The 59,754-nt window shown below is 39.6% G+C and overlaps 2 protein-coding genes across 2 annotated transcripts; both read left to right on the top strand.

Moving 5' to 3' along the window:
* Positions 1-39,854: 39,854 nt before the first annotated feature.
* Positions 39,855-54,964, top strand: LOC120798958 (MAM and LDL-receptor class A domain-containing protein 1-like). The gene is made up of 36 exons (XM_040143755.1): positions 39,855-40,037; positions 40,780-41,344; positions 41,485-41,681; positions 41,776-42,165; positions 42,654-42,946; positions 43,524-43,789; positions 44,240-44,308; positions 44,603-44,740; positions 44,825-45,081; positions 45,223-45,307; positions 45,484-45,555; positions 45,763-45,897; positions 46,485-46,741; positions 46,857-46,941; positions 47,041-47,244; positions 47,377-47,514; positions 47,938-48,194; positions 48,280-48,364; positions 48,486-48,716; positions 48,857-48,994; positions 49,441-49,697; positions 49,783-49,867; positions 49,989-50,219; positions 50,359-50,496; positions 50,943-51,219; positions 51,297-51,367; positions 51,489-51,719; positions 51,860-51,997; positions 52,444-52,700; positions 52,786-52,870; positions 52,990-53,220; positions 53,360-53,497; positions 53,677-53,933; positions 54,111-54,195; positions 54,286-54,853; positions 54,961-54,964. Exons 1-36 carry the CDS (start codon positions 39,855-39,857, stop codon positions 54,962-54,964), a joined length of 7,098 nt encoding a protein of 2,365 aa, XP_039999689.1.
* LOC120798882 (zonadhesin-like) lies at positions 54,861-59,023 on the top strand. The gene is made up of 6 exons (XM_040143672.1): positions 54,861-55,980; positions 56,194-56,402; positions 56,512-56,668; positions 56,767-57,161; positions 57,805-57,934; positions 58,119-59,023. The coding sequence occupies exons 1-6, from the start codon at positions 55,032-55,034 to the stop codon at positions 58,259-58,261; spliced, it is 1,983 nt and encodes a 660-aa protein (XP_039999606.1). The 5' UTR covers positions 54,861-55,031; the 3' UTR covers positions 58,262-59,023.
* Positions 59,024-59,754: the final 731 nt, after the last annotated feature.

Here is a 59,754-nt window from a genome sequence, read left to right as displayed (position 1 = left end):
GTGCTCGGTTAATGTCTTTCATCCACTGATGAAATACACTGATAAAATCAAAGTGCAGATGTACATAATGTAAGTGGTAAAGTGGACACAGAGATTCAGGCAATAAGAATATGTATTAACCCAAAAACATCACCTTTTTTGTCTTAATGAACATCTTTAAACAGTGCAATAATAAGAAGTTCAACATATTCTGAATCTGAAGAATGAAACTGAGAAAAATGAAATGTAAGACAGGTCTGCCAGTATCAGGTTTTGGTAAAGGGCAAATAATATGTCCATGAAAGCCAAAGAGGTCTCACTCCAGCAAGTATTGATTTTTATCAACGGCAAAACTCTGTTCATAAGCTAAAAATGTCCTTGTACAGCCTCACCTTTCAAAATAACTTAAATATCAGTCATCATACAAATGGCAACAGATGCTGGTTTCCATTCTGTCACTGCTCAAAGCTGACAATTGGCTTTTTGATAGCCTTTTAATTTGCAACTTCAGTGACTCAGCTTTTTACTATATTTTTCCAAGTTATTTAGAGTTTCTCTGGATTGGAGTATACAAGTCAAAGTATAAAGTAGTAAATTAAAGGCCGCTTTGTGCATTTCAAAGAAATTATGGCTGGTTTGAAGATGTGATGGTCTAAAGCAAAGCTATCCTAGATTCCACAAATTCATAGTGCATTCAGAGCACTGACTCCACTTCATTATTGGAGTAGGGACACAGAAAGGGAATGGTGCAGTTGTGACCGCAAATTAGTTTCATACACATAAAGAAACAGTACGTGGCACGAGCAGATGACTAAGCCCTTGGAATCAGCTCTTTCAGATATGCACAGCCGGTGATTATGGCAGTGTTTGGTGAGCTCGCCTCTCATTCCCAATCCTCCTCCTGTCCTCCTCTTATCATTTAACCTCTGAGCCTAAAGAGCCCAAAGTACTTTTTTTCCTGAGTCTAGAGGAATTTTGATTAATATATCTGGTCCAGACAGCATGGCCAGACCAGGTCAGAAAATCAAAAGAATATAACATTAGTGGCCGACACACACCGGCAGTGTCTGCTACGTGTCATAACATCCACACCCACCGTCTTGAATGTGAAACCAAAAACCATCTGCACCAAGATGGCCCTTAAGCCCCAGTTTTACGCAGAGCATGACCATCAGGACGTTGTACTCCTTCTGTGAACCACCCCGTTGTGGACTTTGATTCATGTACATCTCCTTTATAGGGTTTACATATCCAATAAAACTGTTTCAAGATGTTGATTAAACAAAATGTAAATGTTATTTGTCTTGTTTGAAGGTTTACGATGATCACACGTAGACACACATGACTAAATCTTTTCAGGAATGTTACAAACAATGCATACATTGGGAATATGATAAATGTCATCTCAGACCAGAGGAGGGAGGGTTGGTGGAGGGAGAAAGTAGTACACCAGCTGCACAATTATTCAAGAACAGACCCTGCTAGTAATCATTATATATGGATTCATAGCCTTGAATCTCAGTGTACGGCACAGCCTGCTATTTGGGTAAATGTAATAAAATGACCATAGAAAGTTTATATCAAGGATAGCTGATAAAATTTGGAGGAATGCCTACACCTGTGAAGTCATTATTGTATAGTGATATAATATTGTGACAGCACATGATGAAATGCTTTCTGTCAGGTGCTTTACAGGTGGTGAATCCAGCAGATCTTAAAAGAGAAGACGAAAGTTCGAACTATGACAACCCGAGTAAACTTAGGATAGACTAATGAGAATAGTGTCTGCTGCTTTTCTCGTTTCTATGTATGCATCATCATGGCGATGGTGAATCTACTTCCTTTTTCTCCAATTTAAAATGCTTTTTTTGTTTTGGAAAAAAGATAAACCTCAACATATACTGATATTACTGAGTGACTCTAGTATTTCCATTAGACCTTTGAATTGTCCGTATCTGAAATGCCTATGGTTGTAATCTTCATGAGCGTCCTGATGGCGAGCGAGTTACTGCCTATGGCATGGCTACTTGTCAATGCAATTGGTTTGAAAAATATTTTTTTCAGCTCACATTTCTCTTCTTGTAGAGGCATGTTGCTAACTCATAAAACATTTGTAACAATTGCTGTGCTGTTTATAATAATAGTTGATATTGCATATCTCAAGTCTAACTGATAATCAAATTGCATGTTTTTTCTTTGGTTTTTCTTCTTCCGTTTCATCATGGTGCCCCCTGACTATTAATATGCCTTTTTAATTCTCTGTTCTATCATTGGCTGGCAGCGACACCAACTGCCAGACATCAGACAGAGACATGACACAGAAAGAGCCAGAGACTTTGAAGCGCAACCCACATTAGCTTTCCAGCTAATGTTTCCCTATAATCTATAAGCAAATATGTTGTATGTTGTCTATTGGCTTGCTGAACAAGCTCTCAAACAAACATCCACTTGAGGGAAAGTGCATCGCAAACGTCATTTTGCAGGCTGTAGCTAATTAGTCGGTCAGGTGTAGTACACTGAGCAGTCTAAAAACTTACCTGCAAATCTGAACACCAGTCAGTTTAGTTGCAAAATGACGTGGTCCTTTATCTTCTGTGACACCTCTAACAAAATATTTTCTGCCTTTCACTTCTAAGCTACAGTTCTACAGTTTGTTCCTTTGCTGGCTCAGCTGCTAGCCAAACATCAGCCAGGCCACTCAGAGGTTTGGAGCCAAAAGGGGAATTTCCAAATATGTTTGTTTTTTTTTTTTTTTCTCATTTCAGTAATTAGAAAATTATTGACAATAAATCTGATAACTGATATATTTTGTGATTGCAAAAAAGGGGATGCTATTTTTGTAAGCTGTTTTGATCCCTTATTGAGGATTTCTAATGCGGCTAGCCATTACAAGATAATATTTGTGATTTGATTGGCAAAAAAAAAAAAAGCCTAACTAATGCTAGTTCACTGGTTAGACACCTAACCAATAAAAACAAAAACAAAAAAAATCTGAAGGTCTAGCCATTGTTTTGTATGTCTGTATTAAGAGAAACGTGTGAACAGCAAAGGCGTGTGTGCTGTGAATAAAAATCACAATGTATAACTCAACGGTGACCCCATGCCATGAGTCGTGAAACTTATCTGCACTTATGTATGTAAGCGAATTGAAAAAATGTCCACCTCTTGCTCTTTCACTCACCTGGGGCTCTTCTATTTCTGTATGCCACTGCAATAAAAACCTCTCCCCTGACTTTCTGAAAGTGACTTTCAGTGCCTAACCATGTAGGCCATGATAATGTTGGCCATTTTCATAGGGGGGTGAGGGGTACTTGGCTTTTTCAATAAACCTCTGGTGATGTGTTTCGTAATGCATTGGTTATACTTCACAGTAAAAACCCATTCTGTTCCTTCGCCAGCCACTGCACTTCTCCCTAAATTGCCTTTTCTCCAACTGCCATTCGTTATGCTTTCCACTCTGCTGCGCAGATATCATTTATTTATTTTATGAAACAACAACCCCGTCAAAACAAAACAAGCTCACCCCCTACCCACCTACAGACTGACAGATGGATGGATGGACGGACATACAGACAGATGCATGGAGGGCTGGATGTATGATAGGTGAACAAAATCATTATTGGACTGGATAACAGGGATGAATGAATCGAAGAATGAGCAGACCAATGGCAAGAGGTCAGAAATTAACATCCAGTGGGTTTTTGTATTAGCCAAATACTCCATAGAAAGAGGGTGGAAGAGGGAAAAATGGAGTGGGAAAAGAAGTGGTCTCGAGTTAGTGATTCCACATTATGTGAAACTCAATTTTCCCTCCTGCCTCTCTTTTATCTGGTGCCATTATGGAGACTGTGTTTGTCTGGTGGCAGGGAAATAGGCCTGCTTTGTTTAGACTAGTGTCAGCTATAATGAAAAAGCACCATCAACTCCGAATGGGGGCTCTGTGTAGTGTCTATTGCGACACTCAGCAGATAATAACTATTGATTGCTATCCAGAGACAAGAAAAAAGACAGAGCGGAAGAAAGAGCAAAGGAAAATAGACAGGGAGGGTGAGAATTGGGATTAGGCATCTATTTTTTTTTCCCCTTTTCACTAATTAAAATTTAGCAGTTAAATTAAATCACTATTACAAAGAAACCATGTAATAGAACAACTTAGATTTTGTAGGAGGCATTATTCACACTCCTCTAACAGATAATCAAACACATCATCATGCCACATTTTTATACAGGTTTGATCCAAAATCTGCAGCAGGTAGCTGACTTCAATTTCTGAAGGCAAAAATGTCCCCCCACAGCTTTAATCCAACTCCCCAATATTCCTCCAGCCATCCATTTGTCTGTGTTCCAACCTCTGCCCTGTATTTTAAGAGCTGTCATATTCCTGCTGAGCTGCACACAGCTATCGTTAAAACTCCATTTAATATTTCATACCTGGGAGTAAAAAAAGATAGGTGGTCTTTGCATCTCCTACTGCCTTTTGACTCGGCAGATCCTTTCAGCACCACTGAAACCCACAAAAAATGCTCATTGCCGTAGATAAAGGTGACAATCCAATAACTCATTCTCATATGTCAGAGGTGGACTCTTTGACTCCGCAACTCATCGACCTAACCCCAGGCAGTAAAAGCACAACCCCTTGGTGTTGTTTTTCCCATAATGAATGTTTGTGGCCATTGATTTTCCATTCTAACAACCCTCTGCTCCTCCGTATTGATCCTACTGGTTTTCATATGTAGATACAAGGTGAAGGTGTAAAGTGTGAAATGGGTGGTTGGATCTCTGTCAGTCATGAAATTTGCACGCAGTTCACGTCATTTCAACTTCAAACCTCTTTAAATCAGAAGAAACTAATCAAGTCGTTTCGAGCAATGGTTCAGATAAATACATGCAGTAGGCTCTGTGATTGATTAACTGGGTTTATAGGAGTGACTTTCTCATCAGAATTTTCATTTTTCATTAGTGTCTTTTATTACAAAGAGTGTAGGTGCTTAACAACGCATTACCTCGAACAGTTTCAGAAAAACATTTATTCATTTCAATAAAGCTGTTTTGCTTGAGCTTGTTTTGTATTCATAAATATGTGAGCTCAGCTACACCAAGGCTTCAGGTGATTTTGAGCATGCATCTGCATGTGTTTAAAGCTATTTCACTGGGCCTTATATCCAGATACCAAATCCTTCAAGATTACATTTAGGCAGCATGTGTGCTACCTGACATGTCCAATATGAAATGCACTGTGTGTCCTTGCTTTTGATTAAAATGAAATAAAGGCCAAAGGATTGAGAGATGCGCCGAAGAGGAGACAATTTCCATAATTATGGTTTCATTATATGAACATAAAGGACAGGTACAGAAATATGCAAATGTGTGCAAATTCTAACTGTAACCATCCTGATCTTTACTTAAATGTGTATGTCATTTTTATGTTGTATATATAAGTGTCTTTTTTCTGTGTTAGTATTCTGGGACATAAAAATAATAACTACCTTATAAATTACTGGTTTGAAATGAAAAACATAAGTTAAATTACATAGAAGCTTTAGCCTCCAGCAGTCTCAGTAGGTTGACCACTCACTCCTACAGATGAGGGCATTTACTGGTTTCGACAATGAAAACTGGCCCACGAGCCTCAGGTATAAAATCTCTCTCTCTGCAGAAGAAATCTCATATGTGTGGTCAGCTGAATTTCCTGTCTTGCTGCATCACCACTGCCACAGGCCATGTCTGAGCTTTGATCACTATCTGCAACAGACAGGTTTTGCTAAATACCACCACCTTGGAGAAGCAAGATATGAACTCCTCTTCTTCCGAGCTGATCTACCTTTCGACCACCTGTGTGATCTGCCCTGAGGATGCAACTTGGCGGAGGAGGACTGAGTCCAGTTTCGGTCCCTCATCCCACTGTCACACAGATCTGCAGTTTAATATTCACCACCTCAACCAATGAATAAGTGTAGGCATTCGATGACAGATAGATTGAGATTTCATCATAGAGACCTTCACTTGTGCTCATGCTATCACAACTGCTGATTGCCAGCCAAAATAAAGCCCAAGAAGAAGATCTCTCCATCCTGCCTGTCCAGAGATGGCCACTTACTGCCAGTCCACTTCCTTTCTCTAACTCCAGCCTGAAAAGAAGAAAGCTTCTGACTTGGTTCTGCAGACTAGTACGGCCCATTTAGTGGGGCCTTGCTCAGACATTCCTACTCTTTTCTAATGTTTTTTTTTTTTTGCTACCTAATTGCCTTTACATCAGTCCTGAAAGCACTTAGCTATTCCTCTCTCCTATCTCTAGTTGCTTATCGCACACCATCAACTGCCATCACCTATGAAAGTAAAAGGAGATCACCATTTCACCAAATAAACATTGTTGAGATTACTATCCTATAGTATTAAAGTGTGGCACATTACTGTGTTAAGATGCTTTAACAGGGTTTTTGAAAAATTACCAATGAATCTGAGTTAGACAAAAATGTGTCCAAAAATTGATACATTATGTTCTAGAAAGAAACCCCTGACAGGCAGCAATAAACTGAATCTTGATTACCTAATTTCAAGCATTTATGACACAGCGGCAGCTGGTCCCGGTGGCTTACTCCTCAGTTTCCTCCTGCCTAGGTGTCTGGCCCCAGGCCAAAGTCACACCAACAGGCCACCTGCCCTTCTGCTGTGCCACTACGAGTCGTCACAGGGTTCAGTGGGGGCAGAGCACTTGTTAAGGAGCCCTCTGTCAGAACCTGAAACCTTCAGAGGTTCTTGTGAATACTGCTCTAACATGAAGGGACAGGCTGGTGCAGAGAAGCTGCTCAGGTGGTCATTTTTTGAGCACAGCCTTGACATAGTTTTTTTTCTGAGATTGACTGACTGTCCTTGCAGCTTATAGAGCCACAGCCTGAATCACGGACAGGGTATACTCCCTGTATTTTAAAATTGGGTTTTCTGCAGTCTAGAACTCAGTACGTGGAAATAAGACTGTCGATCCAGACACAGGATGTGGACCCAGCAGGAGCAGAGCTACTTGGCAAGAATGAAAAGTGTGAGCTGAGGAGCTGCCACAGAGTCAGAGCTTCCTGCAGCTAATGTGCTCCTCTTGTTCCATGTGCAGTATGTCTTTCGATGCTCGGGTACATCTCAGACCTACGATTACTTGAGGGGCTCCATTTTCATGAATTCATTGCATTCTGTGCAAATCCCAGTTGGTAGCGTGGGACACAGGCACAAAGGGCATGTCAGCTAATTTCGTTAATCTTGTTGCCCACGGCATAGTGTGCAACTGTGGCACAATCACAAATGAGATGTGATTAGGTGCAATACATTACCATTAGGTGTGGTAGGGACTGGCAACAATCAGTACTAATCAAATAACCTTTTCCACTTGCCTTTAAAAGCAGTACACTCTGAACCATTGTGTTCTGGCAATTTTTTCGCAGAATATATATGCAAAAAGTTTCTCCCAATGCTGGTCTCCTTGTGAAGAAGGCACAAGATGAACATCTTTGACTATACAGCACTAGAATATATATTGGCTTGTGAAGAGGAAACAATTTTGCTGATCATGTTCTTATTGTCCTTGGAGATCCATAGCGATGTGTCACACACAAAAAATAAATAAATAAATAAAAAATAAAAAATAAAAAATAGATGATATTAGGTGAGGAGCCGAACAGAACTTGTGGTAGTCCACAGGGACTTAAGGGCGCCTGCTAGATGAGGCCACCTTCACAATTCACACTCTGCATGTCTTGGTGCACACTGACAGCTCTACATTGGATGACAGTACACCACATGTTTTCTCCAAATCTGATATCATGCTGATTCAATCAGAGATGCTTGAACACATTTCTAAATACAGAAACACACACACACACACACACACACACACACACACACAGTATACTCAGAGCTGTGTCTAGACACTAACATGTTTCTGTTTCCTCTTTCTTTCTCTACTTTATTTGTTTTCTTTTTCTTTTTGTTCCTGAATATATATTTCTTTTCTCTCATACTCTTTTTGACTGAGTGATATATACATAATACTTTAATTGAGAACAATTTAAGATCTGGCCTTATGTGATAAACAGACATCTTTTATACCTTCAAAAAAGGTAATCCACTTGTTTGTTTCTTCTTTGCTTACTGTATCTATCAAAAGTTAATGTCAGACTAATGGGCAATTTTAAGAAGGTATATAGTCTATAGCTTGTTAAGTGTTAACCTCTGTGAAGTAGCTTTCCCACCTCTACAGATCGAGTGTATATGAGCCTTGCTGATTCAGCAAAGCTCTATATCCTGAGATAATGGAGAAAAACACTACAGCAATAGTCACATCTGTACACAATCTAAATAAGTTACTGTGTATCATGAGTTGCAAGCAAGCTTTTTAGAGATTACCTATTATCTGAAAGACAGAAAGAAGATCATGTTCTAGTTATGGGAAGAAAAAGTGCAAAGCCAACACAGGCTGTTTATGTAGTAAGAAAATGAACGACTATTAATAATACAATGCCATGTCCATGTCTTACCTCTAACTTCATTCAACAATAATTGAAATGTCTGTGTACAGTACTCCAAAATATAACCCCAAATTATTGTAGTGACATCAAAATAGAAACACATATTTTCATTTTCGATTGAGCAGCCTTATTGACTATGTCTACCAAATTTGAAAATATAAACTGGGCTTTTGCCATTGGAATGGGTTATACCTTGATTTTAGCTCATATCAAAGAAAAATTAAATGGCATTTTTCATTTCCATTCGAAAAATAGCTACAATGCACCAGTCAGGAAACCATTCAGCCTGAAAATAATTACAAACATACAGTAAGTATATTAAAACTCTAATCAATCAGAGGTAGAAATTAGTTTTAAAATATTAAATAGATATTCATTTAAGTAATTTATTGATTTATTTAATTGAATGTTGACTTTTCCCGTTGAATATATATCTCATTATATTCTATATAGAACTTTAATGTCATAATACATCATAATCATTTCTTAGTTTCACTTGCATTTTTATTTGAGATTCATTAAGTTTACTTTCATTAATATATTTAAGTTACTTACTACATTGCCTCTGTGGCAGAGAATGCTGCATTTCTTATGCTGCAGGACCGACACATTATGGGCGTAGTCACCCCAGCCCACCTCTCCTTCTGTTCTGCCTAAGCATATAGTGCCTTACAGGTGGATATAAAGAGGAAGAGAGATTGGGTGATGCATGCAATTTTGATGAAAATCAGTGGGGAGCAGGCAACAATGTTTAGCTGTCATACAGCATACCAGCAGGAGAGAGGAGAGAAAAGATAGAAAAGACATGGAGGGAGGGAAGGTAATGTTCTATTCAGAACAGTGTGGAAGCAAAGATCTGGACAGCAGTGATGGCTTTTTTTAAAGATCATCCACGTATATTGCTGACACTAGGCACTGCTATTTACACTATCTGACAACAAATAAAGCTGTTATCAAGAGTAAATAATAACAGTATTTATGAGAGAAAAATGCAAGAAATGCCAACAAAGATCCTTGGAACATAACACCATATTTGGATAGATTGTGTCATGCTGTTTGGTTATAAGAATACATTACGTACTATTATAACTGTATATAAGGTTATAGCCAAGTATGCAAGTCATGTCTCAAGCCTCCATAACAAGTACGCTATGTCAATATGATCACATTCAGCAATTAAAAATATGGGAAAATATGAACCATATTTATATGATGAATTTAAAACACTACATGTATGTGATGTTTTTCAAAATAATGACGTACAAACAATGACACCATGACTAAAAAAAGTCAGAATATTAAACAATCTAGCCTTTCCTCTGTTAAATTATTTGAACCTGGAGACACTGAAATGTCATCAGCCTACTGAATATTTCAAGGCCAACTAAAGGCATGGGGGAAAAAATTATTTTATGAAGCCTATCAGCCACAACATTAAAGCCAGAGACACTGCTGTGAATTGGGCTTATTCAGAAGAAAACAACATACTGATTTGGATGAGGTGATAGCTTTTGTGCATCAGGAACTATAACGCAATTGACAGGTGCAAGATATCGCTGATTACATCTCGGGTGTGATGAGGCTGATCCAACCTTGCATGGTCGGTATGGGAAAGAAATTCAACCCTGGGCTTATTCACTGGGACCAGGCTGGGAGGGATGGGGGGGGCAGGTACTCTCTTCAGGTCGGTGAGGGGTGAAACTTGGTTGTGACTGGCGAGTGGGCCCAGACCCGGAACACACGCACAGCACGCTCTCATGCGCACTCTCAATGACAGGGACACGGAGTGCGCTGGTACAGAGACAGACAGCGCTGGTAAAAACTTGATGGATTTTATTGATGGTCCCCCGGCCCACTGATGCAGTGGCCCACTGGGATATGTACGGGTAGTCCCAATGGCCAGCTCGACTATGCAACCTTGCAAAGTAAAGCGATGTAGTTCACGGCAATGTCTCAAGTGTATTTGCTTATTACTAAATCCGGCTGCAAAGTACAATTTGATTAGGTCATCCACTGCAGGCATAATGCACGGCAAGCGGCGTCATCTGTAGTGTGATGAGGTTGAGCCAACCTCGCAGAGTGAGGCTTGACAAAAGAAACAAAAAACAAATAAAACCCAGTATTTTTTTTAAGTTTTTAAGAATTTGTGAGTTTCTTCTCATAAGAAATTACTCGACTTTAATTCTGGAAATTCAGAATTTTTTCTCTATTACCCCCTCCCCCACCTCCATTTTTTTTTTTTTTTTTTTATTTTGGACCTACAATGGCCATAATAAGCCTTCATACCATTGAGTCATGTAAATTGTTTTAAAGCTATTATGGAGAACATGTTGCATGTTGGCAAACAATTATTTACACAGAGTCAGAGCAGCATTAGCATTCGTTTGGAGTCTTGTTTCAGACCACCTAGCTAAGTTGTAAGTTCCACATACACTCATCACATATTGGATAAGTAAGCTACAATAAACAGGAAAATAAATGTTAGCAAACAGAAGCAGCATCTTTTGAATAATAATCTGGGCTTTCTAGAAGGATACGGAGAAGCAGGCCAGTGGGAAAAAATAGCCAGCTAGGGTTGTCCAGGGGTCCAGACGTCCCGGAGAAAAATTCTGCCCATAAAAAAAAAAAAGCACACAGGGCAATGTAAAATCATATTTATAAATAATATTCATTCATTAAGCCCATAAACATCTATGTGGTGTATATGGAAAATGCAAAGCTTACTGCGCAAATGTGAAGTTGCTGCCAACGGTGTTTTCCGAAGTGAGCCATCTACTGAGGATGTCCACTGTCTGTGCAATCAATGCAATTTTTAATGTTTTTTGTCATCAATTATTTTTCTTAATATTTGTCGAAAAAAAAAGATGACCCTCCGCTCTCTACTCTGCAGGACGCAACCTCTCATCTGAGTGCACACACACACACACACACACACACACACACACACACACACATTCATATAGAGCCTGTGGGGGCGGGACTGATACAGATAGATAGGCACATTTCTTAATCACCATGCTCGCATTGTTGTGAAGCAGAGGCTAGTGGTCGTGAAATGTACACACACAGTGAATCGTAACTTGTTAATCAAAACTATTTTATTAACATCCAAAATTAATACAATAAAGTAGCCAGCTGGAGGGAAAATGAGTAGTTGGCTGTTGGGCCGGCAGCCGGCGCTTATGAAAGGCTCTGTGATAATTCTATCTAATTACCTCTCTCACAACTTAGAAAATAGCCTACTTTCTGTCTTCGGAAAATTTCGCAATGCCAAAATTGATTTTACCACTACTGAGTGGTAAAATCAATTTCGAAGCACTGGTTGAATAAAGTTAACAACCAACCAGCACAACTGACACTAAAGCAACAGCAGCATTGGTCCTGGCTCAGGGCTAGTACTTCCAACTAAAAACACTGACCCGTCTTTATGTGTTTTCATCAACCTTAAGTTGGATGTACTTGGAACCTTTTTGGCCCCACATCACCCCCATGATTCAGTTCTGTTCAGCCCAAGGGCTTTGAAGTCCCTGAACCCAAAGGCTACACCGTATGGTACAAGAACTGTGAAGGCTACGCTGCGACCAGCACAGCCTGCTGAGTGCTCATTGCCATCCACTTCAATGTCTCACACTTGTGGCTGGCAGGCTCACATAGTGATGTCTTATAGTGAGGGAGAATTGTAAAAAATGAAACAACTCTGCTGCTGCAGAAATTTGCTCTCTTTCAGTGAAGTTGTTAAAAGACTGGATTCATTGAAAGAGTTTTGGTAGGTCATTACTAAGTACTGCAAATCAAGTCTGAAGTTAATATAAATGAACTGAAAGCTGAGTCTCTATGAGTCTCACTGATCTCAATGCTGTATAACAGCCAAGAAAGGGGAAGGGAAAAAAAAGACTCGGTTGGGTCTTAGAGTCTCAAGAAAAGCAAGAATACTAACCAGCATTCACAAATTTATGTATCAGTCTTTTCTGACTTTGAAGGCAATGGATGTAGGCATGGATTCCTTTAGAGAAATTTAAGGGAGCATAAGGGGTGAGACCGTTGAAAAGGAAGGAGGTGTGGAAAAAAAGTAAGCAGGCAGAGAAAAAGATAAAACGAGAGTTAGAAGAAAAAAAAACAAACATCAGCCTGTGACAGCTTCGGCCACGGCCCGAGACAAATTTGAGGCAGTATTGTTGGACCTCTACAGCAGCTGATCACCCAAGAGGCTGCAGAGTGTCTTCACCGCTCTCTTATCATCAAACAATGCCACAGCACAATGTGACAGGTTAGAGACCCATGTTGCTGCTCCCTGACAGGGCACATCAGTGGCATTGGAGTGAAGTAGCATTCAAGTAGATGAAGCACAACATCCCACACACTACAGACACACAGACAGACACGTATGCATATACAGAACAGGAATATGAAGTGGGTTTTTTTGTTTGTTTTTTTTGAGCTATCTTGGAGAACCAGACGGTCCTCTAGTCACACATTCAATGTGTGAGATACAAACAATTTTGCATCTTTAGTTTTATCAGACAGAAGCCATTTATTTTGTGAAAAAAAAAAAAAATATCACATAAAACTGGAATTATACTGTTATTTGTGACAAAAACCCTTCCATTAGATTTTAGACAGCACTCTCTTGCCAAAATATTTCTTAAGTACTTTAGACAAAAGTGCCTTCAAGTGCCACAATGTGTGATTGGCCTCACAGTAATGGTCACTAATGTATGACAGATTTGTGGAAAAATGTGGAAATTTAACAAATATTTTCTTTGCATCTTTTCATCTTTGTAGCATCTCTTCCCAAAACATTTTCCACTGGAAATACTTAAATTCCACATTTTATTACCACTAGCGATATCATTGGGTGTCAGGGATCTAAGAGAAAGCCGATCATTTTAAGTGAATAAATATTACGGCTGCTGTTACTATATGTAATTTAGAGAATGCTTACAGTTGTATGGAAAAAGTTTGGCCACCCCTAGGCAAATTACATATTTTGTTGATTTTTTTTAAGTTAGAAGAAATAAATACAACCCCCTTGCAGCAAAGAGACATTATAAATGAGCCTTTCTCCATATGTTAAGGTGCTATACTTTTTATTTCCTGGACTTAAAATGTAGAAAAAAAAATTGTGGCACGTGCAAACGTTTGGGCATCCTTTTTCTTGTAAAGTCTCACAATGTCAATAACTTGGTAGGCCTTAATTGACTCGCTGGGACTTGTATAGAATTGTCATTAGGAACTAGTAAGCTGTCGATAAATTCTCTGACTCTTCAAAACCTTGTGGCGACACTCGACAACAGCAATCAGATAAAACTGCGTGTCTACTGGACAGAAAGGCCAAGTAAAACCCCCACATGATTGCTAAGTACCTGCAGGTTGGTCTAACTGACAGAGGAGTGAGGTGGTGCAGCATCGATGCACAGGGTCTACATGGAAGAGTCATCAGAAGGACCTCATCACAAGAGTCGGCATCTGTTGTCCCCAAAGCAGCATCTGGATAAGCCAGAGTCCTTTTTGAAACAAGTGCTATGGGCAGATTAAGTTAAAATGGAGCTCTTTGGCCACAACCACCAAAGGTGTGTGTTGGAGGAAAAAAGAAGCAGCATTTGATAAAAAGAACAACTTGCCAACTGCTAAGCATGGAGATGTAAGTGTTCTGTTTTGGGGTTATGTGGCAGCCAGTGGCACAGGGAATACTACGCAGAATAAATATCAACAAATTCTGGATGCCAATGTCCTGCAGTGAGTCAAGAAAGTGAAAACTGAAAAGAGGCTGACTTCTACAAAAGGACAATGATCCAAAGCAGACCTCAACATCTACCATTAACTACTTCTAGAAACACAAGCTGAAGCTTTTGGAACGACCCTCCCAGTTCCCTGACCCTTAACATCACTGAAAATCTGTGGGTAAATCTTAAACATGCCGTGTGTGTAAGACAGCCTAAAAATATAATAAGTTCATTCAAAATAAAAAGGTTCATTTTTTTTGGTCTGTTTTCTGCAGGGGTTGTATTTACTTCCTTTCACTTCAAAAATCAAACAAATATGTACCCAAACTTTTGCATACTACTTTATACAACGAGAGAAGTGAAACTAGTTTAGTTCTAAAACTCAAACCTTCTGTCAGTTGACTCCGGCTGAGACTGAGAGTGTTAATTCATAATCATCCTTGGATAGTCAGCATCTTGCTAATTATGCAGGAAAATGTTGTTTAATGAGTTCATCCACCTAATCAACCATTACAGCAAACAAGAAACAAGAAAATCTGTCCTTGCATCATTGTTGTAATTAGAATTTCCTGATTGTAAAGCCTGAGCAGTACATCTATAAGCCTAAAATCACAGATAATTGGGTCTAAGCTGAAAAAAAGAAAACTTCCAGATCTGTGTGGGGAAATCAACATGCCTTGGTAATTTAAGCCCTTTGTTTTACATTTCCTCCTCATTTCCTGGTAGATTTATGCACCTCTCAATGCTCTTTGATACGTCTTTGACAAAAATGGTCTATGTTGTACCATGTGTAGAAGTGAAGCTGCATAACCTCTTTCTTGTAATTTTCTGTCTTTCTTTTGTTTTAATTTAGTGTTTGAACTGCACAGAGGCCTCGACATGACGTTATTATGGAGATATTGTGAGGAGACAGAATCTGAAACTGACATTGACAGCATTTATTATTAGTCTTTTAACACAACAAAAACACAAGAGGCTCTTACACTGAATAAAGCATGACCTCAGTGTTCCATCTTTATTATTTCATGGACAGCCGTGCCAGTATGGTGGTGCACAGTGTCACCATGCATTTGGATTTCCAATTTCCTCTCCTTTTCTCATTGTCTCAATTTCAGCCTCAGGAGAGTTATTTTGAGAAATGGCTAAGCAAAAAACAAACTCTCTCATTGTTGCTGTTGACTCATTCAGTTATTCGACCATGAGGCAAATGGACACGATCTCCACAAATGGAACCTTCAGCTCTGAATGATTAATTGCCAAAAGCCTGTAGGAGATCTCTAGCTGCAAGGATTCTTGGCTGTTTTGATGTCACCCACAGAAGCATATGGCTACTGCCGAGATATATCAGCAGGGCACTCCAAAAAAGATGCTGCTTTGACTGAAAATCATTTCCCTTTATACAAAGTATTTCTAAACAGCCATAAATTTACTGAAAATAAACCCAACCTGCTAGAGCAAACTGTGACTTAGTGCAGGACAGAACTGGGCCTGAGTGAAGAAAGAACTGACTCGCATTATAAGCCAGTTAACTAATTCTCTGAGTGAATGTTGAATGCCCAGGATATTTATGGAGGAATAAAAATAAGGATGACTAACCGCTTTCCACTCACGTACTGTGGAAACTGTCAAATGTATCTTAAATAATTCAGTGTATTTTAAATGCCTGAGTTAATGAGATTATGTTAGCTGTGTTTCACTGCTGAATGTGCAAGTTCCAGGACTACTGTGTCATCAACAGCGCTGCACCAACCATACTCTAGAGTATACTGACAGTCCCGATGTAAATGTATAAATACAAATGCAAAAACAACTGTCCAGAGCCAACATAGTCTTGGGGCAACCTTAGTAAGCAGGAATCTGTTTTTAATCACATGCATATTTACTGTATGACACTTCCTGGGTCAGATACATATAAACTGTGCCTCAAGACTGTAAACGTACAAATGTAAAAAATATGAAAATGTGCTATTTTAGCCATAATTATGAAACTGTATGTATTTTCTGAGCTCAGTTTTTTTATATAATTGCTATATTTATAAATAATGATTTAAATATAGCAATTATATCAAAACTAAGCTCAAAAAAATGCTTCACAATAAAAGAAAAAACAGCACCAAAAGCACAAATAATAAAAATATGATAATAATACAATTGGGTATACAACAGCCCCAAAATTGAAGTTTATGATGCACATAATTTAAATAATTTAAATCTGTGTAGACTGCAAATTATCTGCACACTCAATGAAATTGACTAAGAGCCTAAGAGAATAATACTGCATATTAGATTTGGTTTTACCATATCACATCTGCTAACTCTAGAAAACTGTGTGGTCTTTGTATGGGCTCAACTATGCATTCTTACCACACATTCTATTCTAATAAATATCTGTTTATGTCAGGGGAAATGGCGTATGCATGGTTTGTTTGCAATGTTTATGCATCTGGCCCCTGGTGATGGGTTTGCACAGGTTGGCATGCCGAAGCACTTCCAAGTGTGCACTCATTGCGTGTTTACTGTATGCGTGGGTGTTTTCTATGTGCTGTGATAAATTCGCCAAGATCCTCTGCATCCCGCCATGACGTTGTGTTGTGAAAACTGGCACCGGCACACAGGATGATGCAGGAGCATCGACCTGCTCCACTGCCACCTACAGTGCCGGGCTGCAGTATTTCCAATGCGTCAGCCAGAGCAGTGAGTGGAACCAATGCTGGTGTGATTAGTCTGGCTAGGGGGTAAATAAAAACCATTATCAAGGTTTTTCTCTCTGCTGCATCCTAATGCAAAACACAGGAGAGAGGTGATTTGAATTGGTAAGGCTACACTGGCAATGCTCATTTGGCACTGGACAATCTTGATCAGAGGCTGGCTTTCTACGTGCTGATTTTGTTTTGTTTTGTCATGTGCCTTGAAATGAGCATCATTATCAACTGTGACACTCTCAATGGGCTGATGTTCTACTGGTTGGGTCCCGTGGTGCAGCAGCCTTGTAATTTTGCTAAAAAATGTGACAGAGATAAGCTATTTTGTTCCTTTTCAAAGATAACTGAGAAATAAATACACTGGAAAATGAACGTCTGCCCACTGTCACTCAAAATGCCTAACAATGCCAAGACTATGTTGTAGATGTATTTTTTCAGATTTTAACTGAATCAGTCCTGCAGCACCTTGTCTAATGTCCATACATATTTAATGACCTACTATCTGAGGCACATGCTGTTAATACTCACAGACTCACTGTACTGTACTGCAACTTATTTCTGGAACACAGACAAAAATAAAACTTTCTTTTCTCTAAACACCTCTCAACTTATAATAAGCTATACATTTGAATATATATTCTATTTCTATAATATATCAGGCTCCATTACAACTGTAGCCTAAAAAATGTGTCAACTCAAAGTGAGTTGGGTTGACTGACTGGTCTGATTTAGTGAATATCTTTGCTTTGTAACAAGCGTTAAACCTGCAGGAATACAGCACAGACAATGAAACACACTGACAACAAGGAAGCACCAAGTCAAGTCCACAAAACAGATTAATATCGCAGTATGTCATCATTTTATCGTAGAAAATGTGTACTTCATCTAATAGAAGACACGTGTGCTCGTCTACGCCAGTGAACTTAAGTGCAACAAAGCAAATGTGCAGAAATATTTGTACCATGTTGTGAAAAAGTAGTTCCTGCTCTCACTGTGGCAAAAAAACAAGCTTTCCAAAGAAAGAGATTATCTCAAGATGCTTTCTTTCCAAGGTTCAACATTTCATTTCTCAAAGCTTTTAAAAATTAGGGGTTTTTTTTTTTTTTCTTTTTACAGAGACAGAGAACACAGGTAAGAACTTCTACAACAGCGATGCTAGCCTGACATTTAATCTGAAGAAACAGATTATGCTTTCTTTTTTTTTTTCACATACATTTTATGTCTGTGCAATTGCCAGGGGTTGTCGAGGTGTAATGGAAAACTTATTTGTACGAAAATTTTCTGTAAAGTTCTAGAAAAGTGAATATCAGGAGTCTTTTTGCCAAATAATATCTTGGCTTACGTACTGTATATACTGTATGAGCATTTTATTCTATCTTAATGAGCAGCAAGGCATATTGTACTGAGGAAAGATTATTAGTCCAAAATGGACCTATTTAGAATGATGAAAGCGACTAATCCTAAAAACGACACACATCCAAGAGAGAACAAAAGCGTGTGAATTAAGAAGCCTTTCTTTGGCAAAAATGATAAGCAATGATTTGGACTCTATGCCAAACAAGCTCATTGTTAACAGGAAGGTAAGTACGCAACACAGCAACAATGCGTTGTGAACAATGCAAAATGGGAGCACTGGCGCTCCCTGCTTTCAGCAAATTCCGGCTAGCTTCCTGGTGGTTGGCTCCACCTGTTTTCTGTTTAACTGTCACAAAGCAAGGTCTCTCCCTCTTTCTCGTTTCAGTCTCCTATATTTACCTCCTCTTATTCCATTGTTTTTTCCACTCTCCTAATTTCATGGCTGGGCATTCTCCCATGTATAATTCATGAGTGACATGCTTGTTTTACACACCACGTACCAACAGCCATGTTGTGCCGCCCTAAGGGGGTCTCAACTATGCCAGCCTGTAATCTGTTTACACACAGAGCAACCAGCTCACAGCTCTCCTCGCCAATTACACTCAATTCCTGGAATGGCCCTCTCACTGACACAGGGTTGGTTGTGATCATCTTGTCCTTCAAAGAGGCATAGACAGAGAGAGTAGCAACACGGCATACATGTTTATGTCTGAAGAGGAGGTAATTGGTTGAGTGCTCAATGGTGGGGCACTGCACCGGGTAGATAAAAGTATCTCCCTGAATTTTAAAGTTGCTCTACTCAATGCAAGGTTAGAAGGCCTAGGTAACATCAACACACTGTCCGACCATAGCGCTCATTCACCAAGTTACAGTCTGAAAGCTATGCAGCTAACGGCAATTCACATAAGAGCGCTTGCAGTTCATTGTGCACAAACAAAATCATCACAAGCTGTGCACGCCAAGACACACACACTGGCACACATGCACACACAAGCACACACCCTAGACGTTGCAGGTAAATGGGGTAGAATGTAGCGCCGTGTAGTGGGTAATGAGTGCTGATTGTTTGTGACGGGGCTGTAGTAAGGCTGATTTCCCAGCTGAGGAATGGGGGCTTTGTACACATCACATGGCTGTCAGGGAAAGACAGAAAATGGGCCCATAGCTTCACTGCTCTTCAGAAACAGACAGCCAGAATCACTTCACTATTTAACTTTAGACAGCAGACATGGGCAGAGAGTGACGATGTGAGTATTTTAAATATTTTGTGATGCAATTCTAGCCTATTTTCATTGAAGAGTGCACTTGAGTGTTACACCTTTGAGATGTGGAAAAAAAAAAAAAAAAAAAATATATATATATATATGGCTGTTATTACAGGGCACAGTCAATTACTGACTCACAGGCAGTATTTATGCTGAAATCGGCATGACACCTTGGCAGACAGAGCACATGGTCTCAGACTTTTGGACCCCACTGTATAGAGAGGAAAATCTTCATTTTTTCCGTTTTTTGGTACATTGATGGCATTATTATCTACCCTGTGATTACGTTTTTTTTTGTTTTGTTTTGTTTTTTAACCATCCAAAGGTTTTAAAGCACCACACACGTAGGTTCCCTCAGAGCAATTCTCAGATAGAATCTAAAAGGCTACCGTAAAATGTGCTAAAGAATTAGTGCAGTCTTTGTTTTCACTTTTACTGTTCAGAAATTACGTTTATATTTTGTCAGGGTAATAACTCTTTTGATTAGTGACCACATAAAGTTAATGGATTTTGTTTGCATACATCGCAATACAGCCTGGATTGATATTACTTTTTCATTAGGGGTTTCCTTACTTGATGACACATAGTCAATAATTCATTGATCTTGGTGTGTTTTATTCATAAGTCTTACAGTGTAGAGGAGATCATTAAGGAGACTTTTTGCAAGCTTTGACTACCACTTAATGGAGGCAAATGATTCCTTCTCAATATGTGATGAGAGCAGCAGCCTGTTACAGTCAAGATATCCATATCTACACTGATGACCTGCAAGAAGCTGAGTTCAAACAGAGTTGCAGGCTAGTCCACTCAATACTGTAAATCAACAACAGTAAACAATAAATCTCTGTTTATGGTTTTAGTTTATGTAATCACTCCTGAGGAGAATGGAAACAGTCCAAGAGGTTAACACTTTTTTCTGCCCTATGTGTGTAGGTACACTGCTATGCAAAACGAGCTAAACACACTTCCAATAATGATTGAAGCCAAAACGTTGGACTTCAAAGCCTTAAGCGGAAGTAATTATGAAACTGTGAAAGTAGTTGGCTACTAGATAACAAATTCAATGATAGTGACAAATCAGAAAAAAGATGAGATGCCATAAACAATAGTAAAACTACAGGTACTATAAAAATGAATTAGTACAATAACAAATAAACAGGATTCACAAAATTATTGACCAGCTGTCAAAGTACTGGCATTGTCCCTCATGCCAGGAAGAAATCATCAGTTCAAGATCAACATTGAAATAAAACATCGTAATTAAGCTCGTAAACATACACAGAATTGATAAGAATAAAGGTTAAGAGTAACAAAAGTAAAATACTTAACTCTTAGTCCATCAGTAAAATAACACTATCTTTGAATGCTGTATCAGCAGCACATTAGCCTCAAATGGCTAGTGTACTAGCTTGGTTAACAGTAATCTGACTGCAGGATAACTAAAATAACAAATCAGAAATCAATAATAATAAAATAGCTATAGTAAAAAAAAAGGGTACCTGCACATAATACTCTAATAAGGGCATTGGGCCGGTAGATAAAAAGATGCCTGTTAATATTTGCTCAGTGACAGACGTGACAAAAGCCTGAAGGTAACAATATCAGTTAAATAGCAACTGCTATGAAATGGTGCCAGTACTGGTTGCTACTAGCAACAGAACACCCCGCAGAAACCAACTGCTGATGGCAGAACACACTCTGGCTGTGTTCAAAATCAGTCCCTTACTCAATAGTAAACAGTCAATTATGATTTCGGACACATACTTACCATAATCATTTTGCATCATCAAAACAGTAATATTCACACGTTTAAAAAGAAGAGCAGTGCTTTGTGGGGTTGTTAGCAGAAAGCAGTTACATGCCATAGGCTGTGTCCAAAATCACTCCCTTTTTTACCATATGCTGCACTACATTTACTGTCTGCCTTTTTATTTCAGTGTCTGAATTCTGAGTGTGTAAATCTTGTTTGTAAAGTTAGTTGTTTCTTATTCTGGAATAACTCTGTTTGGGTATTCAAGTGTACATTTTCCATGTATGTAATCATGGGATTTTTTCCATTTCCCATCGACGTCTACTGCTTCAGCTTGTATATTAAAATATGGCCGTTAAAAGTTACTGTACTATTTGGTTTATTGTTTAATTTTCTGCACTTTGTAGTGTATTACTGATTACTGTCAAACAATTGCATGTATCCTCAACTTCAGCCATATTTTAACCGAGGTCAATCTTAAAGGTTTATTTTGTAGTCGGAGAGCTTAGAAGGTGTGCAAAATACAAAAGTACAGCATCAGGATTTTAAAGATACAACACCTTACGTAAAATCTCAAGCCTTTCGTCCTACTTGGTAGACACATTATAGGTCTTCGGCTTCCAATTAGTGGTGGCACATCTCAGATATTCCTCGTGGCTTAAACAGCTCTGCGTGATGAAGACTTTTTTGTGTTTCTCTCAGGGCAAATCAGTCAACCATTTTAGCATTACAGCTGTTTTTTCTTAAAAAATAATGCCAAAATTAACACTTAAACATTAAGTGTTGATTTTATTTTAAGTTCATTACTGATCTTTAAAGTGGCAATATTTTCATTTATGTAAATGTCTGTTTTAGTTACTATCTACTGCAGAATGAGGCAACGCAATGGTAATGCAGCCTATGACCCACTGATGAAACTATTCCAATATTTATATATTTGCAGTATTACGAGCTGGGTGTCTGTGGTGACATTCCTGGGAAAAATGCTGCATTAAAGGTGCTATATGTAAGTTTTCTCTGCCGCTGGGGCCATTGTTGCATTTACAAGACAAGAGGTTATAATTACGCCCTCTGAGCAGTGCCACTTCCTCAGAGCAGACTGGACGCTACAGTGACCCACTATCAGAAAGTTACAAGACGGGCAGCCAGGCCAGAGCTAGATAGTTAGCAGGCTAACTTCAGTAGCAGAAAAGTGATAGAAATAACAGCAAAACATGAGTTAACATTTGTGTTGCTTTCCACCGCTGGAGACAGCTATGATTCCGAATGAATACGAACTCGCCGTGTTTCTTCTAAACTGCTAAGTAAATAGCTGTTAATGCTAATGGTGGTTATGCAGCATAGCAAAAAACCTTATATATAGCCCCTTTAAGTTACTAGCTAATGCAAACTGAATATTTCCTATTGCTTCACTTTGAAAAGCATTTAACTGGCGCAACATAAGTTGACTTTTATAATGAAGTGGAGGAAATGCAATGTGTTTGTCCATTTGCTTAGCACTTACCGCTATTGTTCATCAAAGATGTGTCTATAAAACAAGATGACTGTCTTTTTTGACATTTTTAGACAGCAGATCAGTTTGAAATATTGCAGAGTAATGGAACCAGAAGGAGCAGCCACAGTGAGAAGTTGGGATAGAGAGCTGCAGGCAACAGGCCTCACCCCTCCAACTTCTTAGCAAGGTAACCAACTCCTTTCACTGTGCTCTGCTGTACACAGAGTCATGCTGTGTGCAGCATTAAACCAGATTGCTCGAAGAATGATGAAAGAAGGCCAATTATTGGCTGACTTCTTTATTTAAACGAAGAGAATTTGTTTTGCTGCCCCCAGAATTCTGTGGCATGTAGTATTAAACCACATTTGCTGTCACCACCAGTGACTACAAGCGTCGACAAATCAATCAAGACTGAAATCTTCAAGACTACAACTTTAACTTTTAAATTTGTTACCAACTTCTATACATAGTATTAGACAGTTATACGAAAAAAAATCTATCTATATCATTAAAGAATCTATTGGTTTCAGCTGGATTTACCCGAAAATGAGCAAAACCAGCTCTTAAAAACACGCTGCTAAGTTGTCATAAACAATGCTAATTATTTCAGTGATATACCAACGTGCTCTAATACAGAAAAAGCTGATGCAAATTTATGTATCAATTTCATGAGTAAACATACTTATATAGTGCTTCATAAGTCCTCTAATTTTTTTCCTTTCATGGGGAGGCATCTGTCTCAGGCTGATACACTAGAATGAGAAACAGTTTCTCATGCGGTATTTTGTGCCTGCTGTTAAAAAATTCCCATGTGCCCTCTTGCCTGGCTCCCTGTTTGGACACCTGGATGCTGCTGGATGAGGTGAAATTGTGCGTGTGTGTCTGCGCATGCATGTGTGTTTTTGCATGCAACCCTTTGAGAGTGTGTGTGAATAGCAGAGAGAGTGACAAAGAGAGAGTACATCCAAATCAACAACTTGTTAAGAAAACATAATAAAAATGATTACCACAACATAACCAATGGCACAAGTTGAAATTTCACAGTATTTCACTGGATGAATATTCAAATGATTTGTTGTAAAGCGTGTCCCGATCTGAATGCATTCAATTTGCAAAGAGCTCACAGGAGTTTTTATTTGTATCTATATGGATTATTCTCAACAACTAAGACAGAAAATAATTAAGAGACTTGAAGTAGGCTACAAAAAAATTGCTGTCCATGTCTACAATAGCGTCGCCATTTTTGAGACAATTCTGAAAAACATACTGACAGGGATTTACTTTTGTGCATGAAAGACAAGCTCAACCCCGGCCTCAAGAAAGATTAAGGCTTGTCTCCAAAGGACTCACCTGTTTCGTTGTGTCTATATATTTTTGAGGATTTTGCTTGATAGAAAGGCTGCACATCACATTTCCCTTCAAGGGACAAAAAAGATAACGATTGACTTGACATTCAGCAGATTGATATGCTTGAACAAGCTGGATTATCATCATGTGTCTGGGCTCTGATAGCCGAACACAGAAACAGCAGAGTTGAGCTCCATTCCCCGGTACAGTACAATGCCTGCATACTGGGATGTTGCTGTATGCCTATAATGAACCCAACCTGGTCAGGTGCCGTGTCAACAGGGCTGCGTTGAATATGATCCACTGTGAAGAGCAAGCTATGATCAGTCAGTCTATTTCAGCCAATTAAGCAAAAGAAACCTATCATCCAGTGGCACATTAAGACCTCAAGCGACATCTCCACTCATTTGGAGAAGGTTTGGTGGGGCTGCCAGTATGCCGCCAAACGGAAACCAGTTGTACATTTGAGCTATAACTCTAAAAAGCAAAGCTAAGGACATCTGTGGGGAAGCTACCTGAACACAAGGTAAGCTACTACATACTATATGTCACCAGAAAATTAAGTAAACATCTTTTAAGTCCTTTTACGGTTAACCCTAGCTTGCTTCTACTTCCTCCATTAGCTTTTTTTAGTCTCAACTCCTACTCCTTTAGTGAGAGCTCCCCTTCTAGCCATTTAGTCTACTCCAATTAGACACTGGCAGGGTGTCTAAAGGGTGGCTGCTGCTTGGGCTTGTAATGCTGCTGCTCTGTCATGTTGTTGCACATGGTTAAAGAATAAACACCTATGCAACAGCTTAAGTAATCCTAACCACAGCCTCCTCACTCATCCTGTGACACAACCACAGTAAAAGCAAAAGAAATGCAAAACATGAAACTACAATAATAACAACAGTTCAGCAAGTGGATCTATACCTCAGCTGCACACATTAAGGTTCGGATTCTTCACTCCACCTTTTGTATGTTCCTTTGCTGCTTCCCATAGATTTATTTTATTGAGGAAGCCAATGTTTGTCTTATTATCTAGTTAGTATGCTTGTAGTCCTTTCCTGTTATCACAGGTTGTACCTTTTTCTGACATTTGCTCTACTATGCAGTCACTGTTTTCGCATGACTAATTTTTTAGGGTGTCAGTACCCAGAATCGTGTGGCTTCAGTTTCAGTCTCACTGTGATCTGTATCCTTTTTTACAGTCTATGCCAGAAGTATTACTGTCCTTGGGGATGTGAGCGGGGCAGACAAGAATGGTCCTGACCTTTGTCACCATATGCCTCTCAAACATATCAGTGATCTGTATTCATTTAGTGTAATTTACCACATGGCATCAACAGCAGGCAGACATAATGTTGCAGGCCTCTAAATTACCTGGTCACTTGTTATATTTATTTTGCTCCCTGGCTTAGTACCTTCTGACCTAGAATTGGCTGGTTGGTCTCTGACCTTGGCCCCCTGCCTATCCACAGTGTCTAATCATCCTTTAGCCATGGATTGGCTACACTCTCCTTCTATCTCACTTTCTACCCATTGATTTTGGTCATTTTATACCTGAGCACAGTCATTAATCTCATTATGACTATGTCTGGGTCCAGTTCATTAGTCTGGCCCAGCTGTAATACAGGCAGATGCCTGCCGGGCCATAAGAATTCATCACAGAGTCATTGAGGCCTGAAGAACACACCACGTAGGACAACACAACACATAGCCCACAGACAGACAGACAAACACAGGCATAGGTTTGAAGCTTTTTTACCAGAATCTGGCAATGAGAGAAAGTTACATTGGTGCCTGACTCCATGGCCTCCCTGGGAGTTCTGAACATTTTGATACTTTGACCACTGAAATACACTCTCCATTCCCTTTTCTTACAGACTATGTAATGTAAGGATGACAAAAATATCTCGTGCCTTTAATATTTCCGTACCTCTGTCAGGGAAATGGCCCCACTACTAGAATATTCCATCACTTTCTCCTTATCAGAAAGCATGTCCACTGAGGTTAAAAGCTCCTCAAAATGTTCCTTCCATTTTCCAACAATAGCCTCTCCAAATGGGATTAGTATTGCAGGACAATGGTGGTAATGTAGTTCATTACATTTGCATGTCCGTGATTTTACTGAATGATCTGGACAGCATGTGCAGTGTGTAGTGCTTTACTACTCTAATAAAATACTGAGAGGTTATATCATTACAATACAAAGTATTTGCCATTAAAAATCAGTTTAACATTGATCTGGCTGGCACGACAAGTATCCTATCTCCCTGTTCACTCCCTTTCCGAAATGGCTGGGAGGGAGAGGGACCAGCTGTTTTCTAATCAGCCTGGAGAAGGGGCAGTGATTAATTAGTAACTAGAAAATAACAAAATAACTATCCTTACATATAACTTAATTAACCCAGTATCATACAATTTATTTTCATCATCATTGATGTTTTTCATTCTGTGGCAAAGTTCAGTGCCGATTAGGTAAATAGTGTGTTAACACCAGTTTTCTATCCATTAGCTTGATCTTTCTGTACCGATAATGTGTAGTTTTGTTGACTGAACTTAACCATAACTTAATCATACTTTTAGTCATACCCAGACTCTCTCTCCACCCAGTTAACGTATTCCAGATGGATAGGGAGTGATCCACAAAGGTCGCATGATTTGGATGATTACTCACCACCACCTGTGAGGTGGCTGTGCATAGCACCTAATGGCCTCACTGGTAACAATTCTGATGTAGGAGGTCTCCCAGAACTCAGAGAAATACTCCGTTCACTCAGAGAACTGTGGTTATGTAAGTAATCTTCTGCATGTTTGCAATGACCAAATCAAGTCCCTGACCTTAACCAAGTAATTTTAGCAGCCTTGACTTATCATACTGTTAAAATATGGTGTTATAATAATCAATATTTTTTTAAAGTTAAAAAAAAATATAAAATTGAACATAATCTGATATGTTGCAGAATTATGATCATTCTGTCTGGCAAGTTGTTGCAGTAACACAGTCATGATTAATTCTTGTTCACAGAAATTTGTTTATAATCACTATTTTAGATATTATTTACTGCTCATGTACTATGAAAGTAGGTGTTCTTGTTAACATCCAAGTTGTTTGAAAATGTTCCTTCCGATTATGTTGGGTAAACATAAGATTGAAGGAATATGGGGCTCAAAAATAATTGTGAAGGAACACAGGGCCTTAGAAAGATATCTTCACCTCAGGGGGAATGTACTGGAAAGATGGAAGTGCAAAAGGATGGAAGAAGCCAGATGGGTGGATGGGGAAAGCATTGCAGATGTAGAGAATGAGAGATGATGAGAGGAATGGTGGTTGGACTGGTTGAAGAAGGCTAGCGAAGCGACAAAAAAGGCCTGGCTTGATCAGACACTGATGTTTCACTGGGCCAAGCTCCACGGAAGGAGACATATTAAATCTGATTGAATCCACACTCATGTGGTCTTCAAAGGAAATGGGGACATATGAAACAACACTGTTGTCCTTTTCTCTTTCTGTCTCTAATATTAAGATGCCTCTGGGTTTCGATTTCTGTTCGGTTTAATCAGTCCTGTCTGTATCACTTATTGACATTACTAGCTATGACTTCTCGTGTTGATTGTTGATGGAGATTATTGCTTGGATTTTGCGGTAAATAAGAAACTGAGTGTTTCTTTTAAGCCTCTCTCAGTCTTAATAGTTCTGTCCAGTTTTCCACAAACTGTACATTTCAAACTGTTGTTATTTAAGTTTCCTTTACTGCTTTTCATGAACTTCAAGAATGACTTTAAAGATTTCATGTATTTTTCTGCAATTTCTTAAATACCCACAGGTCTTCCTCCGCCATTTTATATCCAAGATTGAGGGAGTCCATAAATTGGGCATAGTGGTCAAATGATGAGCCCATTTTGAATCAATAAAACACTGCACCCTTGCAACAGCTTTTTCATTTGACATTTTAAAAGGACGTGTTTGCTGGGTGGGCAATAGAATGGTGGCTATTGTTCCTTTGTGGTGCTCAGATTGTTTATCGACTAGGTGAGCATTCACCCGTAGCCTTATGTCAGTGTTCGAGTCCTCTGGAGACAACTGCAAACTCCTGTTCATCAGTGGCATCCACACACAAGTTGCATCAGTGAGGGTCAAGGCAACTTTTGCCTAGTAATGCAACTCATACATGGTGCACATTTAGCCAATGGTGTAAACACACACATACAACTCACACACACACACACACACACACACACACACACACACACACACACACACACACACACACACACACACACACCTAAAAAAAACAAAACAACAATCGGACCTCCAAGGCAGGAAGAATGTTTCTCAATCCATATAGTCACCCTGATGCAAGCATAGAGCAAACTATTTTAATGACCCTGAATGGTGTTTTTGAACAGAACAATTCTCATCTTTTGGCCGACTGCCATAGAAACATTGAGTTTTCATTCACATTGTTCGTTCTGCTTTTTTATGGCAGGTCTGGCTCCAAATCTGTGGTGATTGAGCCTGATAATGATGTACTGTAGGACATCGAATATGTCTGAAATACTGCACATCCCTGTGCTCGATTTTTGGTGTTGCTGCATCTCACCCTTCACTGTACTATTTAGTTATCTCATTACCATCAGCAGCTATAGCTGGGTGTTAGTTATACTCTGAGGGGATGATTTAACGAGATTCCAAACACGCACCCACTCAGATAATTACAAATTAGCTAGTATTTGCATAAATAAAGCAGTACATCGATTATTAAAATATACCTCCTACCATGCCTATTCTTTATGCATCTCTTATGAATTGCTTTCATTTTGCATTCAGGGCCACGTTAGGCATCTTCAAAATAATGCCATTCAGTTCCCAAGTCTAATCCCCAATATCATGATTAAAATTCCCTTGGCTTTGATTCGCCTTATCACAGTTGGTCCATGTTGAGATAATGTGTGTCTTTACAACTCCGACAAAGTTGCTCTGCCATTTGTAGCTTCTCCTCTGATATTTGACAGTTGACATTCAAATGCACTGCTTTCTACCTAGTTGTTGCTGCTCACTGTTATCTTTTTCAGCTAGGTTGAGCAAAAAGGTGCATAGGTTTGGTGCTGCGGGCGAAGACAGATCTTCAAAACATAATGAGGGTTTGCCAGGGTGCCTCTATGCCTGGTCTCTTTACAGAAAAGGAGAAAAATACTGTCAGGGCATACAGGCCGTACCTTGGGATAATACACTATTATTTGATAATATGCAGATCACTCAGTAATTAGAATACCAAAGGTTTCGGCTTTTCACAATTTTTTTCTTTTAAGTCTCTTAAATAAAATGAAGGCGCCTCCAAGTTCTACTGGCTGACCATTACAGACCACAGCTGCATGTTTTAAGTAGTGGAAAAGAAGGTAAGACATAGAAAGAAAACTAAGAATGCATTTTTGTGTATGTGTGTGTTTGAAAGCTTTGATTGTTTTTACGTGCTTGACTGCACCGGATTTTGGGTAGGCAACCTTGAAGTTCCAAGACTTCTTTCCCCTTATCTCTCCCTTTCTCTGTCTCTCTGCCTGTTTGTCAGTCTCTTTTTTATTCCTCTATCTCTCTCAGTGTAGTAGTTGTATATCTCAGCTAAGGTGAAACAGTGTGGATGTGATTTCTACAGCTCTGTTGGAGACCAGCACCTCATCACAAACTGGTCTCGGCTGGTTGGGTGAGCGAATCAAATCCTGGATAGCACAACTGAAACGATTTCAGCTTGAGACTGGAGACCCTGCCTCTCATCTCAGTCATTGGGGCACATTCAATTGGATGCATTCGATTCAATTCAGCTCATATGTGGGCAGGACCAGAGAAAGCAGTGTTAAAGGACAGCTAAGGTTATGAAACAAAAGCTTGCAAGGGGCATGGAAATATATGGAATTTAAATTGTGGTATCCTTTCTGTTTTTGAAAGTTTCTGCAAATCACTGGTCTCCCACACACTGTCTTTGTATGTAACTAACAAATAACACATCACACATTCAAACCCACTGAGACACAAAAAAAAAAAAAACCCAAGAAATTCTACATTTGTAGTGCAGTGACTCTCGTGATCACATGCTGAAAACTGCAGAAAAAAATGGAATCACCTTTATAGAAAACAGTTTAACTGTGATCTGTGGTTATTTAAGGCAGTATGAGTCATTCTGTAGCTCTTATCGCTGCAGGAAGCCCGCTGTGTGTGACATCACCAAATGCTACTCATATGCACGACTTTGTGCATTATTAATTAGAAGACTTCTTCAGTTAAGTCCTCCTGGCTCTTGGCCTCCCCATTTGCTCTCTTGACTCAGAGCAGGTGATGTCATTTCTCTTGTCCTTACAGGACACTGTTGAAGATAAGGCATTAAACGTCTGAGAAAAACAAAATCCCTAAAACAGTATTTAAAGAAGCTATAATTGATATTTTTATATTAAAAGTGGATCAAATGACTATGTGTATGTGAAAGGTTGTTGTTCGTAATGACAAACCTACTCAAAATGATAACCCCCCTGTGCAGTCCACTCAGCATTTCAGCATCTTTTATATCATTGTTTTGGTTTTACAACCCCAAACTTTACTGTTTTGGTTCTCTCTCACAGTTCTCATCCATGCCATTTCTGGGCAGCAAACAGCGGTTTTTAGTGACAAAGCTCTAAAAACCCCTACCGTTCGCGACCTACCTACCTCACACCAAACAACAGACACACAAAGTTAGCAACTAGCTAGTGAATATAGCAACATTTTATTTTGACATTTCACTTGGTGGAGCGCAAAATATAGCTAAAAGGCAAGTCAATATGGATTTAGATTAAACACAGGACACAGGCAAAACAAGCAAAACAACTCTGATGGAATGCTAATTTTGCTCAATGTTTGCCAGATGTGTAGTTTTCACATTCTATTTAGACTTTTGAGACTGATAAATCATGTGTGTTTATGTGTTTCAAGAGTCCATCAGGGTATTGTATTTCAAAGGAAATGTGTTTTTTTTTCCTCACACCAGTATGCCTAACATTGCTTGGAGTGCAGCGAGAGGACTTCTAAATTCTAGCAGAGCACGACTGATAATTTGTTGTGTTTGGAGGACAGAAAGTGGGGTCATGCTGACATTTGCCAGTTAGCTCGGTAAACTAAAGCTTCTCTCTGTATACTGTATGTGTCTGGGTCTGTGTTGACCTTTTGCTGATTGTGAATTAAGTGTTGGTGAGTGCCTCAGGTCCCTGGCCTTTGAAGGTTATATGGACGACCTCCCCAGCTCTGTTCAACACTCGACCAATAAACAGCAAGTACCCAGGACAACTGGAATCACTCTGTCTCTATTTCTTTCCATCTCTTGCTCTCTCTTCCCCCCGACCTTCTATATCCTTCTATTTTTCTGAACATGAGACATCGTCACACCCACTCCCTGGGAGATGGAGGGATGCTGAAAATGAAAAGAAAAACAATTAGTAGCGCTGATGGGTCTGTATGAGGTAATGAAATTGCTTGTCTCATTGTAGCGTGTAATGGAGAGCAGTTTGAAGTTAATTGAGGGGGGATAGGACACTGGGCCACTGTCTGCTGGAGTAGTGTAGTTGGGCACAGGGTTTATCAGTGAGAGAATCACTGAACCCAGAAAAAAAAAACCATTCCTTATCACACTTCACAAATGAGAATTATCTTGCTTTAACAGACGAGATAGCGAGATCAATTGTTATTGTAATTAAATTCATATTCTTTTCGTCCGTTTCTGGGTCAGGTTCATGGGCATGAAATACCTGGCAGAGTCCAATTCATACTTAATGTTTCAGCCAATCCATGTCCAAATACTGTGTTATTATTTCTTATATACATATGTATTTGAGCACCTTTCCTTAAATGTAAAATCAATTTTCAATTCAACATTATACATTTCCATCAGCGGTAGACACTCTAAGGTGTGGTTTTCATAATATGGTCTGCCTGGTAAACCTCCAGAAACCTTACAATCATGGCTCTGATAGGTAGGTGGTTTTCAGAAGGCGATAGAGTGCCACCTTCTGGTGAAATGACTGAAGGATGTTAATGTTTTGCTCCACTAGCTTGCAGTAAGTGTCGCCATGAATGTGGTTTATAGACAATGAGCATAGTAATTTAAAAAACTGCCTTAGGATGGTTGAAATAGCTCAAATAAAGCACACAAATTCTTAAAATCTCCAAAGCAGCAATACCAAAACTATCATGGTGCATAAAAATGAGAGCCTCATCGTTTGACATTATTTAAAATAACCTATTATACTATGCAGTCTTAAATACACATAGAAAATACAATCTTGACTACATGACACTCATGTCCAAAAAAATTATTTATTGCCTTATGATGCAAATACTTTTTTCCCTTAGCCCTCACACTAACAACAACGGATTTGACCCTTAAACTGTTCTGTTTCTTTTTGTTTCTGGAGTTATCCCTAAACTTGACAAAGCATGTTAGTAACATTTTTCATGCCTAACTGAGAGTTGGTGTTGAAACAAGCTGCATGTATCATAAAGAATGATGAGGAATCAAGACTGGAATAAAAGCCCTGAGTTGGGCAGATATGGAGGATGGAGAATGTTCCTCTCTCCTCCTCACACAGTGTTGATAGAAGACAATTAAACGCAGCTTGCCTACAGTATTGATCATGTCGCCCTGATAGGCAGAGCAGAACCACAGCACCTGTATTCATTAAACAACCTGTTTAGCAACCATGCGGCAGAGGGAGAAGTCAGGGCCTGTTTGTGAAACGAAGCGCCACAGGCCAAGAAACACCTGCAAGATTGCACAGAAACTTTTCAATAAAGCATGACGGAAGGAAGGAACTGAGAAAGAGGGAAGGACAGCTCATGACCTTGTCTTAAGAAAAAAGAAAAGGAGGAGGAAAAGAAAAAAAAAACAGAAAAAAAACATAGTATTAAAGGAAAAACATAACCAAAAACCAACAAATGTTAAATTGGGTGTGTTTATTGCAATAATAAATGGAATGAGACAGAGGTTATTTATTGCTTCATTGCTTTATAAACACTTGTTCACTTTTGAGGCTTGAGGGTGAAAATGTTAACAAGTTTGACTTGTCCCTGTGAAATTAAGAAATGCTTTGGCAAGTTAAATGATTCAATGAATATTAAGCAGACGCTGCATATTGAGGTCTAATTTGTTATGATAGACTTGTTTTATTTCGGAAGAATTAGGAGAGTGCTTTGACCTACACCTTACCTATTTTACATTCCATGGAGGGGCCTTTCACTGCTTTCTTTCACCCTTCAATGGTAACTCTTCATTCTGAAAACCTCATTGAAATAGGTCATTTTCCAGCAGACAGACTATAAATGGCAGCTCCGGTAAAAATGTGCCCATAAATAGTCAGGGGATTTAAAATGCAATGTTATAGACCCACTTAAGCAGTTACGTATGTCCTCAACATTCATGTACCGATGTAATTTACTACTATCAACGAGTTTCACAAGCACTCAGTCCTCTGCAATATTTTGAAGGCCATACATCATGTTCTATAAACTTTCAAGGTGTAGAAAAGATCAAGTGCAGAGTTTAGAAAAGCCAAAACACACTTCAAAGTTGCAAAAAGCGCTATTAATATTCCTTAAACTGGAGAAATAGGGCATCAACAGAAAAGCTCAAAGATTTCAGGCCATTTCTGAGACATGAATCAGAGCCCATTATCTGGCCCGCTTTTCCACTGGTCTCCATCTTTGATGACCTTGAACCTACACTGAATCATCGGACAGCAAAAAGAAATAGCATTGTGAACCCAGTTGTCCTCATTTAATTCCCACATCTAAGGGAGCAAGTATACGAATAAGAGCTCAATAAAAATATAAGTACTAAAGCTCTGACATGAGGGAGAACACTGTGTCTGCCCTATCTTGCCAGGACTTATCTATCAACAATGACCTTGACCTGATGCAACAGCTGAGGACATCTCCAGGGAGGACAAACTGCAAAGACGCAAGTAAACTGGAAGGAAGTCGGAAAAGATTTTCATATGCCACTGAATGACCTATTCATAGATGAAAGGCTGCATTGCGGATTGATTTTTTTATTTTCAGCAGAGGTGACCTTTGAATGCAAGCTTGGTATAAACTGAACTCTGACAAAAGTGTCAAACAGGTGCTCAAAGTTGACTTTGCGAGTAAGGGACAGTTGTCCTAGATTAAGGGACAAAGTTTTAGAGGGACAAACACACTTAAATATACAGTTGTTTTTCTGAGGGCAACAGGCAAGGTTCCAGCTCATGAACTGTGTCATGTAAAGGCCAGGTTATACTTTAAAAGACATGTCATTGGACTATGTAGAATGCAAAAGTGTTTTAGGCTGTTCAGAGTGGCCACTCTTGAAGGTGGAGTGAAAAGCCAATTGTTGTAGAGAGAGAAAAGACACAAACAAATAATTGTTTAAATATGGGGATTTATATGTTGCATTCATTTGTACACATGAAAATTGACAAAGTGCTTGAGAGAGAACTTCAAACTCTACTTTCTTTGGTTGAATGAGGGAATGTTGGTTTTGGAAAGTTACAGAAATTTTCGCACATTGGCCCCTTAACTCCCACCCACTTAAACTTTAACTGTTTGGTTGGCTCCAAACTAATAATGCTCAAAAATCTCAAAAAGGTGCAAGTGGAAAATCACCTGTGAGATATTACAGATTGTTCAAGCAGGTTCATGTGCTCATCAAAATCTGTAACTGGTGACTTGCTTAGGCAATTTATGTATTAGACAATATTTAATGGTAAACTTGCTCTGCTAAACAGAGCACTCTGTAGGGGAGCAGATCACGCTGCCTGCTTGAGATTTGTAAAAAATTACACTAATTTGGCTTTCGCCCCATTTTTCCAAAATAACATTACTTTGTTTACCGTGGTGTTCTATTTTTACCTGTGACACAGCAGAGCGAGCAAAGAAAAGATCCAAATAGCAAACATAGGCTTATTAACTGTTAGTCATGGATCAGGGCATTGGCAGTCCACAATGATCCTTGAAAAAGTCCACAGTATATTGCTTAGCGATTGGTCTTGGCCCCTTGTTGCTCTTTTTCCTGCTTCCTGTAGGCAAGGTTGATTATTAATGGGCCTTTCGTTGGCTGAATACATGCAGGAGGTATGAGGACAAGTACAGGTTTATGGATTTATAGGTATGGAATTGAGCGGCATTTTCTGATTGATTTTGTCATATTTCAAAATTTAACATAATAAAAAGAGTATATTAATAAGCTTACTGTGCAGTATATGACTGTATTTTGCTCCTCTGGGTGGGGCAGAAAGGTTACCATATTGGTGACTGTATTGGTTACCATTAAGATGCTGCATCCTGGTTTACTCAGAAGTGGGTATATACCTTGGTAAAGTGACTTGAATGCACTTGACCCCAAGAAAGGTCTTAACAACTGACAGACAACTCCCTTCCAGTAATTACCATGGCTATTACTGCTAAATAAAAGATGCCTTTAATATCTATTTATTATTCATCTGGATATTTTGGCATCTGTACAACGTCTCACTATACTAGAGTGATGCTGTACCAAGTATATGCATAGTAAAAGGCAATAAGTAACTGAGTATTACAAAACATTAACTGAATGAAGTCAAGCATATTTATTTGCCGAGATGTGTTTGGTGCTGCCTCGCAGTGCAAATACAGATTTTTGACTAGACATTGCGGAGTCATACATTTGCTTTATTTCATGTTAAAGCTTCTAGAAATACCAGTCCCTGCTCTGTACAGGGGCAGTTTATAAGTAATCAACTTCCTGTGGCTTTCACTACACACCTTAGTCCCCTGAGACACACTAACATAAAACTTTGATTATCTGTTATGAAATCAGGCTGGTGTCTTTTAGATAACTGTAGATTACCTCTGTAGTTAAGATTGCATTGTGCATTGTCTTCTCTTCGCCAGCAAACGCAAAGAAGAAAATTCATGTCTGCATACTGCTGACGTTTAAGACTTTTTGTACTCTGGATATACAGTAGTATTTGGTGCTTTACAGACTCCTAACAAAGACCTTCTTTTAGGTTGGACAGCTTTAAAGAGCTCTAATATTTGTTTTGGACCACCCTCTCTGTTGACACGTATCGACAGTGCTTCAGGAATGTTACAATAGGTGACTCACACTCCACCTTCCATACAACGTGTCTTTCTTATCACTCTTTGTCCACCTGTTCTTACAGTGTTTGCCACTATCTAGCTGACATACACTAAATGTACCCCGACAGACACTACTTCTAGTCCGTTTTTTTACAACAACATTATCAGGTCACAATGTACACATGCTTGATTGTGTACCTTTCAAGAATATGGATTGCATAAATTGACATTTTTAACGGCCCGTCTTTTAGGCTTATCTTTGCTAAGTGTGATGGAGTTAAAGGCTTAGCAACGATTTGCAAAGTAAATTATCTTGTCGCCCTTTTACTGCATGTAGAATTCATGAGGATCATCAGCTTTGATATTCTGAACACAACACACTATGTAATACCTTTGTATTAAAAGTCATGTCTCTAGATAAACATGTTAGAGCTAAATCTTTGATAATAATCAGTGATTTTGGTTTCTCTGAGGCTATAATGTTAACATTTACTTCTGTTTCAATAATCTCACCATCTTCTCATAATAAAAGTGTGCTTTGGAATTAGAGGATTTTGATCAGTAGCCTGGCTTCATACAGAAATTAACACCGCAATAGACTGTAAGAACAGCAGAGGTGAAGTTGCAGGAAGCCTGCTGCTTTTTCATCATGAAAAATGCCAACAGATTGTAAACATATATGTTGTGGCAATGATAATTAGCAGCAAAATACAATGCTATGTTTGGGTAATTTCTCTTTCTAGCCTGTACAATGTTTGAATAGATGTAGATTTTTGCCCCACCAAGTACGACTAAAGGATATTCAATTGTTCACTTTATTGTTTGTTTGTTTAAGTATTTGTATGTTTTAGTTTACCCTAGTCTCAGTGCCTCTCACTACACATAGCAACACTAAACCCTGACCTCGCCTATCGCTATTTACTGGAACTGTGTTAGCTGCTGTCGTCACTTGTAGAATATTTTTACGCCACAAACTCGGTCCAACCCTTTTCATCTCTTTCTGTCCTCCGGTTTCCTTCCTCCACCCACTGTTGAGATTACCTGGTTAGGTAGCAGCGGCAGGTGGGCTATAAAAACCCTCTACTCTGTTCTGAGAGGGACAGAAGAGGGCCAACACCTCTGTGCTGGCAGTTAAAGGGTCATATACCGTACACTGCGTTTCTACCGAGACGCACGACAGTTACTTCACATCATTTATTCTTCAACTCATCAAAGACAAAGAGTATTAGCAACGGGAGAGGAGCTAAGAGGCTGCCATTAAGGGATCAGCCATGCTTGGAGGAGTCCACACAGATTTGTTGGTTACGGTGACTTTACTCTTCCTCTCTCAGACAGGGACTCAGTGCAGGTGGGTATCGAGATAATTCAACTTTCAACAGTCACATTTTAGCTGATATGTTATTTCAAATATTCTTACATGACTCATGTTAATTTTATTGAGTGGAGATTTAATGAGATATTGTTTTTTTTTTAAGTCAAACCAGGTATTTTAGAAATGTATGGCATAATTGTTTCAAAGGCAATCTGTGATCACTGTCATCTGTCTTCATTTCTCAGGGCTGAAAATGACTCTTCATTAGTTCATTTACCAGAGTGGAGAACAAATTCAGGTATGAAGTGTTACATCTATTAAACCTGTACACTCCATAAATGCTTAAATACAAATTTGTCAATTTGTCCCAACAATAAATTTACTTAAATAAACAGAGCTAAATAGAAAAAGAGACATACAAACCATACATACTATATTTAACCCACCCCTTTTTTTTTATTACATAGAATATGTTACAAAGTGTTTCTACAACAAAGAGAACAATATGATTTGTGACTGGACAAGGAGCCAACAAAGAACAGGTACAGACGAAAACATTTACTGCATAAAAGTTACAGCAATGGATTTGATTAATTAAATACTGTAATAATGAAATTAAAAGTCAAATGTATTTTAAAGTCATCACCTAAGATTACAGTTCAATTCAGCTATGAGTTCACTGTGACACAGAGAGATTACTTGACTGTAGTAACTTTTAATTTTGTCCCTCCCCTTTTGGAAGGGATTTGGAACATCAGTCCACAGGTCTGTTTTAATCTGCAGACAGGTTGTGATTGTGTCTGTGCCTCGCTGCGTATCGCTAATTGATCTGAAGCAGGCTAATAATCTTTTATAGCCTGCTGTTCTCCCAGGGGCAATCTAAGTGAAACGCCTGCACTTGAGGTTCAAATTTAGCACAAAACACTATAAACAGCTATTTTGCATTTAGTGACAATTGCACCACAACAGATGTACTTTTTTGGTTTATTACAATAATAAATGCAAGGAAATGGTTTCCTATTTTTGGTGAGAAATTATGATACAACATAAAAGCCCCTTCCTAACCTGTGTAGTTAAAAAAGGGAACTTTTACTTTAGAAACAAGTGCCACACCAGCACTATTCACCAAATGAGCATGGTCGATATCTATGATGACTCTGAGGGCATCCAGCGTATTGCATTTTCTGATTCTCCTTTTCACCTACAGCGGATGTTGCCGTGAATATTTTAGAGAGTGGCCCACTGGGGCTGGAGGGCGAGGCCTGTCTAGAATTTTGGTACCAGACCCCAGCTGCAGCTAATGGGTCTGAACTCCGAGCTCTGCTGAAAAGCAGCGCTGGTCTGGTAGAAATCTGGGCCTCTCCTGCCCTCCCTAGAAATTCATGGAGACAAGTGTTTGTCCCCCTGAAAATCATGAAACCAAAAACTCAGGTAAAAGGGCACATATTACCACAGATCTAGAAATGATCTGTATTCGCAATTTAAAATATAATATTGTATAAATTTAAATAGATAATCTGCTTTTACATTAGGTTGTACTTGAAGCAGTGTCCATGGAGGGGCAGATCACGTTTAACCGGATCGGTGTAAGAAGAGGCTCATGTGGCAAGTATTCTTTTACTCCTCTTTTGCTATCTTAAGAACAGCCTGCTTTTGGACCCATCAATCAATGGAAAAGACAATCATACTTTATTCAAGTATACAGTGATAAAAATGTTTATGCAATACACAAACCATTGCTGTCATAGCACTTGTCAGATTAGTGTCAGTGAAAATGCAAAAGATCCCATATCGCAAAACCCTTCTTAAGTTTAAAGATGTAAAATATTCTTTAACTTATTAGGTCTCATATGTTCACAATTTTAGTAAGGCAGTATGAATGATTTACATTCTTTTGATTAGATTAAGTAAACATGACTCAAATTATCACTTACATGAATAATATTTTGGATAACTAAGATAATTAAGAAAATATGTTAGAGTCCATACAGTATTGACACTGAAGATAATGATTCATCGCTGTTACTAATGAATCATTCCTAGCCAGATGGTGTTCTGGTTATAAAACGATTGTGTACTCGTTCATATGCCCTACAGGAATCCAGTGTGAATCTAACACAGAGTTATGGACAGATGAGTCTACCCGCTGCCTCTGTTCTTTTGGACAACTCTCCTGCTCTCCCTCTAAGTGCCCTAAGGACCAAATCTGTGGTCCCCAAAGAGGAGGCTCCAGTGGGATTTCCACCTCTGGGACGTGCACTATACAAAGTCACACAGACTGTAGCACTTTTGATGGAGTGCTGTTCCGCTTCATGGCCCCCTGCACCTATGTACTGGCTAAAACCTGCTCACCCACTGATGCCCTGCCCATGTTCACTGTGGTAGTGGTCAACGAGCAGAACGGGAACTCATCTCTGCCAACTGTCCAGCAGGTCACTGTAGATACAGGGAACATCAGAGTGGCCCTACTGAAAAGGCAGACACACCGGGTTGCGGTGAGTTACTTGTACTGTGATCCATAGTATTCTTCCCAAAAATTAAAATGTCTGTCTTACAAAGGGACTTTTATTTAAAAAAAAAAAAAAAAAAAATTCTGAGCCTAAACATCCAAATAAGCCTTATTTAATGGTTTTTGCTTTCACTTTAGAAACTACAACCATGCAGCCATAAACTCATTTTTGGCACACTAATTGTTTATTGTCAGTTTATTCAGCTAAGCTGTTTATCAGCGTGACATCTCACATCTGAGGATAATAGTATTTTTCGTTATTCATTGCTAAAAGAGACAGTAATTTCCAGACCAAGCCATATTCAGGAATTGAATTAACATGTCTTTATGCTAGAAGCCTCTCTTTTTCTTTTCAGTAAAACATACAGTATTCCTAGTCCCTATTTTACATTGCTCCCTAGACCTCATAATACCTACCTAGTGTCTGTACAACTTCAGTTTTGAGGCACCTTGTCATTATGCTGTAATAAGTGTGAAGGTTGCTAATGTAGTAGATCAAGCAGTTCCCATATCTCCAGCCCCTTCTACTGATAAAGTGACTTTATGATAAAGTGCAGAGTTTAATGGTATGATGTCCTGGAATTCCTAAAGGACTTATCAGCCTTATCAATTTCTCAAAGATATATCTATCTTCAGAATGCCGCGTTTTACGCAAACTGTCAGATACAATAAATCGATATTGCGGATGACAGTCGGTAAGGAAGTCTAAAACTTACACTCTCATTCAGGTTAATGGGGTCTGGAGGAAGCTTCCGCTGAGCCTCAACAATGACACTGTCAACATCACGAGTAACCCCGCTGCTGTTGTACTGGGCACCAGTTTTGGTCTTTCTGTTTCATATGACAGTGCTGGTGCAGTACATGTCACCCTGCCATCCACATACTCTGATGAGGTTTGTGGCTTGTGTGGCAACTTTAACCACGTCAAAGGAGATGACTTTCACAAGCCTGATGGCACAAATGCCCAAAATGCTACAGATTTGGCCGAGAGCTGGCAGACTGGGCAAACCACCTCCTCCTGTGAAACGATTCTAGTCCCTCATCAGTGTGACCCACTGGAGGTGGATGAGTATGCCAGTGAGCCGTACTGTGGAGGCCTCCTTTCTAGTACTGGGCCTTTTGCTGACTGCCAGTCAGTTCTCGGGGCAGAGAGTTACTTCAGGGGCTGTGTGTTCAGCATGTGCTCTACTCATGGTGACCCAGCAGTGCTATGTGAGACATTACAGCTCTACACCGATATCTGCACGGAGGCTGGAGTCGCTGTACCCATATGGAGGAACTCCACATTCTGCCGTATGTTGCTTTATTGCTAACTGCTTTCATTCCTCTTCCTCCTGTTATTAAAATATGAGTGGCAAATAATGACTGTAATAATACAATAGCATTAAGGTCATGCTCTGTCCTCTTTCCTCTCTTTTCTTGTGTCCCCTCAGCCCTTCAGTGTGCTGAGAACAGCCATTATAACTCATGTGCTGATGGCTGTCCCGAGGTGTGCTCCAGTCTGGATTTAGTTGGCTCTTGTGAAAGCTGTGAGGAAAGATGCGAGTGTGACTCTGGCTTCAAACTCAGCGGGGGAAAGTGTGTCCCAGCAGAGGACTGTGGGTGCTGGTATAATGGAAAACACTTTGAGGTAAGTTAGGTAGATGAAGTGAAAACTATGTCATATTCACCTATTCACATCCACATTGCTATAATTTATTTACACACCTCCCTTTTCCCTGCAGAAAGGAACAACATTCGTGGAAGGAGAGTGTGTGCAGCAGTGCCAGTGTATGGGTAATAATGATTTGTGGTGCACCACAATGCAATGTGCAAACAATGAGGTTTGTAAGGTCAAGGAGGGGGTCAAGAACTGCTTCCCTTTCAAACCTGCCACCTGCAGCGTGTACGGTGATCCACACTACATCACCTTTGACAGAGTGGCTTATGACTTTCAAGGGGGCTGTAGTTACACACTGACTACAACATGCGGAGAAGAGAGCTCAGTCCAGTTCACTGTGATCGGGCACAACATGCATCCTCCACTTCAGAACTTCACCCGGTCCAAGCTGGAAGCTGTGACTCTGCAGGTTGAAGATTTTTACATCACCCTGAATCAAAATGGAGAGGTCAATGTAAGCATGAAAACTACTTGCAATTCTCTCCATCAAAAAATTCCAAGTGCAACTCTCCCATAGCATATCATGTCACAAATAAACTGATGTGAAAATGTGTATGATACTGAACAGCTTCCAGTCCATGCAAAAGTGTCTCCTGACCTGCATGTGGCCCATTTACCGGAGTGTCATTGTTCTATATTCTGTAATGTAATTCATTAATGGCAGTGGCTGACTTCAGTATCAGCAAACCCATGTTTATAGGGGTCAGTTAGTACTCTGTCAGGTCACTGGAAGTCACTTGTTTGTCATCTGGGGCTTACAAGATTCAACAAACTAATACCTGACCCACTCGACTTTGCCCTGAACAGCTGTTTAGAACTTAACTGGTTGCAGTAACTATCCCAGTAGAAAAAGAAACATTAATGCTTGTTTGGCATTCCAAAACAAACACACGTCTCATTAGAATAAAACTCATTACAGTTAATGGATTGTCCTCTCTCTAGGTGAATAACAGCCATGTCCGACTCCCCTATTTCACAAGTGGAACATATGGCTCATTATGGGTCCACATGAGGAATAATTTTATTATCCTGGAGACGACCTTTGGCCTCAGAATCATGGTGGATGGGCAGAACAGACTCTTTCTGCAAGTGGATGAGCGCTACAAGTATGAACTGTGCGGATTGTGTGGAACCTACTCTGGATACCAGGACGATGAATTCATAACCCCAGGAGGCCACAATGCTACAGAGTCATTTGAATTTGGTGACAGCTGGAGGGTGCTGGACAATAATGAGTAAGTTATTTTACGATACAGGGTATCTACACACTAGGCTGAACTTTGCTAACTGTGCTAATTAACAAATGTTAGCATGCTAACACACTAAACTCAGATGGTGAACTTGGAAAACACGATGCCTGCTTAATATCAGCATGTTAATATTGTCATTATGAGCATTTTAGCACACTGACATTAGCATTTAGCTGAAAGCACCACTGTGTCAAAGTACAGCCTCACAGAGCCACTTGCATGGCTGAAGGCTCTTTGCCTTATGAAATATTTTCTATATAGACCTGGCTTGCCTGATAACTTTATTCATACACAGATAAATACACAATAACCAGATTGATAACTGGCTAATTCCCAGCCAAATACACCTGGCAGGTTATTTTGGCAGTGTATACACTAAGCTCAAAACCTGGCAACCCAACAGGTTTTACATATACATTAGAACATGTTATTAAAGAATTAACAAGTAATAATAAATAAATTATTAACCAAACCATCCAACCTTATTTTGTCTTATTTTGAAGTGGCACCATAATTCCAAATGTTTTGATCTCTATTTCATTTTCTTAACTTTCTCCTCCAGGTGTACTGCCTATCCAAATGACCCGAGGCTGTGTGACTATGATGAGGAGAATGAGGCCTACAATGAATGTTACGCAATACTAGGGGATGCCTTTAAGTCCTGCCATGAACCCGTTCATCCAGACATCTACCTTCAGAGTTGTGTGTATGACTATTGTGACACAAATGGTGACAAACACACCATATGCGAATCTCTGAAGTCCTATGCAGCAGCATGCCAGGTTGCAGGAGTGGAGCTGCCCCCCTGGCACACAGACACAGCCTGTGGTGAGTTACGTATCTTAGATAATGAAAATGTTAATTTGTGAGAGGATATATACGTGTACTAATCTGGTCGTGATTAACTGACTGATGCAATTTTTTTCACAAAATAAAATTTGAACATTTACTAGTTCAAAATGTTAAATGAAACAATTTTGTTTCATGTCATGTATTTTTCTCTGCTTCTGCTTTTCATGGTTTTGATCACAACACAGACTGGCCTATTGCATATACAATAGGCAACTGCCTAGTCCAACCTGAATGATTCTTTTTTGTTTTGTTGTGTCTTGTCACTGATCTAAGACAATTGAAGAAATTATTAGGTTGTTAATCTGGGGAGGAGGAGGCCCAACACAAAATATGCTTAGGGTGTCGAAAAGGCAAAGATGATTAACTAATTTCCTTTTTGTTTGTTTTTTTATTTGGCTTTTTGTTTTGTTTTTGTTCTTATTTAAGCTGACCCTCAAACCACTTCAACTCGTCCAGCAACCCCACCTCCTACTTCTGCAACACCAGATCTGCCTTGTAAGAGCATTCAGGGTTGGGAGGCTTATTAAATCAGTGGCATAATACAATTTAATATCAACAATTTCAAATACGAATATTAAATCTAACAATCTTTCCTTCTAGTGTACATAAATAAATTTAATATATAAATGTACTTGAATATATCTGAATAAGCTGTGTAATTATCTACAGATTTTTATCTACAGTTTTTATCTATAGTTTGAAAAATTCTATTTTTCAAACTAATGTTCCTATAGAAAATTAGCTCATACTGTAATACCATTTCGATTGTGTTTAAATGCTTTTTCATAGTCTGTCCCATGAAATGCGACTTTGAAAAAAATCTCTGTGGGTGGGAGCAGCTCATACAGGACAGTTTTGATTGGACAAGATATTCGGGACCGACCCCCTCAGAGTTTACTGGGCCAAACCAGGACCACACCACTGGAGGTAAAACCCAGTGTCAGGCCAAACTACTGCATCTGTTGAATTGCACATGATTCATGCTTAATATGGTTTTTACCATTTCTCTAGCCGGTTTCTACATATACATTGAGGGAAACGGTGTAAACCGTGGAGACTCCGCCCGTATATTGAGCTCAGTGTGCCATTATAATGGGTCCCTCTGCCTGCACTTTTGGTACCATATGTATGGTTCAGCAACAGCAATGGCTCTCAATATCTACCTGCTTAAAGACAATAAAGCTACCAGGCTCTGGTCCATGGTGAACAACCAGGGACCCAAATGGAGTCCAGGAAATGTTGACATCAGAGTGTCTGGTCCTTTCCAAGTAAGTCTGACACTATATATCAGACAATACATGCACCTAAAAGATGCTGGTGGAAAGTTGCACACTCTTCTTGTAAAAACCAATGATCTTATTCTATACAGTGAATAATTATTTTTACTTTATTCTTATCACCCATTTCAGATCATAATAGAGGGAATTCAAGGCTCTAATGCTCAGTCAAATGTGGCCATAGATGACGTTTCCATCCAATTTGGCTCATGCTCAGGTGACATTCACCTCTTACAAAAAGGACAACAAAATGTTTTAATTTCATTAATTACATACTCTACCATAACATAATTTTCTTACACTTTTATTTGGCACTAATACATTAAGGTCTATATCTATGATCATACCTGATATATCTATGGGTTTAACAAATTCAATACTCACTTCCTTTAGGTATCTTCCCTGGCCTGGTTAGTGGAACTTCGCTTCCTTCCACAACTGCAGAAGTCCTCCCCTCACACCCAGGTAAGTGAACAGGAAGCTATATTTTATGGATCAGTTGTTCTGCATCAGAAAAGCTGAAGTTTGGTTACCAATTAACATTTGTGTCTAGTCCAACAGATACTGAATTTGCAATTTTTAATGGTGATTGAAGGTTACAGATTGTCCACATTTTTAGGAAGTTGCATAAGTGCCTCAATATTGAGTTCATGTTTCATATTTTCCCTGTAGTCTGCAATCTCGACTGTGGCTTCAACAGCAATCTTTGTAGCTGGAATCAAATGACTACAGATGCTTTTGACTGGACATGGCAGAATGGTTCCACACCCACACTGATGACTGGGCCCTCTGCTGACCACACTGGTGGTAATACACTATTTAGCTATGTGACAATCTAAATGGTGATTGTGCGAGAGAATATATCTGGATTTATAGGTGTGGCAACTATCACTACAGGGTGTCGGATCAGGGCACTATTTTAAAGTTCAGGGAAAAGGTGTGGAAAAAGATGATGCAAAGTCCAGGTCTAGGGTTTAGACTTTTTATCTAGTTGTTTATGTGTGATTCTGTAACAATAGAACACAACAGTACAGCCTGATTAGTAATGGAGAATCTAGCATGTCATGTAAACAGACAGAAACGACAATTAACTGAAAAAATATGTTCATGGCTAAATATGTTGCACACTGTTATAAACCAACAGTGTGTAACATAAACATGAGAAGGCACATCGGCACATCTCACCCACTGCTGTGTTTACAGGCACAAGCCACGTGGGCACACTGAGTTCACATGCACAGAGCATGATCAAGAACAGGAGATAAAGGGGGGGAAGCATGCACAGAGGCATGGCCTTTCTTACATTGACAAACAATATACAGAGTTAAAGGAAAATTCTGTTTCACAATGGAAAGTCATCTAAAATATTTGGTCTTTTCTTTACTCTTGTCTAGATGGCCACTACCTTTACATTGAAGCCAACAGTGCGTCACTTGGAGATACGGCTCGTCTCATCAGCTCTGAGTGTTCTGACTCTGGTCCTCAGTGTCTGCAGTTTTGGTACCATATGTACGGATCAGCAGACACAATGGGCATCCACGTTTACTTGCTTCAGAACAGAGTAGCAGATGCTTTTTGGTGGAAGAGGAATGACCAAGGAAATATGTGGCACCTGGCTCAGGTGGACATCGCAACAACTGGAACTTTTCAGGTGAGTCATCTCACACCAGGGACTTGTTAGATGGCCAGCCTTTGGTATAGTATTGCAACATTATTATATAACATTTTCTGCAAAATTTACAAATGAATACAATACCATCATTCAGATCATCTTTGAGGGGCGCAGAGGATCTAATGATCAGTCAGATGTGGCCATTGATGATGTAAAGCTTTATCGTGGTCACTGCCATGGTAAGAAACACAGACACAGAAAATACTAACATCTGGTAAGTTGTTTTTATTTCCAAGTGGCTATGCTGAGTGCTCTATTATATTGTTGCACCTTTGCAGATCTGAGTGGTGTTACAGCACAACCTCCTAGACCGAATCTAAACACCACAGCCCCTGTAAGTGTCCCTGGGCCAACCACTGCAGCTCCAGAGCCCCCTGTAGTTAATGTTACTGCTCAGGGCCCCATAATGAATGCCACCATACCTCCTCTAAGGGAAGCAGCAATCAACAGAAGAAATGACAGATCACCAGCTTCGCACCCAGGTCTCTTCACATCTGCCGTCTCTTCATTTCTGGCTATTACTGGTGTTGAACTGGCATACAGTATTTTTTTTTTCATTGTATCTACAAAGTGATCCAATGCTAGGCTAATGATATGTTTCATGATTTCTCCAGTCTGCCAAATGGACTGTGATTTTGAACAAGACCTTTGTGAATGGAGTCAGCTGCTTGCAGATGTTTTTGACTGGACAAGGCACAGCAACTCCACTCCTACAACAATGACTGGGCCTTCCTCAGATCACACCACAGGAGGTAAGCTTTGACAAAAAAAAAAAAAAAAAAAAAAAACTAATTAACTTGGTGAAGAGGATTGAGAGAATTTAAACTGTTATTTTGACATCAGCGACAGTCACATGAGAATCTCATAGGATCCAATCAAGGAGAAAAGCTTCTTCTGTTTGAAAAAAGAGATAAGTGGCAATTGGCAGCATTAGCATGTTCTCCTGTATATCTAAAAGAGATCATCATCTCACATTTCACGACTGCTGTCCAGCTTTAAATTTTGCAAAAACTGAGAATGTCAAAGGATGGAAAACAATAAAACAAAAATAAATAAACAAAATAAACTAATCTACAAATTTTACTGATCAATCAAAGTATCCTCATATTAGAGAAATGCTATATTTAACATTTACCATTTACTTGAACTGACACAACTCTGATGTCCTTATCCAGATGGCCACTACCTTTACATTGAAGCCAACAGTGCGTCACTTGGAGATACAGCTCGTCTCATCAGCTCTGAGTGTTCTGACTCTGGTCCTCAGTGTCTGCAGTTTTGGTACCATATGTATGGATCAGCAGACACAATGGGCATCCATGTATACTTGCTTCAGAACAGAGTAGCAGATGCTGTTTGGTGGAGGAGAAATAACCAAGGAAATATGTGGCACCTGGCTCAGGTGGACATCACAACAGCTGGGGGTTTCCAGGTCAGACACCTACTACTATGGTAGAATGATAATGATAAGAGAAATCTTACTAATAATAACAAATGAGTTGTTTTTCCTAACCCAGATCATCATTGAGGGGCGCAGAGGCTCCACTGAAGAGTCAGATGTTGCCATAGATGATGTAAAGCTTTATCATGGTCGATGCTCTGGTAAGAAACATGCAGACAGAATAAGTTCCAGTAAACCTTAAAAACGTGTTGCCTATTTTAAAATAGGTAATGTTTGATAACATTTTAAATATAAAAATAAACCTTTATTGTACTGTTGCAGATTTGAGTGGTGTTGTGACAACAAGCCCACCTAAACCTGCTGGACACAACACAGCTCCTCCAAGTGGCCCTGTGCCGACCACTGCAGCTCCAGAGTCCCCTCTGGTCAATGTTACAGCTCAGCCCCCCATGGCAAATATCACCATACCTCCCACAGTGGAAGCAATAACCGACTTACTTAATAAGGACAGTGTAACTGAATCTCCAGATGAAAAACCACCACAACACCCAGGTACAGTAGTGATTCCACAAGCAGCACTTGTACATACCTGGTGTTGGGACTTGCATAATTTATTTTTTCAATATCCAGTTTTTTGTGATTTCCAGAATTACTGTCAGTGATCTCAAAATATTTCTGACTTTTCTTTGCAGTATGCCAACTCCACTGTAATTTTGAACAAGATTTATGTCAGTGGAGTCAACTGCTTGCTGATGTTTTTGATTGGACAAGGCACAGTGGCTCCACTCCCACTATGATGACAGGTCCTTCTTCAGATCACACCACAGGAGGTAATTAGCCTTATGACACAAGCCAAGTGTAGTTGTATACCATATTATAGAAGTGTTCAACTGTCAGAGAAAAAGCAGCACACTGTTTTTCAGATTGAGGTCAGCCAAAGTCACACTTATATCTAGTGAAAATCCCATTGTTGAAGCAGTTCTTACTTATCAAACGAGAATGACAGACTGATAAACACTGCCTTGTTCCTGATGTGAGATATTTTTCTTTAGTCTCCAGAAGATGTGCCAGTAGAGCTGCTGCTCATTAAGGAAATCATTTTTTTGCCTTTCAGTGTTTACAAGACATTTCCATTGTCAACATTTAGCCTCCAATTTCAGCTGTCATTAAACATATCTTGAACGTAAAATTAAATGAGATCTCATTCATCATTATCTGAGAAAACTTTATAATGTGCTATGTATTACCTTAACTAATCTCTTATGCTCTTATCCAGATGGCCACTATCTTTACATTGAAGCCAACAGTGCGTCACTTGGAGATACAGCTCGTCTCATCAGCTCTGAGTGTTCTGACTCTGGTCCTCAGTGTCTGCAGTTTTGGTACCATATGTATGGATCAGCAGACACAATGGGCATCCATGTATACTTGCTTCAGAACAGAGTAGCAGATGCTGTTTGGTGGAGGAGAAATAACCAAGGAAATATGTGGCACCTGGCTCAGGTGGACATCACAACAGCTGGGGGTTTCCAGGTCAGACACCTACTACTATGGTAGAATGATAATGATAAGAGAAATCTTACTAATAATAACAAATGAGTTGTTTTTCCTAACCCAGATCATCATTGAGGGGCGCAGAGGCTCCACTGAAGAGTCAGATGTTGCCATAGATGATGTAAAGCTTTATCATGGTCGATGCTCTGGTAAGAAACATGCAGACAGAATAAGTTCCAGTAAACCTTAAAAACGTGTTGCCTATTTTAAAATAGGTAATGTTTGATAATATTTTAAATATAAAAATAAACCTTTATTGTACTGTTGCAGATTTGAGTGGTGTTGTGACAACAAGCCCACCTAAACCTGCTGGACACAACACAGCTCCTCCAAGTGGCCCTGTGCCGACCACTGCGGCTCCAGAGTCCCCTCTGGTCAATGTTACAGCTCAGCCCCCCATGGCAAATATCACCATACCTCCCACAGTGGAAGCAATAACCGACTTACTTAATAAGGACAGTGTAACTGAATCTCCAGATGAAAAACCACCACAACACCCAGGTACAGTAGTGATTCCACAGCAGCACTTGTACATACCTGGTGTTGGGACTTGCATAATTTATTTTTTCAATATCCAGTTTTTTGTGATTTCCTGAATTACTGTCAGTGATCTCACAATATTTCTGACTTTTCTTTGCAGTATGCCAACTCCACTGTAATTTTGAACAAGATTTATGTCAGTGGAGTCAACTGCTTGCTGATGTTTTTGATTGGACAAGGCACAGTGGCTCCACTCCCACTATGATGACAGGTCCTTCTTCAGATCACACCACAGGAGGTAATTAGCCTTATGACACAAGCCAAGTGTAGTTGTATACCATGTTATAGAAGTGTTCAACTGTCAGGGAAAAAAACAGCACACTGTTTTTCAGATTGAGGTCAGCCACAGTCACACTTATATCTAGTGAAAATCCCGTTGTTGAAACAGTTCTAGTTATCAAACGAGAATGGCAGACTGATAAACACTGTATGGTTCCTGATGTGAGATATTTTTCTTTAGTCTCCAGAAGATGTGCCAGTAGAGCCGCTGCTCATTAAGGAAATCATTTTTTTGCCTTTCAGTGTTTAAAAAACATTTCCATTGTCAACATTTAGCCTCCAATTTCAGCTGTCATTAAACATATCTTGAACGTAAAATTAAATGAGATCTCATTCATCATTATCTGAGAAAACTTTATAATGTGCTATGTATTACCTTAACTAATCTCTTATGCTCTTATCCAGATGGCCACTATCTTTACATTGAAGCCAACAGTGCGTCACTTGGAGATACGGCTCGTCTCATCAGCTCTGAGTGTTCTGACTCTGGTCCTCAGTGTCTGCAGTTTTGGTACCATATGTATGGATCAGCAGACACAATGGGCATCCACGTTTACCTGATCCAGGACAATAAGGCAGATGTTGTTTGGTGGAGGAGAAATGACCAAGGAAATATGTGGCACCTGGCTCAGGTGGACATCACAACAGCTGGGGGTTTCCAGGTCAGACACCTACTACTATGGTAGAATGATAATGATAAGAGAAATCCTACTAATAATAACAAATGAGTTGTTTTTCCTAACCCAGATCATCATTGAGGCGCAGAGGCTCCACTGAAGAGTCAGATGTTGCCATAGATGATGTAAAGCTTTATCATGGTCGATGCTCTGGTAAGAAACATGCAGACAGAATAAGTTCCAGTAAACCTTAAAAACGTGTTGCCTATTTTAAAATAGGTAATGTTTGATAACATTTTAAATATAAAAATAAACCTTTATTGTACTGTTGCAGATTTGAGTGGTGTTGTGACAACAAGCCCACCTAAACCTGCTGGACACAACACAGCTCCTCCAAGTGGCCCTGTGCCGACCACTGCAGCTCCAGAGTCCCCTCTGGTCAATGTTACAGCTCAGCCCCCCATGGCAAATATCACCATACCTCCCACAGTGGAAGCAATAACCGACTTACTTAATAAGGACAGTGTAACTGAATCTCCAGATGAAAAACCACCACAACACCCAGGTACAGTAGTGATTCCACAAGCAGCACTTGTACATACCTGGTGTTGGGACTTGCATCATTTATTTTTTCAATATCCAGTTTTTTGTGATTTCCAGAATTACTGTCAGTGATCTCAAAATATTTCTGACTTTTCTTTGCAGTATGCCAACTCCACTGTAATTTTGAACAAGATTTATGTCAGTGGAGTCAACTGCTTGCTGATGTTTTTGATTGGACAAGGCACAGTGGCTCCACTCCCACTATGATGACAGGTCCTTCTTCAGATCACACCACAGGAGGTAATTAGCCTTATGACACAAGCCAAGTGTAGTTGTATACCATATTATAGAAGTGTTCAACTGTCAGAGAAAAAGCAGCACACTGTTTTTCAGATTGAGGTCAGCCAAAGTCACACTTATATCTAGTGAAAATCCCATTGTTGAAGCAGTTCTTACTTATCAATCGAGAATGACAGACTGATAAACACTGCCTTGTTCCTGATGTGAGATATTTTTCTTTAGTCTCCAGAAGATGTGCCAGTAGAGCTGCTGCTCATTAAGGAAATCATTTTTTTGCCTTTCAGTGTTTACAAGACATTTCCATTGTCAACATTTAGCCTCCAATTTCAGCTGTCATTAAACATATCTTGAACGTAAAATTAAATGAGATCTCATTCATCATTATCTGAGAAAACTTTATAATGTGCTATGTATTACCTTAACTAATCTCTTATGCTCTTATCCAGATGGCCACTATCTTTACATTGAAGCCAACAGTGCGTCACTTGGAGATACAGCTCGTCTCATCAGCTCTGAGTGTTCTGACTCTGGTCCTCAGTGTCTGCAGTTTTGGTACCATATGTATGGATCAGCAGACACAATGGGCATCCATGTATACTTGCTTCAGAACAGAGTAGCAGATGCTGTTTGGTGGAGGAGAAATAACCAAGGAAATATGTGGCACCTGGCTCAGGTGGACATCACAACAGCTGGGGGTTTCCAGGTCAGACACCTACTACTATGGTAGAATGATAATGATAAGAGAAATCTTACTAATAATAACAAATGAGTTGTTTTTCCTAACCCAGATCATCATTGAGGGGCGCAGAGGCTCCACTGAAGAGTCAGATGTTGCCATAGATGATGTAAAGCTTTATCATGGTCGATGCTCTGGTAAGAAACATGCAGACAGAATAAGTTCAGTAAACCTTAAAACGTGTTGCCTATTTTAAAATAGGTAATGTTTGATAATATTTTAAATATAAAAATAAACCTTTATTGTACTGTTGCAGATTTGAGTGGTGTTGTGACAACAAGCCCACCTAAACCTGCTGGACACAACACAGCTCCTCCAAGTGGCCCTGTGCCGACCACTGCGGCTCCAGAGTCCCCTCTGGTCAATGTTACAGCTCAGCCCCCCATAGCAAATATCACCATACCTCCCACAGTGGAAGCAATAACCGACTTACTTAATAAGGACAGTGTAACTGAATCTCCAGATGAAAAACCACCACAACACCCAGGTACAGTAGTGATTCCACAGCAGCACTTGTACATACCTGGTGTTGGGACTTGCATCATTTATTTTTTCAGTATCCAGTTTTTTGTGATTTCCAGAATTACTGTCAGTGATCTCAAAATATTTCTGACTTTTCTTTGCAGTATGCCAACTCCACTGTAATTTTGAACAAGATTTATGTCAGTGGAGTCAACTGCTTGCTGATGTTTTTGATTGGACAAGGCACAGTGGCTCCACTCCCACTATGATGACAGGTCCTTCTTCAGATCACACCACAGGAGGTAATTAGCCTTATGACACAAGCCAAGTGTAGTTGTATACCATGTTATAGAAGTGTTCAACTGTCAGGGAAAAAAACAGCACACTGTTTTTCAGATTGAGGTCAGCCAGAGTCACACTTATATCTAGTGAAAATCCCATTGTTGAAACAGTTCTACTTATCTCTTATGCTCTTATCCAGATGGCCACTATCTTTACATTGAAGCCAACAGTGCGTCACTTGGAGATACAGCTCGTCTCATCAGCTCTGAGTGTTCTGACTCTGGTCCTCAGTGTCTGCAGTTTTGGTACCATATGTATGGATCAGCAGACACAATGGGCATCCACGTTTACCTGATCCAGGACAATAAGGCAGATGTTGTTTGGAGGAAAAGGAATGACCAAGGAAATATGTGGCACCTGGCTCAGGTGGACTTGACCCCTATTGGAGCTTTCCAGGTGAGTTACTTATTACAGAGGTTTCTTTCCCTAACCTGCCTGATGTTAGAAACTTGACAAGCAAAATGCTAATAGTGAACTACTTGCAACAACAAATGAGTGTAACAGAACTTAATGGATCTGTATGCTGTAACAGACATACTGTGCTTTAGTATTAACCTGTGCACTTACTTTTAGATCATTTTCGAGGGACGAAGAGGTTCCAGTGATCAGTCTGATGTGGCCATAGATGATATAACACTTCATCTTGGACACTGTGGAGGTGATTCTGTCCTACTGACAATCTAATCAGTCCAAACAGTGTATAACTGAAAAATGATGTGTCTGACTTGACTGTGAAATGTTGTTACAGACCTGGCTAAACCAACAACCTCTGCTCCCAAAACCTTGGATCCAGTTGTAACAGCAGGTCCTGAGCTTCCTCAAGCAAACAGCTCACCTGCTACACAGCCACCAAAAACCACTTCATCAAAACCACAGCCAACATTAGCAACTGCATTGACAACAACAACCACAACAACAACAACAGCGGTCCCAACTGACTCTGATACACAAGCCCCTGCAAAACCATCAACAACAACTCAGCCCCCCTACACTTCAAATCCTGATTTCCCAATGATCACAAGACCTGATGTTCTAACAACAGCTCGACCACAACCTCCAACCACAACTACACCACAGCCACAAACAACAAATAGACCACAACCTCCAACCACAACTACACCACAGCCACAAACAACAGCTAGACCACAACCTCCAACCACAACTACACCACAACCTCCAACTACAACTACACCAAAGCCACAACCTCCAACTACAACTACACCAAAGCCACAACCTCCAACTACAACTACACCAAAGCCACAACCTCCAACTACAACTACACCAAAGCCACAACCTCCAACTACTACTCAACCTGAGTCACAAACAAACAGACCACGACCTCCAACCACTACTCAACCACAGCCACAAACAACAGCTAGACCACAACCTCCAACCACTACTCAACCACAGCCACAAACAACAGCTAGACCACAACCTCCAACCACTACTCAACCACAGCCACAAACAACAGCTAGACCACAACCTCCAACCACAATGCAGCCACAACCACCAACCACAGTGCAACCTGACTCACAAACAACAAATAGACCACAACCTCCAACCACTGCTCGACCTCTGACCACAATGCAGCCACAACCTCCAACCACAACTACAACACAGCCACAAACAACAGCTAGACCACAACCTCCAACCACAACTACACCACAGCCACAAACAACAGCTAGACCACAACCTCCAACCACAACTACACCAAAGCCACAAACAACAACTACACCCCAACCTCCAACAACAGCTAGACCACAACCTCCAACTACTACTCAACCACAGCCACAAACAACAGCTAGACCACAACCTCCAACAACAGCTAGACCACAACCTCCAACCACTACTCAACCACAGCCACAAACAACAAACAGACCACAACCTCCAACCACTGCTCGACCTCTGACCACAATGCAGCCACAACCACCAACCACAGTGCAACCTGACTCACAAACAACAAATAGACCACAACCTCCAACCAAAACTACATTACAACCACAAACAACTAGACCACAACCTCCAACTGAAACTCAGCCAAAGCCACAAACCACAGCCAGACCACAACCTCCAACTGAAACTCAGCCACAGCAACAAACAACAGCTAGACCACAACCTCCAACCACAGCTAGACCACAACCTCCAACCACAGCCAGACCACAACTTCCAACCACAACCACACCACAACTTCCAACCACAACCACACCACAACCACAAACAACAGCTAGACCTCAACTTCCAACAGTTACACCACAGTCCACAACAACATTGGGACCAGAACTCCCAACAACAACTGGACCACAGCCCACAACAACATCTAGACCAAAACTTACAACAACCATTACACCACATCAACCAACAGACGGACCTCAGTCTACAACTACATCTACACCACAATCTACAACAACAGCTAGACCACAACCAGCAACTACACCTGTACCAAGTAAGTCAGAAGTTTTTCCATAATGTATACGTTATTCCTCACGTTAGGCAACAGTGTCAATAGTCACTTGTGAACTAAGATTAAAGAATGGCTAATACATGTACAGTCAATATAGTATAGTATATATATTGATTGTATAGACCTTTATTTGTTTGTCATTTTATGCTTGTATCTAAGTATATACTCTGTTTCTATTTTTCGGTCTCTCTCTAGCACCCTCTTGCCCAGAGAATAGCCATTACACCACTTGTGTCCCTGCCTGCAGTCCAACCTGTACACTCCTGAATGGCCCACTACACTGCAGTGACACTGAGAGTTGTGTGCCAGGATGTGTATGTGATGATGGCTTTTTGCAGAAAGAGCATCGTTGTGTGCCTATCCAAGAGTGTGGATGTGTGGACAGAAACGGCATCAAACATCAGGTCATATACATTGTTAATTTCAAATAATTTGGACTACTCTCTGAAAGCTAGAGCACTGCATGGGGACACTGAGGTCTGAGCTGTATTATGACTTTCTCTTTCTTGACAGTTCAATGAAGTGTGGTACACCAATCACTGCAGTCAGAAATGTCAATGTGAGAAAGACAATGGCATGGGGAAGATTGACTGTTACGACAAAGATGAATGCGACGGAAATGCCGTCTGCCTCCAAAACGACAAGGGCAACTTTTACTGCAAGTCTACAGGTGCTGTCAATGCCAAAATTTTAACTCTGTGACTTATCTAAACTATGTAACATCTTCTTCACTAATTTATGAATTGCTCTACACTTGTTTCTCCATAGGCTTCAGTGAATGCACTATAAAGGGAGACCCTGAGTACAAAACCTTTGATAAAATGAAGCATTACTTTGAGGGTGAGCACTCATATGTGCTGGTTCGTACCAACAACTTACCAAATAACCATCCAGATGTCTACATCGAGGGCATCAATACACACAGGGGACATGATGACAATGATAGTCAGCATCATGGTGACAGTAGCAGTGAAGAACACCACAGTCGCAGAGTCAAGGATGAAGATGAAGATGACGATGACGATGACGATGACGATGATCATGATCATGATCACAGCCATGATGCTGATAGTGAAGAGCATTACCAAAACCACAGATTACGAGAGCTTAAGATCATAGTGTACAATCACACTGTGGAGTTCAAGAAGAATCGGAGGCTGGTTGTAAGTATCAAGGGCATTTTTCATAACACATTGCTGCCGTCTCATTTTCCTGTGGTGGATTTTCAGCAGATACAATATTGGGTACATGGGAAAATGTCATATTCATGCCCGCCATCAAACATTTGTGAAAACACTGAGGGAAATAACCAGCATTCCTTCACATCTTTTACTGGAGAGGTTACAAAAGTAGTAAGGCAGATGATATAATGTGCTAACTTAGTCATATGTTATTTCCCTATCTGTCTTTTAAACATGTTTGTGTATTCATATTTGTTTATGAGAGGAAGAGAAAAAATACATAAAAACCACATACATACATATTTATACACCAAAACACTATAATATATATCTATATATAGATATATAATATATATAGATATCTATAGATATATATAGATATATAAATATATCTATACAGATACAGATATAGATATAGATAGATATATAGTGAGTCAAGACCTCCATGTTGGGCCTTCTTGACGGATGCATAGATTCTTCAACTTTTAGGGGACAGGAAAACTAAAATGTATGTTTTGTGAATCCCTGTACACATTGTATATAATCATACAGAAGAAAATACTTCTTCAAACACGTCTACTTAAATATATCCCATTGACAAATCCCCCTGTGTATTTCCCGTCAGGTGGATGGCAGGAGAACTAATACTCCTGTCTCACCAACTGCTGGTCTACACATCCGGAAGCATTCTTCTCGCATCTACCTGAAGACCGACTTTGGCCTCTCAGTGGAGTTTGATAGACACAACAAAGCAGGTAATTAATCTTAACTTCATTAAACATGTCTAACAGAATTAGCATTAGTCCTGGAACTTGTAGAATGTATTACCAATCCTTGAATCACAATTTATCATCTAATTCCATGTCAATGACTGAGTTATTTTTCTGGGAGAGATATATTGAATTAAGTGACATTGTATTGTTGATGTTCTTCCTCCAGAGATCATTCTGCCATACATATATAAAAGCAAAGTGGGGGGTCTGTGTGGGAACTTTGACAGTCAAGGGTGGAATGACTGGATGAAGCCAGATGGTACCAGAGCCAGGAGCGTTCAAGAGTTTGGAGAGAGCTGGAGAGTGTAAATATCAGATGGATGTAAGGATGAGACCCAGTGGAAGTTTTGACCAAATAGAAACATTACTGCCAGTTTACAAGAAAAATCTACATTGATAATATCTATCCCCCTAGAGAATAAGAACAGACAGATTTAATACTGATTTCAGTTTTTCCTTAGACAACAAACCTAAGCTTCCAAACATGACTTGCATTAAACATGACTAGTGGCACTGTTTTCCAGTTTTCTTTACCTCCAGCTTTTAGGGACAATAACTTCTTCCTTTTTATAAACAAAGTGTATAATAGTAAAAGGACTTCCCTACTGCACCTGTTTGTTTCTGAGATTTTGCATTGTTTCAAGAATCTGATGTCAAGCCTCCATTTGAAAGCTTTCAAGTGTATTTTTAAAAGTTACTCATCCCTTTGAAATCTTTCACTTTTTTCAAGAAATCTTTGTAATCTGTGACAATGTATCAAACCTTACTGTTTTTGTCATTGCCATGCATACCACTTATTCAAAATTGATGTTCTTACAGCTTTACATGTATTGTATCTTACACAGTAGTGGACACCCTGAACACAGAAAAAAAATGTACAATACAGTGTGTTTAAATAACCAGAATGCATAACTACACATGGATTATTTATCACTATCTGATACTCTTGAAAAGGGATTAAATGTGCAATAAATGATTATTCAGAATGTTCTTTGCACTTGTTCATAATGTGTATAATAAATGTGCTCTGTGGTTAAATTTGTGTCGCCTTGTGTCTAGCCATTTCGGTCTCAACTGTAGCTACAACAGCAATCCTGACATACATGCAGTCTGACAGTCTAAACCAGTGGACTTGTCTTGTCTCGAGTGTACGTGTGTGTGTGTGCGCGAGAGAGAGAGAGAGAGAGAGAGAGAGAGAGAGAGAGAATGTCTGTGATGCTCACATTCATGTGTAAATAAGCCTCAGCCGGACTCAGCAGCCACACAGTGTCATGGATTGCTTTGCATTGTTCTTCTTTCTCCTGTTGGTGTTTCTACCTCTCAATGATGGTAAGTAAAATATTACCACATTTAATTTTAAACAATTTAATAAAGTCCAGGCATGGCATCTTCAAATTTTTCTCATAATGCAAAAAAAAAAAAAAAAAAGTGTTAATATCAGAATTTAGTATACAAATTTACAAAAAGGATGAACAGTTAGATATCATTAAGATACTACAAACAAAAACTGTTGAACATTGATAGACAATGATTTGACTAGTGTTCTTTGACCGGTTGGTAAAAAGCTAACTGATTGCTCAATGATTAACTAATTTAAATACTGAACGACTCAGCTGACTGGATTATTCCAAAGACCAGTGGTAAATAATTCAATGCTCACAAGTGCAGTGTCGCTGTCAAATAAAAAATAAGCCCCTGTTGGACCAGGTTATTGTCCTTGGGTGCTTAGTTTTATTTTTAGCTAAATCACCGACTCAGTTTATTAGGGATAACAAGTAAACAGCATCCACCTGTTATCATAA

This window comes from Xiphias gladius, chromosome 14 (genome assembly GCF_016859285.1).
Source record: "Xiphias gladius isolate SHS-SW01 ecotype Sanya breed wild chromosome 14, ASM1685928v1, whole genome shotgun sequence".
Taxonomy (NCBI): Eukaryota; Metazoa; Chordata; class Actinopteri; order Istiophoriformes; family Xiphiidae; genus Xiphias; species Xiphias gladius.
This window is presented reverse-complemented; position numbering and strand designations above follow the sequence as displayed.

What these genes read in the sequence shown, in the direction of transcription:
- LOC120798882 (XM_040143672.1), top strand. Translation starts at nt 55,032, where the DNA reads ATGCAGCCACAACCACCAACCACAGTGCAACCTGACTCACAAACAACA. An exon ending in GAAACGGCATCAAACATCAG is followed by an intron (nt 56,403 to 56,511) that starts GTCATATACATT and finishes CTTTCTTGACAG; the next exon opens with TTCAATGAAGTGTGGTACAC. An exon ending in CTTTTACTGCAAGTCTACAG is followed by an intron (nt 56,669 to 56,766) that starts GTGCTGTCAATG and finishes GTTTCTCCATAG; the next exon opens with GCTTCAGTGAATGCACTATA.
- LOC120798958 (XM_040143755.1), top strand. Translation starts at nt 39,855, where the DNA reads ATGGCCCCCTGCACCTATGTACTGGCTAAAACCTGCTCACCCACTGAT. An exon ending in CAACAACTGGAACTTTTCAG is followed by an intron (nt 46,742 to 46,856) that starts GTGAGTCATCTC and finishes ACCATCATTCAG; the next exon opens with ATCATCTTTGAGGGGCGCAG. An exon ending in AAAACCACCACAACACCCAG is followed by an intron (nt 48,717 to 48,856) that starts GTACAGTAGTGA and finishes TTTTCTTTGCAG; the next exon opens with TATGCCAACTCCACTGTAAT.